General features: G+C 31.4%; 1 protein-coding gene across 1 annotated transcript; it reads right to left on the bottom strand.

The window, feature by feature from the left end:
* Nucleotides 1-17,657: 17,657 nt before the first annotated feature.
* Nucleotides 17,658-47,328, bottom strand: LOC145277848 (sodium- and chloride-dependent glycine transporter 1-like). Its single transcript, XM_080129792.1, has 14 exons — nt 46,992-47,328; nt 37,485-37,674; nt 36,681-36,812; nt 35,930-36,269; nt 35,269-35,401; nt 34,928-35,062; nt 34,409-34,512; nt 33,998-34,122; nt 33,638-33,750; nt 23,381-23,512; nt 22,794-22,893; nt 22,227-22,327; nt 20,958-21,125; nt 17,658-19,723 (listed from the first exon to the last, which is right to left on the bottom strand). Exons 1-14 carry the CDS (start codon nt 47,013-47,015, stop codon nt 19,517-19,519), a joined length of 2,004 nt encoding a protein of 667 aa, XP_079985918.1. The 5' UTR covers nt 47,016-47,328; the 3' UTR covers nt 17,658-19,516.
* Between the last annotated feature and the right edge of the window lie 24,761 nt (nt 47,329-72,089).

Raw genomic sequence — 72,089 nt, 5'->3', positions numbered from 1 at the left:
TAGGGCAGCGAAAAAGAAAGATTTTCTGAGATCGCAATTTTATGGGACGTCGAGTTCCAAGAGGGCCTCATTCCAATAAATGTATTCACAGGCATTACTACCGGTCTAGGTACTAATTTTTCCCTAGATTTCAATTCCTGTAAAATAGTCTAGGAAACAAAAAGATTTTTGACTCCCATTGTCCAAAATGGAGTGGAAAAAATTGGGGAGTCCTTTTCCTTTCAAGGACATGCTGATAAAAGGGAATATACAATTATCCCCATCAGATAAGGTAGTCCTTCCCATAAAGGACTTTGATGTCTTGGGGCACATTACAGAAAAATGAGTCCTTAACCCACAAATAACACATGAGTAAGAAAATCTCTTCTTTCCTTTACATTCTTGATCCAAGTGATTGCCAAGACACTTAATACATAATTGAAGCTCTTTGGCTCATAGTACTTTCGAGTCATAAGAAAAATATTTGGAGTAGTTTTTAACAGTATGGTCTGCCAATTTACACAATTTACAAGTTTTATACTGTTCACCAGAATTAGCATAAGGTTTTAAAGGATTCATACCATTTTTACGATTAATGGTCTTATAACCAGAGCTGGCCGCCATATTGGGCTGAACTTTTGATGAAGAAAGAGAAAAGGAACATGCCAGCTTTGGTGGGTAATTTTCCCACTTTTTTATATTCAAAGGCGCTGCCTGTAGAAATTCTATTATGTTAAAAAAGTTAGACATAATAGAAGGATAATGTTCTTTCGTTCTTGACATTAATTCCCTTCTAACATTATACGGAATTTTCAGGACAGGATATGAATAACCATTGTACCGGAAGTAGAATCTTCTGTAAAAAAGTCTATTCCAAAAGATTTGCCTAATTCTGACAAGTCCAGTTGAACTTGTTCCACAAAGGTTTTGAGTTCTTCCAGATCTGTTATCTGCACTTTCCTCTAAAATTCGATCTTTGTTAAGGGAAGGATTCAAGAATTTTTCCTTTAAACAATTTAATGCAACAATATAATTACCAGAGAAAACATCCATATTTGAAATTAAGTCATAGGCATCAACTTAAATTTAGAAGTTTATCCGCTTTCCCTAAATTGGTGGTGCAGAAATCAGATCTTCTGAAAAAGGTTCTAAATTCAACGCATTTTAAGCTTTGTTCCCCGCAGAATTTGCATGGGTGTATTTTTAAAAATCTGTGCGTCTCTGAAATTTATCTTTTTTTGTTTATGTTGGACTTGAAAACAACCAAATTGTAGTCAGCTGGAAAAGAGGATAATGGAAGACAATTCCACAGGCGTGCAGTTGTAAGAAAGAAGCTTTGTTCATGGAATCTACATTTAGGTTTAGGCACAGATAAAAAGTAGGGGAAAATATTGATAGTAGTTTCAGCTAGACGAGTGTTTTTTGTGAAAGTTTGATGAGGCGGGGGGGGGGGCATAGATTGGAGCTTAGATGAGGATTTTCCATGGAAATAATGATAAAGCAGAAACAGGCCTTACAACGTCTCTTCTGTAGGAAAGAGGTTGCAGGGAAGAAAAAAGGGCATCCTTCACTAGGCTGCAAAGTCTATTTTAAATTCTTTCAAGGCAGGATAAGGTATTCTAGCAGCTTTTTTTTTTTTTTTACATGGAGGTCACCACTTATCAAGGCCCAGAAGCAACTCGGGAATAAGGGCAAACACTACTGGATTGGTAGAATGATTCCACCATTTTTCCAGCGACGTTAGCAACGGATTTGATGTACGTGTTCCATTTCAGATCAGGAGTAAAGGTTAGACCTAGAAGCTTGTCAAAACATGGAGCCTCCCCAAGGTGAGAGACATTCATGTCAATTGATCCCAGATGGGGTCAGAGCGTTGATGATGTAAAGATAGAAGCTTGGTTTTAGACGCATTAAAATTAACCAGCCACCTCTTTCCCCATTGCACTATGTTCTCAAGATCAGAGGAGAGAGAATCAGAGAGAACTTGGTAATTTACAGCCTTTAAAGTGTTGCCATTTGAAGTGTCATCAGTATAAACGTCCATGAATGATCTTAGGATGTAATTTGAGAGGTCATTGATATAGATCAGAAAGAGAGTTGAGCCCAGGATAGGCCTCTGAGGGACTCCAGCATTAATAATATGAGCTTCTGGTTTCTACCCATCAACCACTACTCTTATGAACCTATCAAAGAGAAATGATTTAATAATTAAGACATTTCTAGCTATACCATACCTGGAGATCTTGTGGAGTATACCTTTTATCCCATACCCTATCAAAGGCCTTTCATATGTCAAGAGAAATTGACCTAGAAAGGAAGCCTCCATTGAGAGATTCGCTAATCCCATGAGATATAACTATCAGAAATCTGCTGCTGTTCTAGCAGAACGGAAACCATATTGCATATCACTGAGGAGGTTATTTTTGCTAAAGTGATTGACTACTTCTCTATTTAACACAGATTCCAGCAACTTACTCATGATGCACAGGAGACTTATTGATCTTTACTGAAAGGGAGATGACTGATCACCTGAATTTTTATATATGGGGCATACTGATGAATTTTTCCAGGGTGTTGGGAAACAATTCTCCTTAAGACAATGTTTAAACAGCTTTGTAAGTATGAGAACTAGTTCTGGTTGAAGATTTTTTAGCATTATAATTGGAATGCCATCAAGGCCAGTTGCATTACTGAAATCAAGTTTTACATCGATGGGATATATAACAGTGTTCAATGAATAAAACGTAAATATTCTATTGTGAGAAAATATTTGATCCAACCAAACCAGTTGTGCTGTAATGGATGTTGAAGTTGTTCAACTAGAAAATAGATCTAATCTTTCTTCTGACATGTTTCTTTTAGGTAGACGATGTACATGTATGTATTCACAATGACTTTTTTTTATGTGGCAGTGATTGTTTTTATGCTGAGATTTGATAGTGAATTGCCTGTCGAGTGTTCTGTTTTTATGCTATTACACTTCTCTTCCCCTGCAAACAATTATGTTTTTTGTTTGCTTTTGTATTACCGGTTACTCTATTCTAATTCTGAGGAGTAACACTTTAAACCAAGAGAAGACCAACTTTAGTCACATATGCATATACTAACACAGCTAGATGGCATTGCTTGGTAACATTTGACAATCTTTGCAATATGAATTTAAGAAATGTAATTGTTACAATGATTAAATAATTATAATAATAATAATAGTTAACTATTCTGTGTTTTCAAAAATACATTGTTAATTATTCTATACCTTCATGCAACAAATTTTGTGGTTAAAGTTGTCTCATTGTTCAAGATCACGAATCAAAATTCACCCCCCCCCGTCTCTGACAAACAAGCTTTTCATTCAAGATAACAGCATATCATTTGTATATGAGATAATAAATCTTTTTACTTCACAAAACCCACCAGCATATAATTAGGTGCAATAGCTATTGTCTTTTTCCCTTTTTTTGGCTGTGACCAGACACTACATGCTGCACAAAGTCAGAGGTTTGTGCAATTTTTTAAGTAGTATTATTTACTTATGAACAGCAACCAGGCATTTTATCACAGTTACTGAAGTTTTGGTCATTGGAATAATGGAAATAAAACTAATGAAAAAGAACACTGTTTTTATTTCATGCTTCTTTTCATTGTCAGTTATATGGATATAATTGTTTAATATTGTTTCAGGTGTTAAAAAGAAAATTAGCATGTAATCTAGTTCTGTTTAAAAAAAACAAACAAACTGTAATATCACTTTTAATGTATACCAAATGGTTAAAGTATAGTTAAAAATGTTATCACATATAGAGATTTTACTTTCTATTGGTGATATGAATTAATAAAAATTGTTTATAAGTAATTAAAAAGTAGTAGTTTTTTGGTATAATGTAATGTTTTGTTGTAAATTAATTTTGTATTTTTAATTTAAAGAAAACAATATATTTTTTTTATCAATAAATGAATAAAATATATATCAGGAACTTACTATTAGAAGCATCCAATATTCAAGATTAATAAGTCTATAATTTACACCAAAGTTAATGATTGGCGCTTGTAGCATTTCATGACACATTTTAATTAGATTTCAAAATCAAAATATTTTACTTACTATTGTGATATATGAGTAATATTAATTAAAAAAAATAGTTCAATATTGGTTCTAAACCAATAGAATTGTTTTTCTAATAAATGACAGAGAAATATAGATTTTTCATCAGTGTTTTAGGTTTTATAAAAATTGTTTCCATTTTAAAAATTTATGAATTAAATAAGTATATTTACAAAGAAACTTATAAAGAACATAGTGTGATGATAAAAATAATTGCTAGTCAGAATGAAATAGAGATTTGCGAGATTCAAAGTTACTACAAACTTCAAGACTTCGATTAACTCCACTATATAAAACCCTTCCATTGATTCTTGTATTTATTAGACGTTCCATATCATATTAGCTACTATTTATATTGTAATTTGTTGTTTTTTTTATCTTTAATGACAACAGTTTGAAAAATATTCTCATATTGTCTTTTTTCTCAGACCATGTTCCAATAAAGGTTGTTCTAAGTATATTATAACTTTTTTTTATAAATTTAAATGAAATATAATTAAATCTTTGTTGAATTAAATTATTGTTGTCATTGTCACATTGTTCATGAATGTACCAGTGAAAAGAATAAAAAACATTGTCAACTTTAGCTGACAAGAAAGCAGAACTGACAATATACTTAGTCTACATTAAAGACATATTTTCAAGTTGTTGACATTTTGACACATTGTTTATTTACTTACATGCTAAAGTATAATTAGACTTGTTAGCTTTCAGTGAATCTTTTTCCGTTACACTATCAGTATTTTCAGTTTAAATATGTATTTATGTTCTAACCTTAATCACTAGGTTAGTTATAAGAATGTTTATTTAGGACACAATTCGCATCAGCTCGTATGACTAATATAGTAAGATCTCTAAATGCTTGCAGTTTCTTATATAAATAGTTTGTATCAATTTTTTTTAAAACGTAAATACATTGTGAAATTTGTCTCATTTCAAAATATCAGAAACCTTAACTACTTTTAGAAAAGGAAAATATTGCATTAATAATAAATTCACAACAAATAAAGCCGATGTTATGAAACCAAAATCACGAGATCTGTCTGAGATTCTACCAACTGACCTATTTGGAATACAGCTTTATTTATATATTTATATATTATAGTTTGATTAAATATAACTTCAATTAGCTGAATTGGACTTAGAAAATAGACAAGAAAGCCATTCTTTTGTTGATTCAATATAAGAATTAATCATTATTTTAAAATATTGCTTTCTTCGCTCTATTAAGCTAATATTCTAACATTAAATAACAGCTTTATTGATTATCTTCATTAGTTTGTCTTGTATGAAAAGAGTTAGTATTGAGAAAAGTTCCTGTGTAGAGACATTGACCCAGGAGAAAGAGTTCATGTATGTTTGTATTTAAGTTAGTAGTTGAAACGTGCATCCATGTGTATGGATGGATACTAAAGATTAGAGACAACGCTGTGAAGATAAAAGTTCATTTATGTATCATCTTGAAGTCGGGTTGCCATGCTGGATTCATTTTTTCTCTTTTGTCAAATTGTTCAAAAACCCACCTGAAACTGGCGGTCAGTATGCAAGCCTCCTAGACTTTTTTCTTACAACTTGCCCAGGGCTATGCTCATCCTCTGTTCTGTCCCTACTGGGATCTTCCGATCACTCGATTGTCTCAATTAAAATAAAAACAAAATATAATAAGTCCTCAGATGTACCTATCCATCATATAGTACAGGGCGGAATGATAAAAGTATTACCCTAGAAAAGTCATGATTCCATTTCCATTTGATTAAAACCGATTTTCTTTTTTTGTTGCGGATCATCTACGAGTTGGCCAGTTGTGTACAAATCCCAAGAGTGATATGAGCCTTCTATCATGTCTGAAAGTGACACAATGTTCAACAAGTGAGATCAGAGATGTGCTGCTATCCAACATGCTCTCTACCGATCCAAGTTATGACAACAGGACCATTGCCAGCATCCTCAAAATGCATCAGTGGATTGCCACGAATAACATGGATGTGTCCAGGGTGGTGAAAAGAAAGTTTCCGGCCACAGTTATGGTCTTTGGTGTGTTTCAAGTGAGGGCCACATCATGCCACCTCACATCTTCAAAGTCAGCTTGAAAGTCAACACCAGAGAGTACCTGGATGTGCTGAAGAGTGTGGCGATCCCCTAGTGCAATCAGGTGGCCACTGGCAAACCCTGGGTGTGGCAGCAGGACTTGGCGCCGGCCCACAAATCCAATGAGACCCAGACTTAGCTTCAGCTGCATCCTTCTCTCACTGCCCCCTCCCTTCCTCCCCCGACCTGAGCCTGCTGGACTACTTCATTTGGTCATACATCGATCACCAACATGACCTCCCACAACACCAAAGTCAGCCTGATCGCCGCCATCTGCTGAGTACTTGCCAAGCTCCTGCCAGTACTTGTAAAAAAAGCATGCTCCCAGTTTCAAGGTGGTGATTGAGGCTGAAGACGGCTACATTGAATAGATGTCAGCTCTACTACATAAATCAATTTAGGTAACTTGACTTTTTCCAATAAAATTTTAAAAATGAAGCTGTAGTGTTGTTTTCTTTCAGGCGACACTTTTATTGTCCCACCCTGTATATCAATATCCTGGCTAATTGGGATAGCTTCTGTACATTCATGTCAGATATTCGTCTGCATTACATACATGTTTAAAAAGAATGTGTCCTCTATAGTATCAGACGTGACTGAATGGTTAATTGTCGGTATAGACTGCTTCATACCCTCCAAGAAATTCCAGCAAAAACTTCACAGCCAGCTGTGGTTCACTCCAAAATGTGCCTCTGCCATTGAGCACAGAAAACACTAGTTGCAGATGTACTTAGACTAAAGCCGCCTTTAGGACTGCCAGCAACCATTGTAAAAGAATAATAAAGAACGCGAGAGAGTTGTATGCAAAGTTACTGAGCAACGGCTTGGTTCTCATGAGTCTTGATGAATAACAGTCGTAAACCGAAGCATGTCCTCTATCCCAACCATCATCAATGAACCTGAGGTAATCTCATCAGCATCAGACAAAGCTAAACTCTTTGCCAAGAACTTTGCAGCAAATTCTACACTATGTGATCAGGGTGGCCGACCGCATATTTTCTCCTGTGTCTGAAAACACACTATGTGACATACAAATAACTGTGTGTGATTTTGCCAAGTTTATCAAAAATCTCGATCCCAATAAATTAACTGGCCCTGATGGCATTCCAATTACAGTGTTCAAAAAACTTCAACCAGAACTAGTCCCCATACTTACAAAACTGTTTAAACGTTGTCTTAAGGAGAAATGCTTCCTAACACTCTGAAAAACTCCATAAGTATGCCCCGTATGTAAAAATTCAAGTGATCGGTTATCTCCCCCACAGTACAGACCAATCAATCTCCTGCACATCATGAGTAAATAGCTGGAATCCATGTTAAATAGAGAAGTAATCAGCCACCTCAATAGAAACAACCTACTCAGTGATATTTTTAAAGTTTTTTTTTAATTACATTTTCACCCCAAACAAGGCACATTACCACTTTGATGTAGGGGGCTACTATCAGGGACCTAAGCTACAGGGGTACTCTGTAGGGAGTTGGGCAGCAAGATGTCTGTTTACATTGCACTTGAACTTCTGCATGTCAGTACAGTTGGGGAAGCAAGGACCCGAAAGGGAATTCCAAAGTCTAGCGGTTCTTGGGAAGAAACTACTGGAGTAAAAGGCTCTCTTACATCTAGGGATCTCTACAGTGAAGGGGTGGGATTTGGCTGCTTATCGGGTTTGTTGGGAGTATTTACATTGAGGGGGTACAAGTGCTTGCAGTTTGTCGGAGCATTCACCGTTAAAGTACTTGTAGAACAGACAAAGGGATGCAACATTTCGTTGATGGGACAGAGGCTGAAGCTTAGATGACAGTTCAGGACCTATCAGGTTGGCGACTCTCTTTTGAATCTTGTCTAGGAGTGAGACTAGTAGCAGATGCATCAGCCCAAATATGACAACAATACTCCATACATGGGCGAATGGTGGCCTTATAGAGGTATAGGATACTTTCGGACGTTGGTAGCTTTCTAGCACAGTAGAGAGAGCTCACCTTCTTTGCAGCGGTCCTGGTAGTGCTCTTGATGTAATTGTTCCAACTCATGTTTCCTGTGAATGTTAGGCCAAGAAGTTTAAAAGAAGTACTTATTGAAGGAAACAAGTTTAGTCTTGGCAGCATTGAATGTGACCATCCATTTTTATCCCCATTCTACTACAGATTGGAGGTCATCATTTAGTGTTTCTGCCATTTCCTTAGATATGGGTTCATTTGTTTTCCTGATGTTGTATAATAACACGAGCGTATGGAAACAAGGAGAACAAACAAAATAATTCAGTTCAAACCTTTATTCATTTATGAATTGGTATACACGGTCTACTAGGGGTCAGGAAGGCCGGAATAGGGATCCAAGTGTTATGGTAGGTTGGAGTCCTCTGGTGGTAGGCCTCAGGGAACGAACAGTGATAGGTGACTAAGCACCTTTCAATCAACTGCTGTCGCCAAGAGGGGAGCTGCCGCTGCTGTTGCTGGAAGGAGCCGAGGGGAACGGCTGTGGCTGCTACTGCTGCTGGGAAGAGCTGAGGAGAACTGGCGTGGCTGCTGCTGCTGACACCGTCAGCGAGGCGATCCGCTCTGGTTGGCAGTCTGCCAGTAACTCTTTTTTCTCTGACGGTCGGCTTATTTATACAGCGAGCGCGGACGTAGTAGGGGACATAGCGGCTCCGAGGCAAAAATGGCTGTCATATTTTTTATTTGTGTTAGTTTTCCGTAATTAACCACACATCAGGGATTCGCTTATTTGGAGGTATATTCAGTTGTATATATCCCATCAAAGCTGTAAACATTGCGAATCAGCTTATGTAGGAAATACGTCGCGACCGTACTCTGTGACCTAACTATTTATGCTTGAAGTGCATGTGAGAGGGGTTGTCAGGTGTATTATTAATATTTCTACTCCTAATTTAGTTGATGCCGTTAATGTGTTTTCCCCCGGATGATTTGCGGGTTATGCTGTTGATGTGGGTGTGGGAGTGGATGTGTTTTGACACCCCGATGTGTGTTTAATACGGCTCTGAACATTTTGCCAACAAACAATATTTGTCTCCGCGCCGCCATTGTTGTTCCATAGTTCCTCCTCGTCCCGTGCTTCGTTTATGTAACTGTGTGGAGATCTTGCGATATAACACTGACATGCCTGTTATAGAGTGTGGTGTCATCAGCATATATACCCATTGCAGAGACAATTTTGTCAGGGAGGTCATTTATGAATATTAGGAATAAAGTGATGGACTAGGGCTTGGTTAATTATGGACACAAATATTTTGGTGAAAAGTGGGAGGAGGCTAACGGGGCGATAATTTAATAGGTTAGTTCTTTCGCCAGAATTCTTGAAAACTGGTACCACAGAAGCAGTTTTCCAGCAGTCAGGAAAGCAAGATTTTTTTAAGGCATTTGTTGTAAAGTTTGGAGAGAACTGGAGCTACTTCGACGGAGTATTTTTTTTAATAGCACAGTTGGGATGAGATCAGGTCCACATGCTTTTGAAGTGTCAAGATTTTTTATCATAGCATGCATCTGAGAAGGGGTAATTTTCAGATCGTCTAGTGTGACGTCTGTCTGCAAAGGAAAGTCAGGGAAGGGCTGGTTAGGAGGGTCCAGTGTGGAGTTGGAGGCAAACCGACTGGCAAGCATGTTAGCCTTCTCAGTTGCTATGCAAACAACCTCATGATTGTTGGATAGTGGGGGAATTGTTGATTGCCCATTATTTACTACACCGTTGAAGATTTTCCAGAAATCACGGTTTCCTAATTTCCGAGCTTCGATGCGTTTTTTGGTGGTTTCAGTAAATTCTCTCTTAGCTGTCGCTATTTCTTTCTTACAGTTACTCCTAGCTTCTATATATTTCTGTCTGTTTGAACTGAACTCATGTCAGTTAAATCTGTGGTAAGCATGCCATGCTGCCTTTGCACAACGGTAGCTGCACAAGTAGAAGTAAACCATTGGGGAGAGTGGGGTTTGCTATAAAATTTTTGCATGTGAACATGTGTTTCAATTGCCGTTTTGAACCATTCAGTGGTCTCAATTGCACACTGTTCAGCAAGAAGAGAAAAGATATTTCCCTATGCCACATCTCTAATGAGATCCCTGATGGCTTTCCAGTCAGCCTTTTTATAATATCTTGTTGTTTTGAACAGTGGCCCTTCAGTTTTGGCTCTAGAGTTTAGGGAGATTTCAACCATTATCACATGCAACATAGTTTCTGTTCTGCTAGATCTACAGCTGATGTGCTAACATTAATATCTCACAGGATTAATGAATCTTTCTTGTTTCCAGGTCAGTTGCTCTTGACATATCAAAGGCTTTTCTATTGTTATTTTCATGGCGCCTCTCACTAATCTTTTACAAAAAATAACACTTGTTTAGCCAAAATCACTAATCTTTTACAAAAAATAATACTTGTTTAACCAAAATCACTATCAATAAATTCCTCAACTCTCTATCAGTGCCTAAACCTAAATGTGGGTTCCATCAAAAAAACTTATTTCTTAGAACTGCTCATCTGTGGAACCCTGTTTTGGTGGTCTGCTTTCTGGCTGACTACAATATTATCGTTTTCAAGTCCAATGTAAACAAGTTCTTATTAAACCGTCCTTGTAAATAATCTGATTATACCAAATTTCCACCACAAACAATTACTACGCTACTGTCCCACTGACTACAATACACACATTATCCTTGAGTGGCTTCCAGACCTTGATATGCGGTGACTCCTTTGTAAAAAAAAAAAATCCCGGGGCTCTAAGGCCAGGGTGGGTTGTGTGGTGTCCCAAAACATTGGAAAAGGTCTTTACATGAATGTGTTGGTCCATGCCACATAGAGATGTCTTCAGTTTCAGGTCCGGAAGAAAGAGAGAAAGACAGTTACCGCTTTAATCTTTTAGAAACTCAGACACGTGACTGAGAGCTGACTTCTGATTGGACAAGCCAGAAAGAAGTATAATCAAAATCTCAGGCATAAGTTGACTAAACATTTATCTTCTATGTGTTTCAATTATATACATTTATACATTTAACTACATTAATTTTTAAAGTTTTAATATGCATATGGACTTAATTCAGGTGATAATAAATAATACTGGAGAGCTACATGTTTTGGATTCGATTCTAGCTGATGGCATCCAAGTCATTTTTTTTTTAATTTCTGAAATCACTGGTATATATTGGGCACAATATAATAATTAATAAAGGATTGGTTCTATAATAATACAAAATCTGCATGAATTAAATATATCATATTTAAGTATATTTTCAAACTGGGCAGTGCTGGGCAACATTCTAGTACATTAACGATACAAAGGTCTATCCAACAACAATTATTCCATATTATATCTTTTAACAAAATCAGAATAAATAGATCATTTTACGATGATACAGAAGACTTCAAGCTATAAAAGACAGATAAGACCACCTTCAACTACAAATACAATCTCTTTAGCTTTATTTCTATGACGACTAATTACAGGTTTTTTGAAAAATGCATAAGAAAAAAGGGTACAGTTTTTACCAAGCACAAATTATGAATAAAATTTTTTATCAATTTTTTTTTAATATAGTTTACTGCACAATTCACACATTAAAGGTATTAGTTCACTTATTTTGTTTCTTTGCCGTGTGTCCATTTGATATGAAGAAGTCCTAATTCATCAGGAACTCCCTTATTAGGCAAACTGGTACTCTAGCCAGTCAGCTATTATAAAGTCAAATTGTGGTGATGTTAGAAAATATTTATTAAGTGAATGATTGTTTGTTGTGCAGCATTCAGCCTAGGCAGATTGGACCAACTTCCTCCAACTTAAGGAAATATTAAATTCACAGGTGATCCCCAGTTGTCTGAATGCTCCTATTAGGTTGAGAAGAAAAGTTCTTGTGGAATTTTAATTTGGATTTCAAATGATGTACTTTCAAATAAGTTTTCATTATAATACCTTTACTTTATATATCGTTTTAAAGAGAGTTTTTTGCTTTATCTAATCATTCAAATTAAAATCGTTTCAAAACAATTATGTCTTCTTTCCAGAACGTTGAATACAAGATAGAAAAAAAGCAAATTCACACAATTTTCTCATTTCAATTCAAGCCATGCCGAAAAGGTGCTGAAACAGCTTGCGATATTAATGAAGTATTTGGTCCAGAAACACACAGCACAATGGTGGTTTGAGAAATTTTGTGGCGGCGACAAGAGTTTTGAAGATGATGAGCGTAGGGTTTGGCCATCGGATGTTGACAATGATCAATTAAGAACCTTAGCCGAAGCCAATCCATGCACAACAGTTTGAGAACTTGTCTCTGAATTAGATGCAATGGATGTGATGATTTCCAACCACTCGAAAGAGATTGGAAAGACAAAAAAAAAAACTTAATAAATGGGCGCCCCACAAATTGAATGACAGCCAAAAGAAACACTGTCACCTTCCCTTCTTTTACGTAACAAGAACGATTCATTTCTCAACCGGGTTGTGACTTGTGGCGAAAAGTGGGTTTCAGCTCAGTGGTTAGATGCAGACAAAGCTCCACGACACTTCCTGAAGCCAGAGTTGCACCAAAAGAAAGTCATGCTTGCTGTTTGGTAGCCTGCGACCAGGTTTTTGAATACAGGCGAAACCGTTACAGCGAGGAAGTAGTCAACAAATGGATGAAATGCATCAGGAACTTCGACAACAATACCCATCATTAGTCAACAGAAAAGGTCTAATTCTCCCCCACAACAATGCCTGGCCGTATGTTGCTAAACCAACCCTGCAGAAGTTGAATTAATTAAGCTACAAAACTCTGCCTCATCTGCCATACTCTCTAGACCTCTCACCTACCGACTAAACCTTTTCAAGCATCTCAACAACTTTTTGCATGAGAAATGCTTCAAAAACCTAAGCGATATCAAAAACACCTTCAGTGACTTCATCGTCACCAGAATGCAAGATTTTTACATTACTGGCATAAATACACTTGTTTTGCATTGGGAAAATTGTGTTGATTCTGATGGTGCTTATTTCGATCAAGAAATGTTTGTTTGAGTTGAGATATGTTCATCTCAATTGAAAAGTTAAAAACCGCAATAACCTTCCGGTCAACATGTGTATATATCCAGGTTAAAAAATATTCAAAAGATTAGAATCATTGAATTTTAGCAAGGGTTGTTGATAGTGCGCAATCAAAGAGGGCAAATTTATAATTTTTCATTTTCTTTATGTAAATATAATCATATCTTGCTACAATGTGCAGACCGTTTTGATCATTATTGATCTCACCAAGCAAGGAAAATTTTGAAAAATAAAAGCTTAAGAACTTTGTTTTAATTTTAGGGGAGAAAAATATTTTACGATGTCTAACGTATAGCATGATTTAACGTTCTTCAAAAAAATTATAAAAAGTTCTTAAACTTTTCTTAATTTTCAAAATTTGTCTTGCCTGATGAGATCAATAATGATCAAAACGGTCTGCACATTGTAGCAAGATATGATTATATTTACATAAAGAAAATGAAAAATTAAATATTTCTAAAGTACTTTGTCTGCATTGGTATCTGATCATGTTTTGTGTATACTTTTCTTATATATTGTTAAATTCCATGATAGTGTTAAGTTGGTAAACACTTGAAGGAACTGGAAAAAAACAAAACTTTAACCTATGCCCCCCCCCCTTTTGATAAAAACTAAACGTTTGCTCTGCTTTTACTACAGGATATGATCTTTCATGTTTTGAGTTTGTTTGTGATCATCTGTCTCTCACTACTTCATTTCATTGATCTGCAAGTGTTGGTTTACTTTTCCCTATTCACTTGAACTGTTGATTGTTGCATGTCTATGCATATGATTTACTTTCTTGCTACATCAGATGTAGGTTTGGAGAAGTCAATGCACTAAGATGAATGCACACTGACCTACAAAAATGCCTGTGCAGCCTCATTAGCATTCACTGGTAGGAAGAACTCAGGTGATTAGCAATAAACTAAATCGTTCTCAGAAAGTAAAGCCTGATGGACTTTGTAGCACTGAACAGAATCATACATCAGCAACAATTCACTGTGTCTATTACACTTTACATGTAATTACAGACAAGGATATGAGTATGAGTTTGCTCTTTCCTAACAGACTGCTTATTTTAATAGAATTCTATTAACTCAAACATTTTGTTCTCATGATGTGGCTTTTTCATTGTTTTGTCCATTTGACACTCAATACCATACTACTAACAGTACTTATATGTTGATAATGGAAAAAAAATGGAAATGGCATTAACCCTATGCGGGTTTAACTGGCTTGTTTCAAAGGAGAAAATTCCATGGGAGTATGAAATTCACAAGTGGTCCCCAGTTGCATATATATCCTCATTAGGGGAAATGACGATGCTAGGTTTTTGCAACTCTTGCAGGAAGGTGTCGACGCCCTCCTACATACAGCACCTGGTATTCCCAAATTGGTCATTCATCTGGTACTGACCAGGCTCAATATTGCTTAACTTCGATGATCTAATGAGAATTGGCATGTTAACGTGATTATGTCGTATAGTTATGTTGATAATGCCAGCTTTCATCTAACATGATATGCAGCTTGAAAGCGCGTTTTTTTTTTTTTTTTTTTTTTTTTTTTTAAAACCTACCGATCTGGTGTTGTGCTAGAAATATCCACCAACCATAAAAATGCTTTGGATCAAACAGATTTCAATGGGGTTTTACTAAAAAAAACAAAGCAAAGCACTTTAAATCCTCAAAATATTATCATTGTTTGAAAATGAATATACTTTGACATGAATCAATAAATAATATATATTATATTTTAAAGGTTTTAAGCAAGTGATAAAACTTAAAACAGGTCATTTTCGTAACTTTTACGAAGAATGGGGCTTTTTAAGTTTGCTTTTACTAATCCATGAGGAATTTTGTCAGAAATTTGGAAAACAATTACAACAGATGAAGCCCTTAATTTCGGTGGGGGTGTACAAAATAAAATGGCTCATTCCTTTTTTTACTATGTCAAAAAGAATCCTTCAAATTGATGAGTATTTAACACGTACCTCAATTGATAAATCAATCCATTTATGTATTAAAATTATGTTTTTATCTTTTTGTAGTAGAAATTTTTTACTACCCATTTGAAACAAAAAAAAAATGTTTCTTTTTAAGTTGATACAGTCGACCATAAATAGAAATCACATGAGGAGGCAGCAGCTGTAAACAAAACTAATTTTCACCAAAACAGTTATTTTATTAAAAAAAAAAATTTTCTTTTTTAAAATTAATCCAATTCATAGTTTCCTTTTTGTAAACATTTGTTCATCCACAATAACACCAAAGAAATCTTGTAATGTATTTTAAGATAGCCTAGTATTAGATTTCAATTTCTTGTACATAAAATGTATTACAGTTCAAGTTTGAGTTGTCTTCTTTTTTTTTTTAATGAATATATGATACTTTCAAGATATTGCAGCATATTTATGTGTATTTATTACAGATTAGTTGGAATACGTTCTTTCAAGAGATTTTCAGTGGCATCTTCTGAATTCTTGCAAATTTAATTTCTTAATGTTGTCTTTTAATAAAGCTTATGGTCTTAACATGGGAAAAAGATCCAGTTGTACAGGCCACAAAAAAAAAACTTTTATCATGTGTATTGCTAGTCATAATGCTTAATCACGTTTATTGATAGCAGATTTCATGTTTTAAATGCATCAACTTGTGAGTTTAGTATTAATTTCTGAATTCTGTTTTTCTGTAACTATGCATATTGTCCTTTATTTTTTATCAATTGTGACGTTCTTATGTTTCTTGTAATACAAATATTTTTTATATAATTATTTAATATTGTTAATAAACTTATATATTTTTTATTAATCAGGGTTGACCCTTTTGATTTGTTGTAATGCAAATACTTGCTGAACGATTTCTCTTCCAGGTTGGTAAAAGCGGAACAAAGGCAAACATAATGTGTGTATGTTTTGGACTTTCCCAGTTTGTGTGTGAATAATTTTCAATATCAAGAATATATGTGTGTGTGTGAAAACATTTTCATTTTTAGTAAATCTAGTTTTAATTAACTTTTTTTTTCTTGTATATATTCTTATGATAAAGCTTGTTTTAAAATACAAATCAACAAATTATTGATTCACTTCTGATTGTAAACTGAGGCAGTTACAATAGAAATAGCAACTAAAATTCCAAATTTGTGATAATATTAATAAAACTTGAATAACAAAAACACAGAAGCTATAATGTTATGTTCATCAAATGCCCAATTCAATTTCTTTCAGTTATATAAACTGTATTAAACAAGCCTAGGTAGTTTTTAAAAACATTCTCATGTTCTTGCACTAATCATTGGACATGCATATATGTTCATCTTAAAAATGTCTTAGCTTATAAATTGTCCATTTTAAGTGTGTTTCTTGTTTGCATTTAAAAAAATTTCAGTTAAAATAATTCTTGTAAAAGGAATTTTGTTCTCATATAGTAATTGTAGTAGCATTAGAATGTTCTCATTAAGATGACAATTTTTAATGTTTCATAATTCAACACTTTTGTATCTTTTCGTTTTAATACTATGAGCCTTACTGTCTAAGATGATTTATTGAAAATTTAGATGATTATTTTCAAAAAATAAATTTGAAAAAAAAAAAAAAAGAAATCATTTCAGCTTAGTCTCACTTTAAAATTCATAATGAACTCCTCCTAAATCATATGATTTTAAGTTACATATTAAAAGGTACTTAACTTCCAATACAAATCCAATATAAAAACCTGCAGTAATATAAGAATTATTTATACCACTTTGAGGCTATTTACTTAGAAGATCTAACTTTTATTTTTTTTTAATTATTGTTTTTTTTTTGCTATTGCATGTTTACTTTGTTTTTTGTTTTTTTAGAAAGTTTAAAAAAATATGTGTTGCATACCCTGTCAAAAAAGTTGCAAAAAGGCAAACATAAATTATCAAAATATTTTTTGTAAAAGAAAAACAGTTGAAATGAAAACAGGAGGCAATATTTTTTAAAAAAGATTTTATTAAAAAAATTTGCTTTCCATGTATTTGGACCCAATGACATACATAAGATGTAAAAAAAAAAAACTAGTGATGCAAACCTTGTTATTTAAAAAAGATAAAAAAAAGATAATAATCTAATAAACGAATAAGTTGAAACACTATTTAATTTTGTAGACATTGAGTTCATTTTAAGTACTGAAATGAAATAAAATGAAATATTCTTGAAGTACTAGAAAATATAAACAAGGCATAACGAGGTTAACGAAGAATTAAAACATTTCAAAGGTTTTTGCTAAGCAATGAACTAAATATGTAAAAATAAAGAATAACAACTTCTAATTAACTGCTAAATAGAAGAGCAATTAAAGCCATTAGGTATGCAAGATATATTTAAAAACTGGTTCTATTTTAAAGGTAAAACACCAGATTTTAATCTTTCACTCAAATCTATGGAAATTCTATGATGGATAATGGAGAAATATTTCTTTGAAAGCATTTTCTATGTAATAGCAATTTAAATTTTATGGAGGGATGAGAGTTAAAAATATTGGTATATTAAATCAAAAGTGCCACTCAATAGTATGCAATGTCAGTAGATGCACACATGCACACACACATACATGCACACACACACACACATATATGGTTATATAACCAAACTGCTTAGAGATGCAGTTACTGTTCCAGTATAACTGAAACTTCAGTCTGTCACTTGAATGACAGTTTATATACAATAAATATTAAAATCATGAAATGAATTATGATGGATGTCTTTTTGCTGATGGATTCAGTATTTTAGCAAAGGCTTAATAAGATGTCTTTATCTAGAAATGATAAAATAGATAAATTAATGAATTATGAAGGATACATTTTAATTTGTCTAAAAATGAATAAATGGATTATTAGATTGTTATCAGCAATGATAATGTAAATTCAAGTGATAGTTTTAAATGAATGTAATGAGATGACGATGAATCAACTAATTTCATTTAGTTAGATCTGTACAATGTTCTCGAATGATATTCAAATGACTTCAAATCTGCTAAAAAAGATGTTCATACACTTTTGTATTAAAAAGATCTTGATTTTGAAGATTTTTAATTAAATAAGATTTGTGCATTTAAAAAGATGAATCTCTTTGAAAGGCAAACATGTGTGTTGTTCTATATTGTCAAAAACTGCAGCAGTTTTGTAATGTCCTATTAAAGCTTGAATTCAATAAAACAGCAGGTAATAGAATACTAAGGATAAGTAGACAAAAGTTTTGTTTAATTATAAACAATTAGCAGTAAGATTTTATAATTAATTATAAGAAATTGCTTTGGGTTCTTTAAAAATGATAATAAAGTTAAGAAATCTATTTCTTGTAAGACACTGTTTTGGATTTATGACTAAATGTGAAATTTAGTCATTTTGAAGAGACAACAATTGTATATGTTGTTAATTATCAAGATTAACAAAACATTTCAAGTTTGTGTGAAAAGTGAATTATTCACAAGTTTCTTGGTTTGAATAAAGAATGACTCTACAACTATACAGAGCCAGAAATTTAAACAAATGAAACATCACTTTTCAGTATTAGTATCGTTTGAAACCTGTGGATCATTTTTTTATAATTATTATTTAAAAGCAGAAATATTCTTGGCTGATGGTATTAGCCACTGGATCAAGTATTAAGCTTGAAGTTTTACAATGTTAAACTTGTTGCTTTCAGAATTTATATGCACAGTTAAAACTATTTCGATTGATTGAAGCAATGTAATCAATTCAAAATTTTTAAAGTTTATTGTAGACCCTAAAAAAACAAAAATGTGCCTACACATTACGTCAGTTAACTAAATTAAAAAGTAAAAATAGTTTCAATGTTTAAAGCTTAAAAGGAAATTTTTGTTTTCTCAAAATTGTATTAAATTTATTCTATCTTATGATAATGTATAGTTTGTAGGTTTTAAATATATGACAGTATATTTGTGTATTGATATGTCTAAAAAGCTTGATCATTTACAGTTAAGTAAAGAATCTATAAATTTCAATACAAATACTAGAACCGTTTTATGTTTTTTTTTTTAAATTCATTTGACCATTACATTTTTTTCAGACCTTCCCCCTCCCGTGTCCCATTGATCCTGGTTATTAAGACCCTCTCCACACGGGTAGATAGGCAAGCATCGAATGCTCCTTACGTGGCTTTTTCATTGGTAAACATTGCATAAAGGTGATCCTTTTGCAATATATCAAATGATCTCTTCAGCTGGGATCATATATCTATGTAAATGCCTGGTAAGTACTGGGTTTATTTTGTATGTATGTGGGTATGCAAATTTATTTTATATCTATGTATAGTATATAGTTGTCTTAAATAAATAGTCTTTATTTTTAAAGGCTATCATCAACAGACAGAATCTAACTGTAGTTGAAGCATCTTTGCATGTTCACCAATAATTGACATATCGTGAGGTCCATCTTTCTCGTTTTCCATGATGTGTCGCAGCATGCGTTGGCGATCGCTGAAACTTAGAGAAGCAATGTATTGGTCTCTGAACTGTGGAAGGGCGGGCCCCCATTTCGGATCAGGATGAATCAATTTTTTTATTCTCTGTAAACAATAGAAGAAACAATAGCAAAAGGTGAAAAGAGGAAAAAATAAATTTCTTAAATCTGTTTCATGTTAAAGTTCTAAAAAATAAATAAATAAAAAAATACTAATCTCATCTTTGCCACTTTTAATACTATTCTTTTTTTTTTTTTTTTTTTTTTTTTACAGTGGTCACCACTTATCAAGGCCCGGAAGCCACTCAGGGATAAGGGTTATTGCAAGTACATTACGTTAGTGTGGAGATTTGGGGGGGCGGTTGATTAGGAATTTGTTAACGTTGGACTTGAACACATCCAAGTTGTAGTCAGGTGGGAAGCAGGCAGACGGAATAGAGTTCCACAAGCGTGCAGTTCTAAGAAAGAAGCTTTGTTCATAGAATCTACGTTTTGATTTAGGCACATAAAGAGTGGGGGAAATTTTTCACAGTTGATTCGGCTAGACGGGTGTTTTTCATGAAAGATTGGCGAGGGGGGACCAGAGACTGGAGTTCAGATGAGCACCTGCCATGGAAATAACGATAAATCAAGGATAGGCTCGCAACGTCTCTTCTGTGGGAGAGAGGTTGCAGGGTAGAGAAAAGGGCATCCCCCACTAAGCCACAAAGTCTATTTTGTACTCTGTCAAGGCAGGATAGGCTGTTTTTCGTAGCTCCTGCCCAGATATGGCAGCAGTATTCCATCTTTGGACGTACTTGACTTTTATATAGATAGAGAATTGCATTAGTAGTGAGATATCTTCTGGAGCGGTAGAAGGATCCCACCATCTTTCCAGCAACCTTGGCAACAGACTTGATGTACGTGTTCCAGTTCAGATCAGGAGTAAAGGTCACTTGTTTTTGTAATCACAATATTTAATGTATTCAAAATATGTTGAAAACAATTCACTTTTGCAAGCAATTTAAAAATTCTATGTTTACTGAAATAATAAAAAACGATTTTATCTTTTTGTTTTGCTGGGGATAGAACATGCTATTGGATGCCAGATATCCACCCACCCACTCTCCAACTGAGAGATCTTTTAGAATTATAACTGTACTTTTTGAAATCTTGTTCTTTGTTAATTGGGGATATTCGTCAAGTAGTTTTTGAAATTATTTTTCAGGAGCCCCCTAGCTTATATGATTACTGAAATTATGGAGATCTTCCTAAGATTTTATGCATGTTAAAATAATCAAATATTTCAAATCAATTGGACAATAATTAATCTCTATATGTAATACGTTGAATATGGTTACCTCAATAAAAGTTCCTTTCGCCTTGAAAATCTGTGAGATCATTACAGCTGGTAAAGGTACCAGTGATAACATTCCAAGCACCCAACCAAACACAATCGCCCAAGTTGGGTACTGATAATCACCATAAGTAACAGGACTCAGCTTACTGATACTAAACAACCACACAAACTGTTTGAAAAATAAAAAAAATAAAATAATAGATAAGATTTTAAAAAATGCTTCACTGATCAGATTCAAAACAACAAAAATGAGACAAAAATAAATTTGTATTTGATGTTACTTTTTTCCAATTCTTAAATTTGACATATAAACAGTGTTTAAAAAATAGTTAGCAAAAAATCTGGACACCTCCCAAAACACACAAATCAAAATTTGCTTGAACTGCAAGAAATATTTCAATATTTGTGCAAAATTTTAACAAAATGAGTGTTTCACTCTGAAAACAAATATCTGTAAACACAAAATATTAATGTCTCATTGCAAATATATTTGATGTTTGTTACATAATGTTCTTATATTCTTAAAGATATTAACAGGTGTGTGCGCTCTCCAAGTGCATATTTTATTCTAGTATTAATTGGCTATTAAAAAAATCTTTGAACATATAACATGCTCAAAGTTCGTTTTTAAAATAGCCATTACACAACCAAATCATGAATAATAAATTTTAGGGAAAATTTCAGTTAAAGAAAATTTAAGAAAAAGATGAATTTTGAAGATTTGTTTGCAAAATTCTATTTATATGGTCAACTAACCTATTTGAACTTTTTTATAATAACAGTTAAAAACATTAGAATAACGACCTAATTATAATAATCATAGATTTATACTTTACATCATGTTTCAAAAGATGAATTTGAACACAAATGATAATTAATGGATAAATATTAATAGTGTTGTAAATTATTTTAATAGTTGAAAACAGTTTATTTTGCCTTAACTACATAGTATATGCAATTCTTTCACAATTATATAATCTTCCCAACCTAACAAAAATGTGCATATATTTGCAAGTTATTTAAAAAATAAAACATCAGAAGTATTTATGTAATAATGCATTGTTATTCAGCAGCATATCCTTTCTAAATAATATTCTGAGTTTTGGTGACAAACATACAGACACAACATCCCTATTATAGCAAGGATTATGAAAATGTTTACATGAGTAATCGTTATCAACCTTCACAGATCTATTTGATTAGTGGCTGAATATTAATAATGAATAAACATTAAACAATCTACACAGATTGATTCAAAAGCAAATCTTACCAGTGTAATAACTGGGGTAATAAACCTCCATGAGATTTTCCACCAACTACTTGGAGTGTAACCAATCATTAATGTGATGTCACTGTAGAAACGATCAGCACCTGCAAGTGAGAATTGAATAGATTTTTTAATCTACAATTTCATATAAGAAGATATTGAAAATACATAGATGCAGTATAAAACCAGTTAATGTTGATTGATATAATGTTGGTTTATATCAGTTTAAAAAAACAGTTTTACATATAAAATAAATAGTTTAGTCACTAATGTGAATTATGGTTGGAATTGTATGTTATTTACAATTTTATTAACTTAAATCTGAAAATAATGAAATCTGTTCAAAAACTAGTAAATTGAAAGAGACAATGATTGGCTCAAACCATTTTGATGAGATTTTGTCTCATTCGGTGTAATGATGAATCAAATTTTTTAAATATTTTTGAAAATTGTTCACTTAGTTTATTATTATGCTAATATAAATTTGATTGTAATGGCTTTCAAATCAAGCAATTTTAAGAGATTAACTAACTTAGGATAATGAAGAATGATATACTTGAAGATACTTACCATAAATCCAAGAAATCACCACACATTCAGTCAAAGACAAGATCATCAAAGAGAAGGTAGAACAATACCAATCGACAACCTGCAGCAAATAGATTCCGCCCTGAAGAAAAAAAGTTGATTTAAATGAATAAAAATGAGAAACAATAAAAACTTTTTTGTATTGAAGCTTAAATATTGTAAAGTGGATAAACCCAACACTTTGCATATTTAACAAACCTATGAAATATTTTACTGGATTTTATTAAGCAGCTGAATATTTTAATAGAAATTTCAGTCTAAAGTTAGTAATTAACTATTTTATTATTAAATTGTAAAAAATGTCCAAGAAATGACTTTTTGTTATTAATAAGCTGCGATAGTGGTAAACTATTTCATATGAATTAGATTGTATGATAATAATACTGAATTCTGATATTGACAGTGTTGGCTAGTATCTAGTTGATTCAAGAATTATCAAATAGAATATTTCTGAAACATGTCTGTATTCATTTTGATTACAATTAATGCAAATTATGATTACAATAATATATCATATCTTTAATGGTTTTGAATTATTTACATATTACATAAAACATTAAAAGTCTTACTTCTGTGACAAAAGGAATGCCAAGTAGGAATTCTATAAAACAGACAACGGCTGTGAAGAGCACTTTCTTTTTACGAAGCAATTCAGGAAATTCATCCATGAAAGCACTTGTCATCGTTTCAAACATTCCAAACTGAACAAGAGTAAAAACATATTTCAATTAGAATGATTTAAAAAGAAAAAACGAGTTTAAGCTGTGAACAAAAAATAAATTAAAGCATAAAATCAAACTAACACTTGAAAATATGACTAGGAAAATGTATTTTTGTACACATTTCTTTAATTTTCCTTTTTTACATTCTTTTTTTAAAGACAATTTAGATAATTTCACAGAATTATTTATTTATTCTTTTTTAAATGGTTTGGAATTGAAACATTTCATTTTGATGTGAATTTATATTATATGTGCCCCCTCTTTTCATATAATATATATATATATATATATATATATAATTATTTTAAATGAATGCTATTAAAATTAAATGTTTAAAGATTGTTTCCATCTTCCTAGTCTTTGATAATAATAAAACCAAGCAAACCATCTTGTAAAACCTTCTAGAGAATCTTTTATTTTTAGTTAAAGGTTTAAAAAGATGAAGATTATAATATCTTAAAGTAATTTTGAAACTTAAATATTGTTTTCATTTTAAAAGTACAAAAGAGCTATCACTTCATTAAACTATTGTATATTAAAAGATTACTTAAACAATGGGATGAAGCTTACAAAATGTCATTAACTATTTTTTCATAAAATTCTTAAACTAAAGTCTACATCCTATATGGTTGGCTTGATTTTGAAGCATTTTATAACAGAATTGATGGTTAAGAAATTCAGTTTTTTTCCCTCAAATTAGGAAATAACCAAAATTGAAAATTCTCTTTATGAATATAAATATTTTTTATTGAGAAATATGTATATACTTTTTGTTTTAGATTGAATTAAGTTTTACAGAAATTTAATAAGGTTAATAATTTTAACCATCAACTTTGTTTTGATTTATACATAAAAACATACACCAATACAATGTTTACAAATACTTTGAGTGGATTTTTGTTTCTTTTTGTTGAAATTTTCAAATTATTGAATTTGTATAAACCTGAGTTCGCAGGTAGTAAACCAAAATGAAAATAATTTAAGAATATGTGCCAAATGTAGATATTGGATTTAATGTGTTTACATACATATACACGCACATATATATTTAAAAGTATTTGTGAACATTTCCTGTCAAGTTGAAAAAGTAAAAGGAGTTTAAAATTCGGTTCAACATATATAGATATATGTTTACCTTCTTTTGGTATAAACAACTGAAGTATGCCGTTTGCTTTTCACCCTTTTCCTCAGTTTTTATGAAGAAGAAAAAAAAGGTCTTTCTCATGGACTTGGGCATGAAGAACAAGTGGCCATCTTATGCTCAATATCCAGGAAAGGAGACAACAATCAAGTTTTGATTGGCTAAATTAATTTTTGAAACAATTTATTCCAAAGTAAAAATTTCAATTAGTATCATTTGGATTGTTTAGAACCCTATTCTCATCTGGAATTATTCTTACAATGTTTCACCTTTGACCTTCTTCAGTTATATCTTGCTGATAAGATACACCTGAAGGAGGTTGGAGGTTATATCAATCAAAACATTGTGAGAATACTATGCAAGATGAAAATAGTAATCTAAATAATTCAAATTATTAATCCTCATATCAAAAATTTACCAAAAATTATAGTTGTTTGTGCTCATCAAAATTTGTAAGATTCTGCCAACGTTAAACAAAATCATTACTTGATAATTACTAACTTTATATTTAGAGACATATTTATCAAACTATATTATTGTTATGCAATAATATAGTTATTAAGAATTTTGCCAATCAAAACCTTATTGTAGTTATAAGATTTATGAAAATGTTAATTTTAGAAAAATTGTATTAAAAAATGTTTTTTAAAATTTAAAAAAAAAAAAAACAAACTGTCTCACACTTTATTATTATATTTAATGTACTGGGTGTTTGTTCAGATTATTTAAACGTTTTGAAGATAAAAGTTATATTTCAGTTTTATTGCTTTTCATTCAAATAAATACACATCCAACTTTTATAAATTTAACGCAAAAACCAAATAGTCATTATGTGCTAAAATATAACTAATTGTAAATGTCAAACAAATATTACTTAAATATTTGATAAAACATAATATATAAATTATTGACGAAAGTACACAAAAAAAGGGAATTCTTTCCAATATTTATAAAAGAAAACTTCCAATCTGACTTTCATATTTTAATTATGGATAGAAAAACTTTTAAATCTATGAAATCGGTTAAAATTCCATCCAGGATATTTTTATTTCTCCCACTGTGTTGCTCATTTAACCTCTGAATATTTTTGCTTTTTTATTGATACACTTTTATAAGTTGCCAAATGTGATATTTTGTTAATAGAAAATGCTTCCCAATTCTCTGAGAGACAATAACAAGAAAAAGATGTGCATTATATAAAGAAAAACTGTTATAATTTGTGTGCATCACATGTGATAGTATAAAACGTTAACTATCATAAAAAGACTAGAGATCTCTTGTTAACACCAACAGAGGGTTAACAATCATAAAAAGATGAGAGTTCTCTTGTTAACACCAACAGAGGGTTAACAATCATAAAAAGATGAGAGATCTCTTGTTAACATCAACAGAGGGTTAACAATCATAAAAAGACTAGAGATCTCTTGTTAACAATCATAAAAAGATGAGAGATCTCTTGTTAACACCAATACAAAAGGAAAACCTGTCAAATCAAAAAGATTTGAAAATTCTTTCTTTGCCTTTGATTTGAATTTTTTTTTACTTTCTACAATTTTCAAACTATTCAAATTCTTGAAAGCAAATTTCTATTATAAGCATTTCTATCAGAAATAGATATGAAATGGAATATATCTTACATTTATCATATGATAATAAAAAATGTAAACTTTACTAACCAAATAAATGTTAAGTATATTTTAGTATTATGATACTAATCAATCTAGCTAATCTAACTAATCAGTCTATAGAGCAATTTTTCTAATTTTGACAGATGGCATGGTTATTATCTTAAAACCAGTTAAATGTTATTTGTGTACTATTTGATTAAAACAGGAAGAGAAGATAGATATTCTGAGGAAAGGATGGAAAAGCAAACCGAACATACTATTATGGAAAAAAATGTCAACCTAGCCAGCCTTCAGCTTCAATCCGTGAGCATTTTGTTGCCGTTCAGCTGGAGGATGTTTGAAAGTGGCCTTGAAAATGTGAAATCAGAAAAAGTTAATTTGGAAAAGCACAATCACAGACCAGATGGGGTGAATAATAATAATAATAATAATAAAAAAAAAAACAGCGAGAAGATGTGGAAGGGCTTTATATTACATCAATGTATTGAAACTTTATATCTCCAGCTGACTTAAATTTATGAAGTCATACAACATTCTTGATGACAGCCAGTTAGACATTGCTATTTTTTATCCACTTTAATTTGGGACGGTTTTGGATGTTTTTCAACTATATTGATGCGAACGAATTGTAAGCTAAAGATTGAATAATAATCACGTAAAATTCAATTCATTTTTGAAAACCTTTTAATATTTTGTATAATGTGGTAAAGAAATACTGATTGAAATGAAATCAGAACTAGCTTTAAAAAAAAAAAAAAATTGAAATTAAGTTTTTAGGTTTTCATTATTCAATTGGATCACTTTCTATAGTTTGCTTCCTTAATCATCAGAATCTGTTGTTCGATTTAGTAACTTTTACAGGTAATTACAGATAAATACAAATTTAGTATGCATAAAAAAATATAGTTTTCTGATAAGCAAGATTGATTTTTACACATAATGGATTCCATTGCTTAAACCTTAAACAAAAGATGTATTGTTTATCCAAAGCTAATTTTTGTTATTTGATATAACTATAACACCTGATAAATCTTCAGTAGCTGAATTTACCTTGGCATTACCTGTGTGTTCGATTGTGGACAGTAGGGTGTATCATTATACAAATTCCATAGTAAATTGATAAATTATGTTGTCATCAAAAATGAGCATAACAAACAAATTATGAATAAAATTTAAGTCGCTTGAAGATAAAAGTTTGATTTTAAATTGCGAAATACAAATCATACACAATTCAAAATAGTATAAAAAGAAATTACTGTTCAGCACAGTAGTAAAAAAAAAAAAAAACAAACCCTTAAACCTACGTTTATTTTTTTTCAAATAGAAATTCATTCATTGCTGAAGTAAATACCAAATGTAGCCTTCTTATATTTTGTTTGGTTTTGCAACTATCGACTCAAATTACAATATGTATAGATCTATAACTATTATCATTTTTAATCTAATAATTACATGTAATAAAGTACTTTTGAAACCATTTATTACATCACATAATATGAAACGCAATGTTTTGATTTTTCTAGTTTAAGATCATAAAATTTGCTTACAAAATTAAAAAAATAATTTTTTCTAATTTAATGTTAAATCAATTTTTAAAAGTTCTGTGTTTATTTAATATTCTTTCTTACAAATGAATGAATATAGAATAAAAATATTCAATGAACTTATATTTTCATTTTTTTTTTATTGAATATGCATTAATACAATTATCTCCTAACATTTAAAAATATTGTAAAAATTCATAAAGCATTTTATATATCAATATTTTTCTAGTGTAGCTTGTCTTATTTTCATTAAATCAAAATTGTATTTTTGCAATTTATATTTTATCAAAAGTTTTATTAACTTTTTATAAAATGAGTTTCCATAAAAACAAACTATGTAGACATTTATAACTTTTCTGATTAATCAAAATTGGCATTAAATGAAGATATAGGAATATTCAATATTTATTTTCATCATCCTTATATCTTATCAATATTTGATATTAACTTTGAAAACTGTAACTAATGTAATATTTTAAATAAAACTTTACATATATGTTTTAAAAGGGTAAAAACAAAAACAAATGCTGAAGAATGCTTCTTAAATTATTGATATCAACTTAATGCATTGCGATTTTTAATATCTTTGCAATTACCAAATCAAATATTGCTATTCTTTTTTTTAATTCATATTAAATATTCCTTATAAATAAAAACATCCACATTAGAATCATACATACAAAATATTTTCTAAGAGTAATCTTTTTTATTTGATGGTTTAATAAACTGAACTTAATTAGGCATTTATTTGAAATCTAACATTTCTTATTTCCTTAGTATCATAAAAATACTATATCATTTCTACATTTCACTCTCTTTTCTCTTTTTAGACAACTAAAGAATTAAAATTGACAAATTAAAGCATACACACACACACACACACATTATAGAAATAGTTTCTCTTCTTTCGCCCAAAGTAGCCATGAAACTGATTTAGCTCTCAACATCAAAATGCATTCTTCAGCTTACCTTGCTGTCGATGTGCCTTTATCCAACTAAATAAATATAAAAATTGGTGATGAATGTACGAGCAAAAACAGTACTGACTTTGGATTTAAAAATCGGATTTAATTATGAATATATATATATATAAGTAAATATGTATATGTATATAAAGTTACACCATCTGTGAATGTGTGTCACACACATTATATATGCATATCTATCTCATATATATGTATGTGTGTGTGTATATATATATATATATATATATATATATATATATATATATACACATACACACACACACACATACATAGATGTGTATACACACACAAACAATGTGTTATATACTTATATATAATATTCATATGTATTTAATTATACCAAATGTTGCTCTCATAAACATTATATATAGCGAAGAAAAAATATCAGGATGATATTTTTTAGTGGTATTTTCATGTTCTGCATGATCTATTTCATTATTTTATCATTATGATATGACATTAATATTAATCTCCTTTCAGACTAGTTATGTATTCATTAGACTTCAAAAGGGACAGTAAGAAAAGACATAAAAGACATGTATTAAACAAACATGCAACCACTGACGCCTGTAATATTTCTGTTTTCAATAGCTATGTTGAAAGGAAGTGCTTTTTGTTGGGAAAAAAAATGCTGTGTGAGAGACTTAAAATTATCCTCTTTGTTTGAAGTGCTCCATTCATTATGTTAGATTGAAGTGTGAAATTAGTTTGTATTCACTACTGAACAGATGTCTATTTGAAAACTGAAAAATCTTAAAGAAAATTATATCTTCTCCTTTGAAAGGTAAAGAATTGGACAGACACATTTTAATTCATATTCATATCACATGAAATGATTTCATTATTTAAAAATAGTTGCACAGTTTTCATATTTTTTTTTTTTTTTTTTTTTAATATTACAAACAAAATCTTGTCTTTTAGCGCATAAATTTTCCCGGCAAAATTGAATTTTTTAGATTACAACTTTTAGCTTCAGAATAAGATTTAAAAAAAGTATTTTCTATTATTAAAAGGTTTTAAGTTTATTTGGTAACAATAATAGCAATTATTTCTTGAATTATTTTCTAAGTTCAGAAAATATATTCCTCTAAAATTTCTCATGTATACATAATAAGCAGAAATATTTCCTAAGATGAAAGTGTGATCTGAAGTGAGGAATAGTCACTTAACTACAAATAATTGATTTAGCTACAATTCAGTTCTAATGAAAATATTTAGAAAGTAATTTATTTTTCAAGATAAATAATTTCTCTCCTCTCTCTCCCTCACTTTCACAGCATTTGATTTTTGAATAATTAGAAAATTTTGAAGGCATTAAAATCGATTTTCAAATTATAGATGAAGTTATAAATATAACTCATAGTGTTAAATAAAATTTCATTCGAATGATCTTGTTAAATCCAAGGAGTCAAAATCATTTGGGGGATACTCCTGCCAAAAGATGTTTTATTATGGAATTTGGGGAAATTTGTACTCCTGCCAAAAGATGTTTCTATTATTAAACAACAAATGATCCAATTCCTGTGTAAATCGTTGACATGGTTTACAGTGTAAAGTTGCATCAAATAAAACTATGATGCATATTTTATGATCAGATAAAAATGCTTTCAAAAATGTTAGAAAATGGGCACCTAGAAAAGAACAAATTTGATACTTTGAAATAATTACAAAACAAATGATATTCATATCAGAATAGACTTATTCCTCCTTCTCTTTATTCCTGCTGGTGCATCGATTCATCCTTGATGGCTTGAATCGGTTCTTCTAAAGGAGGAAGTTTGTAGGGAATTGAAAAGCAGTCGCCAATCACATCTTATTCAAGATCAAAATATTAATTGAAATCAGGTGTGGACAGCAACCTCTACATTGAATTTAATAGATTTTCTCTAAAAGCGGGTTTGTAATGTAGTAGATTGAACTATAAAAAAACATCAATATGGACATCTCCAATCAGCTGATACAGCATTCATCATTGTTAGAGAATTGCTTTACAATTCAACATAATCTTCCCTCAAGATAAATTGTGTTTTGAAACTAAAAATATTTCATCAAAACATTTGTGCTGCCATTGATCATCATGGATGAAGTATTTTAGGATGAAATTTAAAAAGAAAAAAATATCCCCAATTTCTTAAAACCAATGACAAATAAATTTTCTTTTATTAGATTAACACAATTTTGAAATTTTAATTTCTAAATTGGTGTTAAAATTCCTGATAATAATTTTTTTTTTTTTTTAATAATTAATCATTGTTATCTTAACATTTCACTTATAACCATAACCATCTCTTGACAGGAGAGTGGATTAAAAAAAAACAAACATAGCTATTCATAAAAGAAATATTTTTATATTTTGTTTTATTCTCATTTAAAGATCTATTGGAAGAAATAAAAATGTGTCTAGAGAATGCCAAATCCTCACTTTGTTCCTTTTTATTTTAATATTAAATGTAAGAAAAGAATGATATATATATATACATACTACATATATGAAAATATTTTTCTGGATTGGATATTGAAGAATTAACTGCACAAAATAATCAACATCATCGAAAACGACATTGTTTTGTATTTTTATTTAGATAACAAGTAAACATACTTTTAGATTAACTTTATAAATACACTTTAATAATAATATATATATTATATATATAGATCCTAAATTGACATCTTCAAATTATGAATAAAAACACAAACTCTTCTCTTCTGTCCAAGCAATGCTCGTTTTCCCCCCTGAAACAAGTTGTCAATCATTTTAGGAGACAATGACCTTTGTAAGAAATCTATCAAAACAATGTGCACATCATTGCAGCCTTGATCTCTGATCAAAATATTGTATTCATTTGAGAATAAAGGTTGTTTTAGCAGCTGTAATTTTGGAGGTTGGGGTCAGGGAAAGGTATTAAAGTAAAAAACTAATGAAGGCAATACCATGGATTTTCTTGTTTATCATAAAAATATTTATATAGAAAAAAATGAATAAGTTGATACATTTTAAAATATATATAAAAAAATGAAGTGATGTATATTACTGACAAATATACACACAACATTTTAAGATTTAGTTTTTAAATATTATAAAAAGTAGAACTGATAATTTAGTATCCTATATGAAATCTTGAAATTTATGCTTTTAATTTTGAACTTTACTCAAGTGAAATATATTTTTCATTCAAGTAAAATGCATGGTTTTACCTTGTGGATGAGAAGGATATCTACATTGCACTGGCGGCCATCCAGGTGCTTAGTAGAGAAAAGAAGCAATAAAAAGAAAGAGGAAAGGGAACAGAAAACAAAACTAAGGTGATTGCACAAACAAAAACTAAAGTTAGATTTTTCCTTCCCAAAGAACACATTGAACCAGTTCTCAAAATGTTCTTTGATATTTAGATTAAAACAAATGCATTTAATTCAGAACACAAACCAAAGTAATTTCATTCTGTTCTTTCATTCAGAAAAAATACTGAAAAAAACAACAGATAGTCTTCTTTTGAAAGCCGAATGTGCTTCCAAAAATGATTTTCAGTATGTAATTTGCTGACCACAGATCAAGGTTTAAAATAGCGGAATAAAAGATTAACTAATAAAAAACATTAAAATAATTAATATTATATATATATGAAAAGGTTGATTGCATAAAATATTTAGAAAATATTTTATTTTTAGAAGATATTTGTAAGTTTGAAAAACACAAAAAAAATTATATTCTAAAATTTTTGAAAAAATAATTATAATTAAAAATGACTGTTGAAAACAAAGAAAACATGTGCATGATGTTTTGATGTTAGTATTGACAATTTGGTTGGGTAACCTATTTGACCATTTGCCCTCAAAAGATTATAACAATCCTGAGGAGGGGGGAATAACACAATAGATTTAAGTAAATAAATTGTAGAAGAAACCCTTATTTTGAATTTAGTCTTTGCAAGAAATAGTTTTTAATATATTGTATGTTATATATTATATATATTATTAGCTTATATATGTACATAAAATTTCATGTAAATATTTTCAGTATTTACTTTGACAATGTTTGCTACGTAAGTAGAGCTAGGTAGTAAATTTTGAAATTAATTGAGATTATATATATATATATATATATATTTTTTTTTTTTTTTCAAAACATATATATATATATATATATACACATACACACTCACAATATCTTGGAATATTGGAATATGTAAAAAAAAAAAAAAAAAAAAAAAAACTTTATCTCATGGGTAATTTTTTAAACTTGTAATCTGACTGAAAATGAAAATATTTCAAACTGAAGTTTTTAGATGAAAAATATTGATGTTGCAGCTCAAATCAATTAAAAACTATTTTTTAGTATATAAAATAAAAATAAAATTCTATAAAGTATATATATATATTGTATATTTAAATATTCTATAACATGATTGAATGTAAAATATATTCCTTCTATTTTGGATTTAAAAAGTGATTGCATTCTCCTTACAGTTTAATCAGTAATTTCTTTAAAAACTAAAATAATCTAAATAGCTAACTTAACACATTGGAAAATACTGAAGAAATAAATCCTTAAAATTATATCTAAGTTAATATGTAATTTATTTTTATTTCTAATGATATAAAATCCAAATTGTATTAATAAACTTGAGGTCAAATGGTCAGTTGTTCTTTGCCTGGAGAGGTCACAGAGAAGATTAATGAGTTTGTGGCTCTATCAAGTTTTATTCAATGTCAGTTTAGGCAGAACATGATAACTTAACATTTCTCTCTAGACACATTCTGTAGTGATTAATAAGGTTTTAAAAGGAGAGAAAAAGATCTGGACTTACTTGGCTATCCAAACCAACAGTGAATAACATTAAAAAGAACAAAATCGCCCATAAGGGAGAGATCGGCAACTTTGTAACAGCCTCAGGGTAAGCAACAAATGTCAAACCAGGACCTGAAAAGAAATAGTTTTATTTTATGATCTCGTTGAAAGAAAATGAAACATTACTTTTTTAATTGAAATAAATGCAGATTTAAAACATGATTCATTTTAATCTAACAAAACTTTTATGGCAGTAATTTTGTTTTTTCTAATGTTTTAAATTATTGTCAAGAAAATGATGTCGAAATTTAACTCTTTAATCAATAACAAACAATCAAACAATTTTGTAATTTGTTGGGTTGCCTGGAGTTTAACTCACCTTGTGTGACAACAGATTCAATAGAAATGCCTGTTTCATAGGACATGAAACCGAGAACAGAGAAAATGACAAATCCAGCAAAAATACTCGTGAAACAACCAATTAAAGGAACCAACATTGCATCCCTATACAAAAATAGAAAACAAATTTACAGTTTTTATTTTAAGTTAATATTATTTAAACTTGTATTTCACAAATGTAGAAATAATTACAAAAATGAAGATTTTAAAAATTATTTTATAGAATCAATCCATGGCATACTTAAATTATAAAGAACTTTTATAAATTTGATATATCTTCAGAAAAAAACAATTTACTTAAGACATAACTAGCATTGAAATAGTAAAAGAAGGAAGCAATCTAAGTTTATTACTTTGAATGTGATTTTTTTTGAAGCACAAGTGATCTCACCTGTACACATTGTTGTGAAACTTGTTATAACTTGCCATCGTAATGAGTCCACCCCATGACATACCGACCGAGTAGAAAATTTGTGTGGCTGCATCACCCCAAACCTAAAAGATGAAAAAAGAAAGTAAAATTGTATGAAATATAGCATTTAATAAGAAACAAAAATATCACAATGTGAGAAAATGTTGCTTTCAATGTTAATTAGCATTTTCATCTTTTATTAAATTTTCACAGACATCAATTTTTGCTGTCTAAAATGTTATAAAAATTGTCTACAGAATTGATACAATGACCTTTTAAATATTCCTTCATTTTAAGAACAACAATTTTTGCTTACAATTCAAGTCCATTTGTAACCAGAGAAATGATAAATTTACATGCTCATAACCATAATTCGATAAACACTTCAATATCAAATATTATCAGTTAATAATAATTCACATTAATGTTAACTTTTAAATGTTAATATTATATATTCTTTTGGTTTTATGATGATAAAAATAATGTAGAGTCACCTACCTGGAACTCCAGCAGTTTTGACCATTCCGGAATAAGATAAAATTTGATTCCAGTCCAAGCACCTGGCAATGTAACTCCACGAATAAGCAAAATTGTTAACACTAAGTATGGAAATGTTGCAGTAAAATACACAACCTGAAATTTAAAAAAATCGAAAAATTTATCAGAAAAATAGGATTCCTTTTATATTTGTCAGTTAATTTTATTAAAAAATGAAATTGAATTGAAGATATCTAAAATATTTCATGGTTTCAAACCGTTTCATTATATTCAGTAATATTTTTGTTTTAATGATAAAATCTTTAAAATACATTGTCGGTAACTAAACATGTTATACTCACTTTACCAGAAGATTTGATTCCTTTGCAAAGACAAAGGAACACAAGGAACCAGGCGAGCATCAAACAAAGAAGAAGATCCCAACGTACAATGCCCAAATTATCAATGCCATCGCTAATGTGAAGAACTCTGCGTCTGAAAACATATGATAATCATGAGGAGGTAAATAGAATTCTTTTAGTTTTATTGACTAAATGGGATTTTTTTTATCAAGTTTATTCAGTTTAATGATAAAGCTAAGAAAATAGGATGAGTAAAATTATTAACAAAAATCTAAAGCATAACGAGAGGAAAGAAGTGATTAAAAAGTAAATTGATTTAAACTAAAGTTGCATCTAATTTTGAAATAAAAATTACAGTAAAATTTATAAGTATAAAACTATGGTTTTAAATGATTTTGTTTTGCATCTTATTTCAATAATTTATTTAAAATCTAAAGTAATATGTTAAACTAGTATGAGCAGAATTTATGTGATATATATATATATATATATATATATATATATATAATATATACTATGACCTGAAGAAATCTCGTTTGCATCTGCGTAGTCATTCAAACCTGTTTTTATTGTGTGTGTGTGTGTGTGTGTGTGTGTGTGTGTGTGTGTGTGTGTGTGTGTGTGTGTGTGTGTGTATATATATATATATAAATATACTTACTGCCAGAATTCTTCACTGGGAGACATTTTGAATGATTTGTTTCCAGATTCAGTATCGACTGAGCTCAAAACCGTAGCCACTGCCTGAGTCACATTAGTGAAATTTAGACCCCCTAATGTACTATTGGCAGTCATATTGCTCATATAAGTATTGTTTAAGGAATCAATTTCGTCTTGCTTTTCTGTCACAACACAGTGCTTTGTATTCCAAAAATTTTCACAATGACTCCAGGGCAGGATTTCACGGAATGAATAGAATAAGTAATAAAGAGTCCATGTGATGATGATATTATAATAGATACACACAATACCAGATATGATAACCATTCCATAACCAACCCCTGTAAGAAAAAAATGGGATTAAGGTATCAACATGCAGAAAGTTGTTCACAAGGTTAACTCATAGTTTATATGTAGCTTTTGATTTATGATCTTAATAGCTGCAGATGTTTAGGTAATATGATGATTTTCTAGGTCAGAGTTGGACCTTTTTACAATTTCAGGAGTTAAAGTTGAGCATTTGTGTTACTGACTCTACAGCTCTGAAAGTATCATATCTCTCTTTTAAAAAGGATAAAAGAATGAAGTGCTATAAAAAAAACAAAGATTATAATTTTAAGTATTAGTAGTATGATAGTCAAGGTGCATCTATATATATATATAAACTTATATTTTGTTGTCGCCATAAAAAAGACGTTAAGGATAGAAATTTTGAGAAAAGTAGAGTAGTTAATTCTATGAAAGAAACTCACCTTTGAACAAAGGACTGATCCTCCAAACAGTCACTGGACTAAGGCTGGCAAATTGGCCATATGCTGTTTCTAGGAAGACTAATGGTAATCCACAAAGAATAAGGAACAAGAAGTAAGGGATCAGAAAGGCACCTGCAATTTATAAATGAGAAAATCCCTTATTGATTTATCAAAACATAAGAACAATCTTATTATATTAATGCTTTTCAGTGTCATGTGATGAAATGACAGCCATAGTTATAATAATGAAGAAGGCTTCTCCAGATTGTTACTTTCACATGATTTTTATGAAGGCTAAATATTTAATGTTCACATTCTAATAAAAAAAAAACAAAACTGAACTTTTAAAGAAAAGAAAACACTTTATCCTTAATTCTGTTGTTAACATTGGAGGTAAAATCTGAATCTATTTAGGAAATAAGATAACAGTGCCGTTATTAGTTGCAATACTCATTTCAGCACAGCTTCACAATCAAGAGATATACTTAGAAGAATGTTTACAAACGAGAGCGTCAACCACTCCAAAGCAGGCAAAAATAAAAATTACAATGTACATATGCAATAATAAGATTAAAAAACAAAATTTCTTGCTGTTAAAATTGACTCAAATATATTTTTCAATTAGCATTTCAATAAAGACAAAAATGAAAACTGAAATATTTCAGAATGTTGCGAATTGAGATTCATGCCAGTTTGGCTGTTGTGATTGATCATCTGCATAGTTGGAAACTTTTTTGACTTTCAAATTTACTAAATTTAAAAATTGTTCTAAATTTAATGCGAAGAAAAAGCATGAGTCCTTACCTCCACCACTCTTGTAGCATAAATAGGGAAAACGCCAAATGTTACCCAGACCAACAGCAAATCCAACACATGATAAAAGAAAATCCATTTTGCCTGTCCAGTTTCCACGTTCCTTGTTCTCATCACTTGAGATGCTGGAGCTATCATCACTTGTTGAGGATGCTTCTTCATCAATGGTCTTGATGGCAGACTACAAAAATAGGGAACAATGAAACACAAATTAAAAACAAAGAATAAAATCTGTAAACTGCTTACACATTAACTTGTGAATTTATGCATTTTTCATTTGACAAAGCTTTTTTTCATTCTCAAATCTTACATCTTTTATTCTATTTTTATTTTTACTTGGCATAAAATTGCCCCCTGCCATAAAAGCTGCTTCACTTTCTATTAATTTATAAAAAACAATGTATTACAATAAAGTTATAAAATTGTTCATAATTTTTACTGATTTAATTTTAAGGTTATTCAGTGAAACATTGACGATCTTTAATCTGGTTTATGGCATATCAACCATCTGTAACTCAAATTAAAACTACTAGTAACAATAAGGGGATTTTTTTTTATGAAATCTGATATGAGGTGAAATTGAATGTATGCATTATTGACCCATAAAAACTAATAATCTATCACTTCCTGCAATATTAACACTACTCTAAAATTTCATGCAATAATTGCTATGCAGCTGCCAGTTTTTCTAAAACTGAAAACTGTACAATTTGTGAGGCTTTTGAATGGGACAAATTTACATGAGTAGATTCTATCATATCAAACTTGCATAAATTACACAATTTTCTTTTTCTTGATTATTTATCAGAATAAAAATAATGTATATAAAAACTAAATTTTGAAAGAATTCTATTTTTAGCTTCATTAATATTCATTCCCTTTTCTTCATTGCATACTAGGTAAACCCCCCCTCACATTTGTAATATAATCAGCACCCTCTACTGCCCTCACTAATCCTCTTACTGATTTAGTATCTCTGGCTCTTAGCTTATTATTATTCAGAAATTAAATTTATGAAGTAAAAAGAAAAAACTGCTGGAAGATATTTGATTAAAAAAAAAAAAAAAAAAAAAAAAAAAAAAATTGAAACAAAAAATGAAATTAATTTTTGCAAAAATGTGACATTTAACATATTTTAATTACTTTTAGTGCGGACATTCATGGTCTTAAGTTCAAGCAAGATTATTTTTGGTATAGATTTGATTGTTTCAAAGCCTGGTGGCATTATGAAGCAGCTGTCACCGCCTGGTTAGTACTAACAATGTAGACTCATGGCTAAGCACAAGATCTATTCTGATGAATTCATTTATTGTTTATCTTTTTTTTTTTTTTTTTTAGACTATTTTGTTCCTTGGAAAAAAAAAGCAGTACATTTAAAAAATTAAATCAATAATTATGTGCATAATTATTGATTTAATTAACATAAATAACTAGAGATTTTATCTAATCTTTAAAAAATTTAATTAAAAAAAATTGATGTTTCAACAGAGAAAAGGTTCCAAAAAGACACTCGAGCTCTTCAAACAACTCAATTTACCCCCCCTTCCCAATTGTTTCTTCTGCGCTATTGTTTTTCTTTTTCTATCGAATGTGTTATGGATGCCTATCTTAGCATCACTTATTTTGATTTATTTTTTATATTCTATGCCCCTTGTCACTGTTGATTTTGTATAAGTAGAAATGGATAATGATCATTTTATAGGTGACTAGTGGAAAGGGTGGTGGAGGAGGAGGTTCTTGCCCAGCTGTATTTATTATTACAGAGCCAATTCTCTATTAAATTATATATACATATATATATATATATATATATATATATATATATATATATATTAGTGCTGATTTCAAAAGTAAAAAAAATGACATGGGTGCCATCAGCTAGAATCAAAACCAAAACATTTAGCACTTACGTATGCGGCAAAGTAATAGAAATATATCGACAAATTAAAATAAAATATTTTGCATTTCAACTTGCCGACATATTTCTGTATGTATTATTCATCCAAACAAAGATTTTACTCGCCAAAAAACCATCCTTGGTGTCTAATTTCTATTTCCTGTTAATTTCAGTGTTATGTGACGAGTAGTTTAAGAGTTTATCGGTTAAATATTTACAGACACACATACATACATACATCTACTGTAATATTTACATAGATTTGGGCCACTCATAACTATAAAAGTTTGATTTTCATTTGTAGGGTAAGTTTTCTGGAAGGAATGCTTACAGTTGCATAACTTCACCCCCTTCATCTTAGTATGATTTTGATTCTTCGATATTTCTTTTTCTACTTTTTTTTTTCTCTTGTACAAAGCATCCGCTTTGCTATGATTGGAGAAAAAACAATACTGCCAACTAATTAACATTCATAGTTTAACTTTCTCTCCTTTATACATTAAAGGCCATCTATTTTTACTTCCAAGAATTCTGAGAATGTTTTAGTAATAAACCTGTCTTTCCAATCTGTTCAGATTTTGTTCCTCCTCACCTCCGCATAAAACGCGAGTAACAACATTTCTCACTTTCATATATATGCTTACTATTATATAAAAGGAAGTGTGTGTGAGAGAATTTAATCCTTATAGACTCAAAAACGACTGGGCTGATTTTTTTTTAAAAATTCCAAATTGATTTGATTAAAAATGGGCAATTTCACCGATTTTGATGATTATAAAAGTATGGGAGTGTGGAACATTTATTGATCCTCATTTAATCCTAGACAATGCCAGGTCTCCCTGCTAGTATATATATATATATATATATATATATATATATATATATATATATATATATATATATAAAATCATTGTCATTTCTCAGTGGCATAAGAGAAAGCATAGTTTAAAGAATTAGTTTAACCATTTTAAAATTTGCATTAACTTAAGAATAAAAATATGAACCCAAATATCAGAGCCATACTGATGAATATCTGTTTACATTTTTAATAATGTACACTTCTGAAGAGAGCGACGTGGGTCTGAAGCTCTGATTGTTTGCTAAATAGTGAGTCATCAAGACTTCTTTACTCATTGATAATAATAAAGCACAGCTGCATTCTGCAATCTCTCTCTTTCTCACTCACTCTCTCTTTCTCACTCACTCTCTCTTTCTCTCTCACGTTACGAGAAATTATTTGATCGAGAGGTTATTAATTATGTACACCTGTGCTTTGGCTAAAATTAAATAAACTACGTTTACTAGCCATCATATGTTAAAGGTAATTTGAATATACAAAGAAACAATGCAGACTGCAGGGGGAGCTTTATGCTGACAGCTGGAATGAATCGGATTTTTCCATTTCACATCTCTTTTAACAGGCTGGGAAGGGAGAGGAATAAGTAGATTGGAGCAATGGATTTATGGAAAAGTACATGGATTGCATCCCGACTGCTAAAACAGGCATGAGACTTACTTTAATTAGCACACATAACTGAAATACAATATTCACCTTGAAACGACTATACTTTATGTAATTACATTTATGGCCAAGAAAAGATGGTGTGTACTCCCTTCCCCATACACACATAGTTTCAAAAAGGTTGGGATAGCAATTTTAGAAATACAAATGACATCAAAATCTATTTGCTTTTCAATTAATAGTCAATCAAGAGATAATTTTCTAAAACAAAATAAACAAATTCAACAACTTCACAATGAAAAACAATTAAAAGCATTTGCTAATATTTGTCGTTTGAATGGTGAGCATATGACAATATTCAATGCAAAAAAAAATTGCTAATGGTTGTGTGTGTGTGTGTGTGTGTGTGTGTGTGTGTGTGTGAATATGTTTTTATTTTATATAAAATAAACTTGAAACCAATTAAAATCTTTCCAATCTGAATGAGATCCTAGAAATTCCAGAGACAAGAATATCATTGAGCACATTGGGTAACCATATATTTGTTTGTAGAAAATTTTATATTGGAATGTTTATTTTAATGAGGCTGTTTATTATGCTTTTATGGTTTATGGGCTCAGCATTTCGAAGTAGCATCTTTTTAGAATCTGACCTATCCTTATATTTGTTACAGAAGATTCTAGTTATTTCTGATAGAGTGATACATATCAAACAAAGAAGAAACCACTAATATATACATCTGATCAGGATGCTAGTCTAAATGATCCCCTCAAAGTTATTTAGCCCTGAAGAAGAAAAAACTATTGGTTGAAAACTTGGCATTGTCTATGGAAGCCATATATAATATTATAACTGCTCTTTTTTATGATATTGAGCACTTTTTGATTCAAGATAACACTATTCAAATCAAGAGTGAATCAACTAATAAATCTTAAACTTTGATGTAGAGGAGTTCAACTGTGTGAACTTTTACGAGAATTAATTTAAATTAAAAAGCTCATATTAGTTTAAAGTTTGTACGTATTTGTCATGGAACACTAATCTGACTCCATTATTATTTTTGAAAAGGCACTATTACTCTTCAAAATTTCCAGTTTTCTTTATTTTCAAATTGTCAAATTTTAATCACTTCAAAGTGAAACAACAGATGCATTTTAGGTAGAAAAACCATAGAGAAAAAAATATCCGATTGATATGTGTATTATATAGTTGATTTTTTTATAACATTCTTTTATTTTAATAAGAAATATTCATAGTTGTATGAAGAATCGAAATTTTTATATAAAATTACACGAACGTGTGTGGCATGTATGCTGATATATTTTTGATAATGCCGTTTGATGTACATCATGCAATCTATGAAGAACCAACGTATTAATACATAATCCTTACATTATTAGTTTGTGTGAGAGTGTAGAGAGACTGAAACGAAGCAGACTTGTGAAAAGGTTTTTCACTTGTGACCGTCATTGATCGACATTGATGTGTCATCTAAAATTATTGCTAATCCATTAAATAGGAAAAATACTCGACCATCATGGAAATTACCCGAAAGGATAAAGAACAATGGCAGAAAGCCAAGACAGGAGTTTTGTTTTAATTAAAAGAAATATGACAATTGCTTTTGCTAAATATGGCAAAAAAAAAGAAAGAAAAAAAAGCACACTGAAGTGTATTAAAAGAACACTTGTTATTTTCACTTTTTTTTCACAGAATTGATTAAACTCAAATTAAAACGTCAACATTTACTTAAAACAGTAAAATTTCAATAATTTTTAAGGAATTCTATATTGGAATATTTTATAAACTAAAAAAAAAAATAGTCATTTGAAATGAACACTATTTCTCTTATTCACCCCATCGTTAAAATTTTAATATGAATAATTTAATATTTTTAATTTAAAATGTTACAAGTGTGTAAATGTTTCGATCCGGTTTTGTCTGTAAAATATTGACTGTCGGCTATGTTAGCTAGTTTTAAATGAAAGTTATTTTTCGTTTAGTTCTATTTACAATTCTTAAACGTGGAAATTGGACAAAGAATGACGTCATCAGAGAAGCAAGAACTAAACATTTTAATGGACTTGGCTAAGAATAAATATAGGATCTTAGATGAGAACAAATTTAAATATTTTTTGATTGAAAACTAAAGTGTTATCAAAAAAATTAATTTGATAACACATTTTACATTGCTTATTACAGAGTATGACAATCTTCAATTGATGATTCTTTTATAAAGAAATCGGTTTTGCTAATAGGTATGACCACAACTGCAGATTTTTTTTTTATAATTCATGATATTGGAAAAAAAACATTACTCTACATGAATCACAAAAGTTTTTTTTCTAAATGTGGCCATTCGTTTGTAACCGATTTGATATGCCGTTTGAGCACCATAGTGAATTTAACAAGAGTTATTTTTTAATTTATATTTGTTCAGTTTTTTTTAGAATTATATTTACTTTTCAGTTTAGTGCAAAAACAGTTTAGTAAAGATCTAATTTAATTCTAATTGTTTTATTTCAGTCATTTTCATGGAATCATTGTTGCTATGTAATAACAAAACCCCCAAAAGAATAATTTGAATAATAATCTGAATTGCATATTTTAAGTTCACAGTAAATTTGCAAGCAAAATTTCGATCCTGCAGCTAGCTGTTGTGAAAGAAAACAGATTTCTATGAATGTCCACCATTTAAAATTGGTAGTTTTATTTAACAAATTTGTTCGGAAAGTGTTTTTTTATTTTTTATTTCTTTATAACCAAAATGCATCACTCAGCATAGAACAGATGCTTTAAAAACATTTCCAACCAGCATATAAACTAGTGTAAATAAAGTCATTTTGAAATTAACATAACGTTATGTAGTGAAACAGCCATGGAAATTAAAAAAAAAAGTTAATTGAATCGTATTAAAAAAAAAAAAATCAAACCCAACCTTATTCGGTTTTATGGTTTTATGCAAAAAAGTTGTTTGGAAGTAGTGACAAAACACTGTTAACCACCTAAATTACAACGTTCACATTTCACAAGGAGAGAAGCAAGATGGGTTTTTATTTATTTAACACACAATGAACCAGTGGTTCATTGAACCACGCACATGACCTTGATTTGAATTGATCATGAATTGAGGCGCCTACTGACAACTAATCTCAAAGATGTTAGAAATTGTCTTTCCAAAGGAGTTTAATTGTCACATGTATCTCTTTTTTGATAAAAAGGAATTTGGTGAATAAAAAAAGAAAAGAAAAAAAAAAAAAGTGATTAAAAATATTTAAAAAAAAAATATTTTGTCAGCTTTCGCATAAATGATTAAATGCATTTCATTATTTTTTTTTCTAGGCAATTCGGTTTTGCAATATTTTTTTTTATTTTTTAAATTTTATATTTAACTGCTATTCATTTAAAGCAAAATGTTTTTATTAGCTGAAAAAATACAGATCAGTTGTTTGCAACTGTGGATCAAATATAATAATTCTTTTACAGTAATTCTTTTTGTCATTTTTTCCGAGTTCAATAAATGAGAATGCACCAATGCACCATATGTTGGTGCATTATGATGCATCAGTGCCAAAATCAATATGATAGAAAATAGTTAAAAGATTGAAAAGCGATTAATTATAGTTTTTCGTCGACGAAAACTATTTAAAATTAAAATATCACCATAGAAGCATGGTTAAGTTGAACATGAACCCCAATTAAAAAGAAATATAAATGAACTAGAGTTTGCGATGTTGTTAATGTTGAGATGTTATTTTTGTTTCTATAGGTTTTCAAAAAAAAAAAAAAAAAAAAAGTCACATTAAAAATTGAATGAAATTAAGAAATCGATTTTTATGTCTATAAAAATATTTCCATTTACCGGCATGGAAAACTTTCATGATCGATTATTAGTAATGGCGACATTTGTTGCGTTAACATACAAGTGTTTATGTGCTGTGAATTATTTCAAACGAATGGACAAGTGAAGCAGTGAGAAAAAATATTTAAAGTTTGAGATGTTAGTTTTTAAAAGATTCACGCGGTACCTTTCATCATTGTAAAAGTTTTTTGCTAAAATGGTTGAAACCAAGTGTTGGATTTCATGGTGGCAGCTGATTGTTGCAGGCCATTCCTCTAAGAAACATCGACAAGTTGGAGAGCAGAATTATCAAACAAATGAAATCGCATGAGAATCTAATAGAAACAAAGTGTATTTATTATAAGTAAAATGAACTACATACGTGAAAACGGTAAATTTATATTTAAAGTTTATGTTTTGTGTCATTTTAAAAAATGTTACAAAAAGGCTATTTTTGAGCCTGCTTATAGGGGGGGGGGATTTCCACTCGCCCCTTTGAATTGATTTCGATTTTTGGCACTAGTGTAGTTTAGCATCTTCAAGTGAATTGTTTTCATTTTAGGAGAGTTTGTCCGGGAAGGGAAAGTTTCTTCCTCCTCATGTTAAGAATGGCTTTCTAAATTTACTTCAAAAGTACTAGGTTTTTAATGATAATCATTCTTAATTCTCAGAAGAAGAAAATTATTCCGGAAACTAATTTTTATGCAAATAAATGAACGGCTTTAGAAATGCAATATTTATTAAAACATTCAATTATGAATTGAATCGACAATAAATAATGATATCGATTTCTTACCCCCCCCTCCCATTTTCGACGCATCATCATTGTTTAAGATAAAAATGATTCATTCAATTTATCACAGCTTTAAAAATACAAACAATATTAACAAAAATGATAATTCTGTTCTAATAGATGCTCCGACAGTGTCCAATCAATAATAAATACACTGAAAAAAGTGCAACAAATTGAAAGCCTTTCTTAACATGGAAAGGTTGGGAGTGTTTATTCCGAAAGCCGTTCTTAACATGGAAAGATTGGGGGTGTTTGTTCTGAAAGCCATCTGGGGGTGGGGGTTGATTCTCGTTCAGGTCCGCCAATAATTTTTATAATCTTATGCAGGTTTTAAAAGAAATTTCAATACATTTGACAAAATACAAACTGAGATGGGGGGTCATGTCAAAATTACGGGAAATAATGAATTTCTGTCAGAATACTACTAAAATAAATCTGAAAAGTATTTTAAATAAAAACATCTTTTTCAGTTAACCGAGTATAGTTACTGTTTCGATAAACTAAGAGTTAAGTGTAGTGTAGTATCTGTTCAGAAACGATACTGCATGTCCTTGGTCAGTAAAGGAGAAATCTTTCAAGATTTTTGTCCAAATCCAAATTGCCCCTTTTGGGAGAGATTGAAAACCGATCTTTTATCTTCGTGGGTAGAGCAACACGAAGAAACTTCTAGGTTCACTTACAATTATTGGTATTGTTTAAAAAACAAACCTGAAATGATAATTAAATTAATTGAATTGCATTTTCCAATTTCCCAATGCAATAGATTGTTTTAAAAAATCAGTTTTAATGTTTATGGGTTTTTAAACAAAAGATAAAAAATTAAAGATTGTCGGTGGACAAAAATAGACAGTAACTTTCAGTTCAACAAAATTATGATTGTGTAAGCGTGTGGTGGGTCGAAAATAAAGAGAATTGCTAGAGTTGCGACTTTCGTTTTGATTTTCTAATATAAAACTTTAGAATTTTCATTATCAATGCATCTTGTCAATGGGGTCACTCTCTACTTATTCCGAGGTCAACACAGACAGGGCGTTCCGAATCAGACATCATTCTGATTTTGATGTCTCCTGACAAGACATATAAGTGTCTGTTTTCATTTTTAGCGAGATGAAAGTGCATATATATATATATATATATATATATATATATATATATAGTATTAATAACTTTCATATATTTTTAACTTTCCGCTAAACTATCGAAACAGTCATTGTACACTTACATGTCTTGTTAGTGGACACACACACATCTCTCTCTCTCTCTCTCTCTTTCTCTCTCTCTCTCTCTCTCTCTCTATATATATATAATTTAAAATAAAACACGTTTAAGATGTCTTTGCGGAAATTACAGTTAAAAGTAAATCGATCGTTAAATCCTAGTACAGGAAAAAGTGTCGCGTAGTCAATAATAACTGAGTTGAAAATCTGTTTTTTTTTTTCTTTTATGAAACAAACAAAAAAAAACATCCATTTAAATATTTCGGGAATTCTGAATAAATCGCTTACCTGCTTTTCATAAATTTTCGTCATGGTACTTGGTTAATATGACAACAGAATGTTTTTAAATAATAATAAATAGTTTTAAATGATGAAAAATGATGAAATTATTTAGTTTCTTTTTTAACAAAATTTACAGATTTAGTTTTGATAAAAAAGTTATTCTTTGAAATAACCAACAATCATGAAAAGAATAGATCAAGTGTAATACAAATTGCAGAGATTTCAATAGTTGAACTTGAAAATTACGCATTCAATTTGCAAATCTCTCACACACAGCGTCACTGAAGAAGAAGGTGGGAGTTTATATAGCAGCTCTACTCAACTGGGTCAGTCTATTATCACTGCCAGTACTTTTCCATTTTTTCACACAAAACCCACTCCTTCTTCTTTCCTATCTACGCCCCTCCCCTTCTCAGACAATGTTGAACCGCTGCTGTTACTAACACTAACCAAAAAAAGAAAGGAATGTTAAAAATAAATTTCAATTAACCAACCTTTTTTTAAACTTGAATTTATTTGCGTCTTTCGTTTGAGATTGTTAGCCTTTATTTTGTTTCTTTTTTGATAAATTTATTCTTTTTTAGTTTATTTTTAAGCAAATAGGAACTATATTTATTATTTTTATTTATTTTAATTCCAACTTTAATGTTGGTTTTATTGAACGAGTTAAATTAAATGAATAAAATATTGTTATTGGTCTAACTACGTTTTTTAGTCTTTAAAAGTAAAAAAATAAACATTTTTTTAAATAATTAGTTAAAAATAAAATTCTTTTCCTGAAGAGAGATTTGCATAAAAAAAATAAGCTACATCTTCATTAACAGGTCCAAATCACGCACAGAAAATTACCGATTAAAAAAGCAAATTCTCAGAAAAAGTGTGCACTTGTTTGACAAATTTTGCAATGTCACCGAAAAAGTAATTAATCGTCGAATATTCATATTATTTTCGGTAAGGAGAGGGAGAAAAAAAAAAAAAAAAAAAAGAAATAGTTATTTCTTTTTATCGAATTATTTTCCTACAGAAATGTGATTGTTGGAATACTTGTATTTACATTTAAACATTTAAGAACAAAAGAGATAAATAAATAAATAAATAAATAAATTATTATTATTATTATTATTATTATTATTATTATTATTATTATTATTATTATTAATAATAATAATAATAATAAATAATAATAATAAATAATAATAATAATAATAATAATAATAATAATAATAATAATAATAATAATAAAAAATAAAAAAATAAAAATAAAATGATGGTTGGTATCGTTCTTATTCTTCATTTTACTCTTTGGACAGACGGAATAAGGAATCTTTGAAATGAGCGTGAAAAAGTTTTTTTGATAATTTCAAAATTAAGGTTATAAATGCTCGGACTCTGGGACAGTTCTAAATTTCTTTAGCGTTTTAATTATTGTAATCTAAAACAATCGATCCTAACCTTGCTCCCCACCCAAAACATCCTCCTCAAACCAACTAAAACCTCTACAAACACATTTAATAATCAAAAGTTTAAAAACGCTTGTTTAACACATTTCGATTTTAGTCACAAAGAAGCTGGACACTGTCCTCGTTTGCCAGAACAACATGGCATGAGGATACTTTTCCCTGGAAGTAAACCCTGACCAAATATTCAAAATCACATCGTATTCGCTGCCCAAATAAGATCTCCTCACTATGGCTAACTTACAGTAGCTTTTATGAGGAATGGTGCACTTTCTCCACGTGATGTTACCTCAAGTAACAGCACGAAACTGAATACTCCACCAGACTAGATAAATTCTTGTCCTGGAATTCAGTAAGACCAAGTGACCAAAATGAAAGATATACTACAATGTATGAAAATGGTTAATTGAGGAGAGGAAAAATATGTTCTCAATTTCTTTACTAACAGTGTTTGAGAGATAAAGAACTTAAAGGGAACATTCGAATATCTATGTATCTCATATAGAGTTCAAGTGTTAGCCCAGGTTGTGGGTCCCTTGATTTCTGAGAACTTCGATTGAAGTAAAATAAAACAAAAAATGTGGAATGATGAGCTGGCCTTTTGCCATAATAAACGAAAGAGTTAAGTCACCCCTTTTTAGCTATAGGAAGCCGAAAGCCCTTAATGACCTTTAATATTGTATGCTTCTCCAGCTCTCTTGAACACTATCCTTGACTAAACCAATAGTGACAATCGCATATATATATATATATATATATATATATATATATATATATATATATATATATATATATATATATATATATATATATATTACCGTTTTATCTGCTTAGTTACACGTTTCGCTTACCAATTCGTAGATTCTGATGAAATTATCGAATCGTTAATACGATTTGGTAAGCGAAAGATGTGTAATTAAGCAGATAAAACGATAATAAAAAAATATATATATTTGCTCTGCAATAGTATTGAGCACTCTCTTCAGGTTTTTACTAATTATCATTTTTGCTATATACTAGCAAAAGCACCCGTTGTTGACTGGGTTCAAAAACAGCCTACAGAAAATGGACTCTGATTTATGAAAGTATGATAGGTTATGAAAAGGAGGGGTTGTAAAGAGATAGCTTCGAATTTGGGGGTATCAAAACCAACACAAAATATGATGAAAGTAAAAATAAAATAGATAAACCCCATACTTTATTATACCATACCTGTTCACACTGAAACACTTGTCACAATATTCTGTGCATCTATATTAAAAAACCTTGTTAAACTTTGTGACATATTTCCATTCTATGGAGGTCAGGTGCGAACGAACACCCCATAATTTTATTATACCAAATTCAAACTGAAACATAATTATACAAAGTATACTTACGCAGATAGATATGAAAAGTCTTTATTAAAGTTTGTGCCTATTTCCATTCTATGGAGGTCAAGCACGAACACAGACCCCACAATTTTATTATACCATCCCTATTTAAGTTAAAACATACTTACCAAAGTATTATTATGTACATCTATATCAAAAACACTTGTAAACGTTTTTTTGAATTTTTAAATTTTTTATTTCCATACTTTGTGGACCAGGCGCGTACGCAGACCCCACAATTTTAATGAATCATCATTATACCAGATCAAACATACCCATTCCTGTGTCTTGATACATCTTCTATCATTATATGTGATTAGTTTTATATAATAGTCAACCATATAGGAGCCTATTCGTGACCAGACACACACACAGACGTTCAGCTTTATATATATATATATATATATATATATATATATATATATATATATATATATATATATACTCAATGTCTTAGAAACTTTACTCGTTTCTGTTCATATTTTTTCTCTTCGTTCTTTCTGATGGCTTCTTCTCGATGCTCATTTTTTTCTCTCCTCGTTTTCTATCTAATTCATTTACCGACGTCACTTATTTAAATCGACATTTTACATTCTAAACCTCTACTCTCATCGTCACTACAGTTTTCGCATTATTGAACTGGGATATCACCCAGAAGACATAGTAAACAACAATAGGTTATTTGATTTTCATAAATATGTATTTGTATGTATTTGTAAACTGCGACACACACACACACACACACACACACGTTTTTCCTCTTCTATTACAAGCTGTTACAAGTTACAAATCAGCAGTAAAAAAACATGAAAGACAAATATGAGAACGATCCAGAGAGAAAATAATCTGATTCTCGCTTCAACTATTAATTTTCTAATTAGAAATGAAAACATTTCAAATATATTCTCTCTCTGTCTGTCTGTCTGTCTGTCTGTCTGTCTCTCTCTCTCTGCCCCCCCCCCCTCTCTCTCTACATGATTAAATCAATCTGAACTTCGAGCGGATCAAGCAAATTCTTCAACGTTTCCAAAAATAGTCATTCTTCTTCTACGACTTATTTCCATGACTCTTACACCGGGCTTACTAAGGTAGAAAGGGACGTGGCTCATTTGGCAAAGACTTGAATGCTTTTTTTACGGATTGGCATAGATAAGTTTTATTAATTCATATGAACATGCAGTTAGATGATTAGTGAACACTTTGGGGTTACTTTATTGACTCAATGAATATTTGTAAAATCTACAATACTGAACAGAGTTAAGGCCATCTTTTATGACTACTACTATTTTACACAACTGATCTCTTTAGAATGATATAATATTTATAAACCGATATTTAATATGTCAGTTTAATGTATTCTTACATAAAGTAAATATTATGATATTTAAATAATAACAACTGCAGATAGATGAATGTATAAGCATAAACTCTTTAAATATAGACTAACAGTTATTTGATGTAGCAGCAATAGGTAAAATTAATAATCTTATATAATGTACAGATCTATGCATACAAACTCATTCGAACATTATTGCAAGTAAAAGTATCGAGTACATCTATATTTTTATAAAGTAATAGGGTTCGTGTGTTTCTGTCTGTGTGTACAGCTCTCCATCATCAACGAAATATAAAGGAGGTAAGAGGGTAGATCTCTCCTGGTAGAGAAACATTAGAACCCATTTTAGGATGTTTCTGTTATAGGAGACATAAGAATCTATGCCTAATTTCTTTATATACTAGTCTACAAACCACCCCCATATCGAATGACTTATGCTCATTTGCATATCACATTATATTAAATCTCTTTAACTAATTACCTCGACCTTATTACATATTGGAAATATTCTAATCATTTCAACTGTACTATTTACAAAATCTATTTAACATTTAATTATTTAATATATTTTCATTTAATTTTATATTCGATTTATTTCACTTTACGTATATTATCAAAACAATTCATTGGCGAGCAAAGCTTTATGTTTTGGGATTGTATTGAAAATGTAATGGAAATTTCAATTTCGTTCCGTTTTAATCTTTTATATTTTACTTGCCAATATTATTGAAAGAATACAATTCAACTATCGTAATTTTATATAAATAAACAAAAACAAATATTTTAAAATAAAACTTTATTAAAAAAGAAATTTCGTAAAATAATTGTATTAAACACCCCCAGCCTTGTCAGCAAACCTGTAAACCTATAAAAGTTAACATTTCGAATGTAAACAGTGATTTTTCGATTTTGTTAGCGCTTGCCGCAATTAAAGACAATTAAAACGGAACTAACTTTATTTCCATTCTATTTTTTAAACAACCCCCAAAACATAACGCTCTCTTCCAGTTATAGCCAATTTTTTTTTAATTAAATAAAACAGGTCAAAATAAACAGATAAGCGCATTTTCTTTTACATTTTTCTTACAACCAACGTTGTCATTTTAACCAACTGCAGGATACCGTTACTTTTGTGGGGTTGTTTTGAAAATGGCACGGAGATTATAATTTCGTTCCAATTTAATCTTTCTGGTCGAGCCTATTTCGAAAGCCTGTCTTATCATAGATTTGAACTACAAATAATTTATTACATTTTGATTATTACTATCTTAAGACTTAAAGCTTATATTTATTTCATTTTTCTATTTATATATTGAATTAGTTATTTCCAGTCTTATTTAAACTTAGTGCTTTCTTTAAACCGGATGAACCTTTTATAAAAATATGAGTTTAACGTAAAGAACACGAACAAGGTTTTATTCAACTGAATTTCTTCCAGTTTACTAACAAAATATATAAATTTAAAAGAGATATAAATAATAAAATAAAAAGGTTATGTAATTTAAAAGAAATACACGTACTCACAAAAGCAGAACTTTTTTTACACATTTTTTTTCTTTAAAACCATAACAATGAGACTAACAATTACCTAGATCTTAGTAATTATTTGTTTTAATAGAACTGTTTTAATTGTACTGTTTACTTAGTTAACCTAAGTTGGTATTACATTTATTTTACATTTACTTTTTTTTTTTAATTATTACTTTTAGACTGTGACGTTTACACCCGGAAGTAATGAGTCACACGTAGGTCGCTTTTATTCATTCCTTTTGGTCAAGATCAAAGTGTAGTATCTGTTCTTCAGATGCTGCACTTCATTTTCTTGTTCTCTTTCGGTGGAGGAGAAATCCTTCACGACTGAGACAATTTTTATTTTTGTACCTTTTCTCCACGTTAAAAAACGACCCTGGTGTCTAACTCTGTCCCGTGGGGAGGCATAGTAAATAGGTACAATATAATTGTTTATAATTGTACTATTCAGAAATATTATTTATAGTTCGTCCATTTCAGTTAGTATACATTTCCTTTACGCTTAATTAATTTACAATCATTAATATCGTTAAACAATTCCGTTTAAAACCGAAATTATGCCACCCAAACGAAGTAGAAACGAAAGTGAGGAAGAAAGAATGGAAAGATTGGAAGCTAATAGACTAAGAGTTGCTGCAGTTCGCTCCAATGAAAACAATTCAGATAGAGAAAGACGTCTAGAACTTAACAGGATACGTCAAAGAGAAAGGAGAGCAAGACTGTCAGATTTGGAAAGAGAAACCCAACGTGAAGCTGACAGAACTAGACATGCTGTAAGGCGGTTAAATTCATCACAAGATGAAATTCAAGAAAGGCAAAGATATGCACTGGAAAGAGAAGCAATATTACGATCGAATGAATTATATGAGGTAAGTAGACGTACACAAGGTCAGTTGAGAGTGGCTCAACGACATCAGAATGAATCGGAAACCCAACGAAGCTTTCGCCTATACCAAGGGCAACAACGAGAGGCTGCATGGAGAGAGAGTATGACTTTGCCCCAGCAATTGACAGAAAACGAGGCAGCTAGACAACGAATGACTGCTTTGAGACACCATGAAATAGAACACTGCAATAGAAAAGGATTGCTCTACAACAAAAATGACTCTCTCACTACAGCTGATATAGGAAAAATGGACAAAGTATGTCAACATTGCTCAGCTGTAAAATTTAAAGGAGAAACCCCTGGTTGTTGTTGTTCTTCTGGCAAAGTTGTGCTTGATAGCTTTCCACCACTGCCTCAGTTGCTTCAAGATTTGCTCTCCGGCAATGGTCCCATCTCTAAAGATTTTCTGCAAAATCTACGCAGTTATAACAATTGTTTTGCAATGACATCATTTGGTCACAAAATTGTGGCAGTACATGGGTGGAATCCTTCTTTTAGAATTCGAGGCCAGGTTTGCCACCAGATTGGGAGTCTTTTACCACCTGAAGATGAAACAGCAAAGTTTATTCAAGTCTACTTCTTGGATAGTCTGGAAGAGGAACTACATAATCGGGGACGTGACAGTAGACTCAATAGAGACATTCTCCAAAGTCTGACTGAATTTTTACATGAGAACAACAGCTTCATTTGTCAGCTGAAAACAACAAAGGAGAGGATTGAAGAAGAACACTTGGTAGAACATAAAGTTGTCATAAGGGAAGACCGAAGGCCGCAAGAAGAGCATCCACGGCGATTCAATGCTCCAACAACAACGTATGAGATTGGAATATTAATGGAGAATGAACCAACAGCTAACCGGGATATTGTCTTGCGTTTTAGAAATGATACATTAAAATGGATCTCCGAACTACATCCCCTCTACGATACTTTAATGTACCCGTTAATGTACCCCTATGGTTCTCCATCTTACAACATCTACATGAAGGCATCCAATGGGCGAAAAGTTACCCAACAGCAATTTTATTCGTACCATTTAATGACTCGGCCTGGAAACTATTTTCTCTGGTACCGAAGGCTATTTCAACAATGGCTGGTGGATGTGTACTGCAAGATTGAAACAGAACGTTTACAGTTCCTGAGGCGTGAGCAACAGACCCTGAGAGCTGACAATTATAGCAACTTGAGAGATTCAATTCTTAGGGAGGATGGGAATCCAGAACAGTTTGGTCAACGAGTTGTTCTTCCGGCAACTTATACAGGAGGCCCTCGATACATGTTTGAGCGTCAAAGTGATGCCATGGCATATGTTCGGCGAATGGGCCGAGCCGACCTCTTCATCACGTTCACAACAAATCCAAAGTGGACAGAAATTACAGAAAATTGTCTTCAAGGGCAAGACCCTCAGGATCGTCCAGATATTGTTGCCAGGGTTTTCAGGCAGAAGCTAAAAAAGTTACTTGAATTTATTAAAAAGGGAGGATTTGGCAGGTTGAGGGCTTTCCTGTACAGTATTGAATATCAAAAAAGAGGACTGCCGCATGCACACATCCTCACCTGGCAGGCCCCAGAGGACAAACTTCTACCAGAAAAAATGGATCTCTGCAGATATGCAGAGATCCCTGACAAAGAGGAAGATCCTGATCTTCATGCTAAAGTGATGGCACATATGGTGCATGGACCTTGTGGACCATTTAATCCAAATTGTCCATGTACGATTGACAACAAATGTTCCAAAAAATACCCAAAAGAATTTCTTCAGTGTACCGAGCAAGGCCAAGACTCTTACCCCAAGTACAGGCGAAGAAAACCAGAAGATGGAAGCCAGACTGGTACAATAAGGATGAAGAGAAATGGTCGGTATGTTAATCAAGAAATAACAAACCAGTGGATTGTTCCGTACAACAAGGTCCTCCTTCAGCAGTTCAACGCTCACATTAACGTAGAAATTTGCAGCTCGATCCAAAGCATCAAATATGTCCTCAAATACGTGAATAAAGGATGTGATCAAGCAGTGTTTGAACTACAAAGAACTGATGGAGCAGCTAACCAACAAGGCCAAGTACAAAGTCACATTGTGGATGAGATCCAGCAGTTCCAGAATGCAAGGTATGTCGGCAGTTCAGAGGCGGCCTGGAGGATATTGGAACATCCCATCCATGAACATTTCCCCCCAATTGTACAACTTTCTGTTCATCTTGAAAATGGGCAGAATGTCATGTTCTCAGCTGATACTGCTCTGGAACGAGCCCAAGGTCCACCGCCTGCCACAACTTTGACACCATTTTTTCAACTCTGCCATGAGGATGACTTTGCAAGGGGTCTCAAATACGTAGAAGTCCCTGAGTTTTACACTTGGAACAAATCGACAAAGAAATGGATGAGAAGAATGCGTGGGGTACAAGTTGAAGGTGCTGAAAATGATGATGTATGGAAGGCACCATGCATTGGGAGAATCTACACGATTAGTCCAAAAGCAGGGGAGTGTTATTTCTTACGCCTGTTGCTCAATGAGGTTGCTGGTCCAACTTCATTTCAAAATTTGCGAGCATACAATGGTCAGGTGTTTGAAACATACAGAGCAGCGTGCCTTGCCCGAGGCCTTCTAGAAAATGACCATCACTTGCATCAAGCAGTAGGAGAAGCAAGTGCCACTCAATCACCTTCAAATTTGCGAAGCCTATTTGTGATAATTTTAACAGCCTGTGAGCCAAGAAATCCTCTTGAGATCTGGATGGCTTTTCGTGATGTAATATCTGAAGACATTCTTCACAGATACAGGCAAGAAGTTAACAATCCAGAAGCAGATTTTAATGAGGACATCTACAATAAAACTCTTTGTCTAATTGAAGAAAAAGTTCTCCTTATGTGCGGTCAACCATTGGCAAGCTATGGATTACCTGCACCAACGCAAGGGAGAGATGAAAGACTCGCGAGAGAGTATCAACGTGAAGTTACTTATAATCTTGAAGAACTTTCCCTACAAGCAAAAACTATGCAAGAAAAACTGACCGATTCTCAAAGAGAAGTTTACAATTCATTCATGGCAATGTTGGAAGCACAAGGTGAAATGAACAAAAACATGATGTTTCTTGATGCTCCAGGTGGTACGGGCAAGACTTTTGTAATCAATTTGATCCTTGCAAAGATTAGATCCATGAGAAAGATTGTGCTTGCAACAGCATCCAGTGGCATTGCTGCTACTCTACTACAAGGTGGCCGCACTCTTCACAGCACTTTTAAAGTACCCTTGGATACTCATCGAATGGATCAGCCAGTTTGCAAAATTACTGGTAACTCAGCCTTGGCAAATGTAATTAGAGACACCTCTGCAATCATTGTAGACGAAGCTCCAATGACGCACAAGAGTGCTTATGAAGCAATTGACCGAACACTGCAAGACATCACAGGAAACAAGAATCCCATGGGTGGCATTCCAACCTTATTTTGCGGTGATTTCCGTCAAATCCTCCCAGTGGTTAAAAATCGCACAAGGGCTAACATTGTCAATGCAAGTTTGAAACAATCCTATCTCTGGAGGCACGTTATAGTGAAGAGACTGACTACTAATATGAGAGCCTATATCTCTGATAACACAGCTACAGCAGACTTCTCAAAATTGCTTCTCCAAATCGGTAATGGTCAGTTTCCTATCACTTCTTCACCTGACACAATTAAGATTCCAACTGCGCTTGGTAAATGTGTCGGTAATCAGAAGCAACTGAAAGACAAAGTGTACCCAGACCTGAAAAACAATGGAAAATCACCGGATTGGCTTGCTGAGAGGGCTATTATTTCGCCATTAAACAGCAATGTGAATCATTTGAACAATTCAATAATGAATGAATTTCCAGGAGACACAAAGCAATACAAGTCAGTTGATTCGGCTACTAATGAATATGAAGCTGTTCACTACCCTGTGGAGTTTTTAAACTCTTTGGAGATATCTGGAATGCCTCCACACATTTTAAATCTCAAAATTGGATCGCCAATCATGATGCTTCGATCCTTGGAACCGCCAAAAACAACAAACGGAACCAGATGTGTTATCACCAGATTGCACACCAATGTACTTGAGGCCACCATTTCCTGTGGTCCCTACAAAGGCGAAACCGTTCTACTGCCAAGGATCCCCTTAGTTCCATCGGACTCAGAACTTCCATTTAAATTCCGGAGACTCCAATTTCCTGTGAAGGTGTGTTTTGCAATGAGCATAAACAAAAGTCAAGGTCAGACATTTAACACCATTGGCGTAGACTTGACATCAGACTGCTTCAGTCACGGTATGTTCTACGTCTCCATCAGCCGGACAGGAAGTTCAGAAAAACTCTACATTCTGGCTCCAAATCAAAGCAGCAGAAATGTAGTTTACCCTGAGGCTCTTCAGTGAAAAGTTCGAGAAATGGATATGAGGAAAAACTGACATAATCTGATTGTGGTAAGTTTTTAGTATTGAATGTGCAAGATAAAATTTAAGCAAGAGTTGAAAATTACTTCAATGAAAAATTTACTACGTAACATCAAGTAACCTTCCTTTTTGATGAAAATGTTTTGTGAAGTTCCTGATTGAATTTCAGTCACTACAAGAGGTAGTTAAAATGTTAATCACCTTATGCAATCGTTGCTCTTACAACATCAACTTACTGGAAAGGTGCCCACAGATTTTGGTACCCGAGTGCGCAACAAAGCTCCGTGCAAAGCACGGGTATCTTTGCTAGTATTAAATATTTAAAGAAACTCTCTTTCCTGCCCTTCTATCCTGAGGGATTCTTGATATTTTACTCAGTTGCGCAGTCTCAAACTGCACCTATCCAAGATAATTGGAAACAATACTATTTTGTTGGCTTCTTTGATTTGTTGCCCAACTGAGCTGGAAGGAAGAGAGATGTATTCATACCTTTTTCAAGAGCATTAAATATTTTTCAAGAGCATTAAATATTTTTCAAGAGCATTAAATATTTTTCAAGGGCATTAAATATTTTTCAAGGGTATTAAATAATTTTCAAAGGCATTAAATAAAGTGACTTTGTAGCCTTATCAACAACTTGGACGCTTCATGCAAAGTTCACTATTGCACTAGTTCCATGAATTTACTATTATCTCTGCATTACATGGAAATTAAAGCAAACACTAAAAAGGGGGTCGAGAATAAATTGTCAAAACTATTACAGAAAACTTAAATGCAAAACTCATCAATCTTAGCTTGAAATACTTGCTCTAGCCAATGGATAGAATTGTCATACATTTTGACTCATTCATTAATGGTTCCTCTGCATAGTCCTGCATTTAAATGTGAGTGGATGCATTAAAAAGACAAACTCATGTGAAATAATTCTAAACGGTTTATATATCATCCTATGACACTTGAAAGATTTAACTTATACATCACACAATCTCAGAAGACAACTCTCTTCTCAAACATTACTTCTCTCTTTTGGAGAGTGGGAAGGAGAGGGGTGGGCTCTCATTCATCAGTCCAGAATGCTCCTAGATTTTCTACATTAAAAATTGACCTTATGCCTAACTTTGTCCTAATGGGGAAAAAGCAGAAATAACATTTACTAATTAAACATCACAGTATTATCACCACCTGCCTCTACTACTCATGTTACTTAGGTGTGTTGGCAATCTGGTAATAAGCACAGACTATGCTTTTCTTACTACTATTACTACTACTAGCAGTATTACTACCCTCACCACTGCATTATTACTACTATAATGATGATTATGAACATCATCATCCACTACAGCTACTACTATAGCTACCATAAATATCATTACTACTACTACTGCTACTACTACTACTACTAATCTTCGTCCTACTAATGGATAAAACAATCAGTGTTGCTACTACTCATATTACTAAGGAATGTTAGTAGCCTAATTCTTATTGCATGGAATTGTGTAAGCTGAGTTTAAATTCAGCCACATTCATTATTTTGAGTTACATACAAATGGCTTAATTGGGAAAGACATGAACTCCTGATTTTCCTTGAACTGTGGGTAAAATAGCAAATTATGTCTAATGCACATTGTGTTTCGGCATAAAATTGTTGATATTTCTATTTCGACATTTCTCTTCTTTTTCAGGTATATTATTCATTTATGTACGTTGAGGCTGCCTATTTTGGGGGCCCTTAACTAAAAAAGACTCATAATTTTACATAACATTATATGACCATAATTTTTTTCCACGGGGCTTAAATGTCCACATGAGAGTAAAAATACTAATTTTTTGCAGATATCCAAAACTTTTTTTCATTCATTTTTAATCATAGTCCATCAAAAGTTAGGATTTACGGTCATTTATATGAATTGTATAGTGTTTTAATCCTAGATAAATGGATTTATCTGTCTAGAACTGAAATATTCTCTCTTTCCTCCTAAAATGAGCAAATATTTCATATCTAAAATATCTAAAATTACATTCATGAATTTGTTTTCTGCAATCATCTAAAATTTGTGATAAATTTTTATTTGCATTAATCGTAAATGGAAAAAAATATTTTACTCAAGCACTATAACTAGGTTAATCAGAAACAAAAATATCAAAAATACTGACCATTTTTGTGTGACAACAGATTTCATAATCTGTCTGGCTTCAGTGAGGTTGATGACATTTTTCAATTATGTCATTGACTGGCTCATTTCGAATGCCTTAAGAGAGTTTCTACAACTTTGTCATCAAGGACTTAGATTACGTAGTTGACACTGTGCTGTTCAATGAATATTTGCTAATGTTCAGTTTGCTATTTATAAGCTTCAGCAATGAAGCGCCATAGATTGAGTTGAAAATAAATATCTCAAAGACTCTCACATACCATGGAATCCCTGAAGTTTGTAAAATTGTTGATGGCTGCCTGAAGACTGTTCATGTACAGATATATAGTGCCACGCAAAAGTATTGGATACATTTCATTTTTCTTCATAACTTTAATTAGGGTTCAAGATTTTACCTAAAATTTGGTCAGTATATTCCTATTACTATTCTAAATTATATTTGGAGTAGTAATTACAAAATCAAAGTTTAGAAAGTTTATATTTAAGGGAAATATGAAGTAACAAACGCAAAAGTATTGGATACACTTTAAAAAAAATTATTTTTCTGAAATAAATTTAAATGACTTTTGCTTAGAGTGTTGCAATAATGCAAACGAGTTATCACTGACCAATCAGAGAGCTTTATATTAAAATAATTTTATAAAATTCTTCCAGTTTGGGCGCACTCCTTCAAAGTCAACCAGTTCATTTATAAAAATGCCTAAAACTAAAGAGTTGTCAATAGACATTCATCAAAAAATCATTGATAAGCACAAACAAGGAAAAGGGTATCGAATAATATCAAGGGAACTTAATCTACCACTTAGTACAGTTGGAAATGTTATTAGAAAGTTTAAAAACCCTGTTGCAAATCTTCCAAGATGTGGTCGGCCATGAAAATGAAAAAAAAAATCATGGTGGGTAAGCAGAAAGGTACAAAAAAATCCTTTTCTTACTGATAGTGAAATTCAAACCGACCTCAGAGACAGTGGGATTAATGTGAGCAAGGATACAATTAGTAGAGTTCTAAATCGTGCAGGTTTTGTATGAAGGTCTCCAAGAAAAGTTCCATTATTGAAGCTTAAACATGTCAGATCACGTTTGAATTATGTTAAAACATATTTTGGAACAAGGTAATCTGGTCAGACGAAACGAAAATAAAAATCTTTGGAAGAAACACAGCAACACATGTATGGCGTAAAAATGGCACCACCTATAACAAAAAGAATACCATTCCGATGGTAAGGTTTGGCAGTGGTTTGATTATAGTATGGGGGTGTTTTTCATCCAAAGGTACTGGTGAACTAGAAATCATCAATGGTAGAATGAATGGACGTATGTACAGGGAGATTTTAGAGAAAAACCTCCAGAAATCTGCTGATTTGTTGGGACATAATAGCAATTTCGTGTTTCAACAGGACAATGATCCCAAGTATACTGCCAAACTAACCAAAGTATGGCTTAGAAATAATAGAATTAACATTCTTATTTGGCCCAGTCAGTCTCCAGACCTCAACCCAATTGAAAAATTGTGGAAAATATTGAAGATTAATGTTCACAAGAGGAATCCACAAAATATTCAACAACTAGAACAGTTCTGCAAAGACGAATGGCGCAAAATACCTGCATATCTTTGCAAAAACATGTGTGCAACTATAGAAAGCGATTGGGAGCTGTTGAATGCAATAAAGGCTATGCAACCGAATATTAAATCAATGTATCCAATACTTTTGCGCTAGTTGATTCATATTTTTCCTTAAATATAAACTTTCTAAACTTTAATTTTGTAATTACTACCCCAAATATTAGTTAGAATAGTAATAGGAATATACTGACCAAGTTTTAGGTTAAATCTTGAACCCTAATTAAAGTTATGAAGAAAAATGTAATGTATCCAATACTTTTACGTGGCACTGTATGTCATCTTATAGTTGTGTACATTCGCCTACTGGAATCAATTGTGTTACCTAGGTAGACACATTTGACTCTTTCGGCACCTACAACTTCTCTTTCCATGTGAGTCAGATTTCAACAAGTGGTGCAAATGATATTAGCTATATCTGCGACATGTAGCACTGGCAGGTTGGTGCACATTCTGTGTCACTACTTATCATATATTCTTTTCATTGAGTTGAATTTAGTTCCAAGTTTACAGATGCTACATGAGTATTTATCTTGGGAAATAGGTATAATCTCTTTAGCAGAAGATATCATGTTTTGTCTTTATTAACGCTAAAGCCGTGTTTTTCAAGTGCTGAGTTCCATCAGTTAAATGCTGAAATCACTTCTGTCACACTGGATGCACTGATAACAATATCATCCGCATACAGAATTATTTTTGTAGGTTTTTGTCAGTTCATCAAAAACAAGAGTATGCTAACTATTGATCTTTAGTGTGCTCTTACAATTATTTCAAGGGGTTCAGAGAGAACAAAGGTTACAGTCGTGGTCCAATTGTGGTCTGCATTCAGTAATTGCTTGAGGACAAGTTTTGTTGAAAAACGTGAAAAAGCTGCTTTTTTATGTTGGAGAAATTTAACTGCTCAAAAACTATAGTTGTCCATCTATTTCGATCAGGTGGAGGGTCTGATTCAAAGTACTCTTTTATAGATCTTCATGCTTAAGGAGTCCCAGTTCTCTATAATTTTTACACTGCAATATATCTCCTTTTCCTGTGTAAAATGGGAGAGTGATGCCATTAGTCCATTGCTGTAGTGAAGTATTGTCATTGTCTACTTTTTGGAAAATTGACACAAGTGATCCAATAACAATCTCTCTTCAATGTTTCAACAAATTGGTTGTTATGCCTGACTGGCCTGGGGCCTCATTTTGAATTCTTTGTTTATGTTCAATAAAATTTTTCTCTCTATCATCCCCATATATTGTATATTTCCTCCTTTGAAGTTCTGCTAATTCCTAATCTTTTTCCATTAACAATGTCACTCACAACAGATTATGTGCCCAAAAGACGTAATGAAAACTGCTGGAGCAGATTATTATATGAAGATGAAACAAAATATGAAATTTGGGAAATTAAATTCTTAAGCCATTTATGCATGCTCCATCTAAAAAATGCCATATTAGGTGTAAATCCCATTGGATGGAAACAATGATGAGAAAAATGAAGAAGCCTATGCGAAACTTGTACGACAAAAGCTTATCTCTGATAATGAGAGAAGTTGCCAATAATGGAAGAAAGGACCTTGAACATTACACAGGAAAAGGAAAACCAAAAGAGTTATTTCTTTATATATCCAACTAGCATCTCTTAAAAAGAAAGATGGTGAAAGCATTACAGACTATATTATAAGGATAGAAACCATTATAACAGCTCTCAGAAATGCTGGACAAACAATGAATGATGTCTTTGTCATTGCAATGATATTAAAAGGACTTTGTGACTTTGATCCTTTTTCTATCTATGTAATCCACAGCAACAAGGAATTAATGTTCTCGGAATTTAAAACAGAATTTCACATCTGTGAAGAAATGTTCAAACACAAAGACCAGTCAAGCAGCAACAACACCATGAATTGACTTTCTCTTTCTCAATTCTACTTAATCCTAAAGAAAAAATGTTTCTTCTCATTAAAGATTAAAACACATTTTCTCATCCACCAATGTTCAATCGCAGGATTAAAATCACAAAAACGATTCTGATCAAATTTTTCACAACTGAAATGAATGATTATTTGTTTTGTTTTGAAACATCATAGCATTGTTATATTGTCCACCATGAGATAGAGCAGGTGTGAAGATGTGCTTCTTTTTACAGTGGGACTGGAAGAAGACATGATTTTACTGGAAGAAGTTGTTGCTGGACTATCTTCATACGAATGACCGGTTTCAGTGACCCTATTTCTATGAATCTTATATATGACATGTTGCAAATTATATACTAGTTTATCAAGCTATAGCAGAGAGAATCATACGATTCATATTGTTTATAGCAGAATTTACCTACAACTTTGTATTTTGGATTCTTAAAGCAAACCTGAATGCATTGAGTTAAGCATTTTGTAATTCAACAGAAAGTTCTTACAAGATCCATTTTTTTTTGTTTTATGAGGGTCGTTACAAACGTAAAGCCTCCTATTTTTTAACTAAAAAAGTTAAAGAGCTATGAAGACGGGAATAATCCCATTAAAATGAGCGACCTTTGCTGCTCCAGAATTTATTTTTCTACATAGTCACCACCGTTCTCCATGCACTTTTGCCAGGAAGTCAATGATACACTTCTTGCTTCTGACGTAGTCTCATACCATCAATATCTACAACATAGAGATGAAACTTTCAGTTACCATAACTGCAATTTGTAATCCCCTCTGATCCATTCGGGCTGAATAAAAAATCGGTTGCATTACTCTTGGAACGCCCCTTGTACTAGTCACCTAACCTGTCAATGTAGATTGTCATGCTGCTCATTTAATAATCCTAGTATGAAAAGTATGAATGTCCATACAGTTATGGCTAAAATACAACTATGTCATGTCGAAACATTAATTTTCATTGGTTCACCAAAGTTTAATAAAGTTAAGCTTTATCAGTAAAATGGGTGAATTCTTTGGAATACTAAGTACCGTAATTTTGAAGCAAAGATGTCTGCAAAGACTTTTCTAAACCTTTGAGAAAAATATGAATCTATTTCTTCTCTCTCCAGCTATGGGTGAAATAATATTGTAGCAAATAGTATTGATAAGGCAACAAGAAGGACATTAAAAAATAATGCTTGTCCTTCTCTTATTCCGGAATTTCTTCTGATCGTCTTGGATTAATGGATCATTTACAACATATTTCAACATAAACCAACACAAAAAGTTTGCTTTCTTATAAAACAAATCATTTAAAGTTTTTTTTTTTTTTTTTGCTAATGCTTTCACTAACGGATTTTATTTGTTTTCTGTTCTTGTTTACTTTTTTCTTTTGATTCTAGGATTAATGTTGATGAGATACTGTCCAGTTTTAAATAAATTCGACTATGACCATTATACCCTAATATTGTTAGGAACCATACGGACTTGACCCCCTCTCCTAGCAGTAAAATAACACCTTGTATTCAATTAACTGTATATTATATGAATTATTTAAAATATGTATGTTTCAACATTAAATACTAATCCCAAGGGTTGATATGCCGTAATTCAAATAAAAAAAAAAATGTAATCGTTTGCCATAAGTATTATATTTTGGTAATACATAGTTCGACAAATTGGACAATCTCTGTCATCCAGCAAGTTAACAAACGCACTCAATTGTTAAGACGATGTATGATATAAACAAGTAAATGTTGAATGCACTTGCAACGACTGAGTCATTATTGTTATCTGTAAGCACTTCGTCTTGATCTTATCTTCTCCTTCATTTCTATGAGTGAATTGTTTCTTGCTGTCCTCACTATTACCATTTTACCAACGGTTGTTTACGAACTTTTCACACATATTTCACTGTAATTTTCCAATAAGACACACCTCTTTTTTTCTTTCTTTTTATATATACAAAAACAAAACAAAACTTTAATACTTAAAAATGTCTTGACTACCCCCCCCCTCATTAGGAGTGTCTTAAGATAATTTATTAATGTTTTTTTTCAGCACTAGATGACTCAACTTGTAAACACTTGTTCACCAATAATTTCAAATATTGCTATCTAGCATATAGAAAAATGACTCGAGTGTTGGTAAAAAATGGCATCAGAATGAATCCGGAATCTGAAAATTCAACATTATGAATAAAAAAGAACCGTTTATGGTCCAAATTGAGGTGCAATATTTAATTGAGTACTTGATGCTGTTTGGCATTATAAAATGAGGATCAAGGGTAAGTGGAGCAATCCAGGAAAAGAAGTAGTGACCTTCTCTACATTACAGTGTAGTAGCCGATGAAAAGGGAGACTTTAGATCATGTTTGACTACAGTCAATCCATTTTTTTATTTCATGGTAATTATCAAATTCAACAACAAAACATAAGTCGATTTCCTCATCTCGTAAACTTTCAATTAACAACACTTTAATGTTTTACTAATGTTAACACCATTGTCCCTACTTACATGCTGTTACATAATCAAGTAATTATCTTCCTTGTTCTGCGCTCTTCCTTAGTTAATAAAATCTTAAGTTTCTAATCAATTCTATTGTTCATGAATCATAGTAAGTTGCTATCATCAAATTTTATAAATAATATCGACCTACAAAGATCAATATAAAATGATGGCAGAAAACTTATCACAGTCAAATTATTTCATAAAAGCTGAAAGTTTTACCACATTCTTTCAACGCGCGCTCGCACGCACACACACACACACACACACACACACAGAGATAAAAATCACCACTGATATGTTTTTACCACTAACGAGAATAGTGTTAGCATCATTCAAAAGAAATGGTCAGTCTAAACAATTGAAACAACAAACCATTTATGACTTTGAAGCACACTGAAGGCAACAGGTACTGCAAAGATATGTTTGTGGAGATTCTGGCTGAAATCTCTAAAAAAAAAACTCTGTTAATCTTGTTTCATTCGTCAACATAGTTTTCTTCGAAAGTGAAACACTGATTCCAACATTTCTCTATTAACTTGATGCTTTTTTGTAGAACGATTTGTCTTTGATTTAAAAAGACACCTCAGCTTTTCCAACGTCATTTCTTTATTGGAGAATTCTTTTGAAGTCTGCAAACAATCAGTAGTAACTGGAGACTTGGAGAATTTCTGTATTCTCTTATTCTTGTGTTGATCTATCTATCTATCCATCTTGGTAATTAAAATTTAAACAACTGAAAGAAACTAAGCTAAACAATGATAGAAAGAAAAATGAACAGACTTCATTCAAGTTGTTTGATATTTGTTCTTGATTAATACTCAGGATTATATTGAGCTTCATATGTGTGTTATATTGCATTGTTTGACTTCATGCATTTCAACCTTATTTTAAAGAGAATTTGTGGGAAAAATTACCATAAATGTGGTCAATTATTCTTTTATACTGTTTTATATTTCTTCTTTTTTATGCACTTTGGAGGATTAGGTAAATGAAACATTAAGTCTTGTCAAAGTTCGTTAGTTCACTAATTCTGATTATGTAATTTATAGTGGGATCGCTAAAGCTCACTCTTTGATCACTTTAATGTTTTTGCATTCACAATAAAATTTTGAGGAAAATTTATGTATTCTATACTTACTTTGATTAATTCTAAAATGACACACAAAAAAAAAAAACTTAACCAAGAGTTCAGACCACGTCACATGAAAATCTTTATAATACAGATTGTGAAATGTTGACTTGAAGACAACGATATTGTAGTCAGCTGGAAAGCAGAAAAACAGAAGACTATTCCATAGGCGTGCAGTTCTAAGAAAAAAGCTTTGTTTGTGGAATCTACATTTAGATTTAGGCACAGATAAAGAGTGGGGGGAATTATTGAAGTGTTTTCTGCTAGACGAGTGTTTCTTGGGAAAGTTTGGCGAGAGGGGACCATAGATTGGAGCCCAGTCGAGCACTTGCCATTAAAATAACGCTAGAGCAGAGACAAACTTGCAACATCTCTTCTGTGAGAAAGAGGTTGCAGGGAAGAGAAAAGGACATCCCCTATGAGGCTATGAAGTCTATTTTGAACTCTATCAAGGCAGGATAAGTCCTTTCTAGCAGCTCCTGCCCAGATGTGGCAAGAGTACTCCATCCTCGGACGTACCTGACTCTTATATAGATAGAGAATTGCATCGGCAGTGAGATATCTACTGAATTGATAGAAGTATCCCACCATTTTTACAGCGGCCTTGGCAACAGATTTAATGCATGTGTTCCATTTCAGATCAGGAGTAAAAGTCAAGCTCAGAAGCTTGTCAAAACATGAGGCCTCCCCAAGACGAGAGCCATTCATTTCAATTGATGCCAGATGGGGATCAGAGCGTTGATGATGTAAAGATAAAAGTTTGGTTTTAGATGCATTAAAAGTAACAAGCCACCTCTTCCCCCACTGTACCGCATACTCAAGATCAGAGGAGAGAGAATCAGAGAGAACTTGGTCGTTTACGGTCTTAGATGTGCTACCATAGATAGTAGTCTCATCAGCATAAATGTCTATAAATGATGTAAGGATGTGATTTGGAAGATCATTAATGTAGATCAGGAATAGAGTTGGGCCCATCAACCACTACTCTTATGAACCTATCAGAGAGAAATGATTTAATAATTGAGAAGACATTTTCAGCTACACCGTAGCTGGAGATCTTGTGAAGTAAACCTTTATGCCATACCCTATCAAAGGCTTTTGATATGCTAAGAGCAATTGCCCTAGAAAGGTAGCTTCCATCGAGAGATTCACTAATTAAATAAACTTGAAGATACAGGCATGTTATTAAAAGTTTACTACAGCAAATAGGCTTCATCTACAGTCTAGATTAAAAAATAAAATAAAGATATCGTGTTTATCCAGATTTCTTCACAGGCTTGAACAATGCATTAGAAAATTACCACTGCCCTCTGCCGAGTCCAGAATTATTCCTAACACACTAATCCGAATCTCATATAAGATCAGATATAGTGGATAAACAGATGGGGAACATGATAAACATGATCACGTGACCTAAGTTCATTCCTAAAAATTACTTGAACTAAATGACGAACTAGTATGCCATCAAAAAGAATCCTCTATAAGAAAACCTAATGGTTGTTAAATTACCAGAAGTGGCTTCAAAAAATAGAAAATCCAAAAGAAAACAAAATATCATGAACTTAACTCTGATAAACCCCTAAAAGTAAAAAATATTGATTCCATGCAGAATAAGGTATAAAAGGAAAGGGGGTTTATCGTGGTCTGCCCATATTATGTCATTACATGGACTCTTCTTGGTACTATGAATAGTGATGTTATAACAGAAAGAGAGAGTCGCTATGTCAAACCAGAAATAGCAACCATTACTTCTGTACTTTTTGTAAATATGGATTCTTATTAACTACTACCTCCTTATTGCCTTATTTATTTCCGGACCTTTAAAGTCATAACACCAAGTGAGAAATAAATACAGATAATCAACTTCTGTGCCTGGGTTATACAAGAGATTTTTTTTGTCGAGAGAGAGAGAGAGAGAGAGAGAGAGAGAGAGAGAGAGAGAGAGAGAGAGAGAGAGAGATCTAGTTTCCTTCATTTCTCAGCCTATGAAAAATGATATTTAATAAAACCACATATCAGTTACAAGATAGTCGGCTGAATTAGTAAGTAGTTGAGTTAGTGAGTTGAAACTGAACTGCTACTACTGCTTGTTAGTAGAATTTTTCTCTGCAAAGAGAAGTCAAAATTATAAGTCTTGCATTGTTTGAATGCATCAATGCCCATAAATGTGTATATATCTACTAATATTTTTATTAAATACTTTTAAACCCATGAACACCACACCAATTATAACTACTGCTAAATAGGCTATAATTACTTTACATGAACCAGTTTCTAAAAGAATGAAAGCATATATCCATTTGTTAGAAACATTCCCAATAAGTGAAAGTTAGAGGAATATAAAGCAGGTGATGCAACATTAGAAATGGATGGCCAAAGAACGAAAGTCTAGAATAATAGTTCCAACAAAATTGAGAGATCAAGTTCCAAAACTCATACATGATGGGCGTAAATATAGAAAAATCTTTAGTGAAAGGGAAAGTATATTGTTCTCTAATAAACTCACATCATCGAGCCATGATTAAAAACTGTCCAATATACATCAATCATGACACACCAATTCCACATGAATTGTGTACCAAAATCGCAACAATAAATAAATGTATTTCATTTATTAAATCAGTTGTTTGTTATAATAAGATAATGCCAAGTTCCAAATTTGAAAGAATCTTATATAGTAAAACAATTCGTCAAAGAATAATTTATGGAATTTAGAATTCTTCAGATTGTTGTGTATGATGAATGACCTGAACTTAAATTTTATCATTTCCAAATATTTTCAAAACAATGGGATTTTGAATGCACCGGTTTATTCTACAATTAAAGAAAATATTCAAAATGATACATAATCAAAGAAAGATAACAAGCGATAGAAGATGATTGGGATATTGAAATGTTAGTAGTAATACTGTGTAGAACCTCAATAGAAATGAACTTCCGCTAGAGACATAAGTACGAACTTATTATTAAACATGATAAACAAACAATCATCATTCAATAAACAATAATCACATCAACTACTTTCATTTAAACCTAGTGATTCATTTAAATACATACGATTCAGTAATGATTGGAAAAGAAAAAGAAAAAAACTATAATCATACTTAGTAATTACACAAGATGAAATCGATGGCATTGAATCATTTCAACACTTACATGAAAATAGATATCATCACACGAAATCAAATGAAGTTGAACTAAATACAGATCAATCATAATAAATTCAGGCATTCAACCAAAGACAAGCAGAACTCGAAGTGGAAGAGTTATAAACATATCTAGATATAAAGCAATAAACATGGCCAGAGGACACTTAAAGGACAACAAAAAAAGAACAAAGGGCATATTTAAAACTACTTAAACACCAATAAACGATTCAGGTAGGTTGCAAAGAAACTTTTTTAGCCAATGGGAACATTTATTTGTTGTATATTTGATTGGTTTAACACTTTTTCGAATCTCTGTATTTTAAAGCAAATCCACAAAATAATTAAAATCCTATTACCAGAATTAATTCATCATAATCAATTTTGGTTTAATCATAAATGTTTCTACAGTTCCAAAATTACGTAATTTCCTGTTGTTAATTTTCCGTTGTATCATTTATTTATTAGTGATGTTTGAAAGCATTTTTCTTGATAAAATGTTTTGGTTAATTTTTTTACTAGCAGGGCGCCCTGTGCTGCTCGGTCGTAAAATATGCATAAATGTTATATTTTAATTCATGCAAATTTCATATTTATTATTAATATAAAGCCAATTTTCTATTTATTATGATCCAATAAATTCAAATGTTATAAAAAAAGTATAACGGGTATCATCCGTTTAGCACTCCAGCCTTTGCCATTATTTATCTCTCCAGCGTTGTTACTGGCTGAGCTACCGACTAATAGATATGAAAAGTTAAGCGACTTTGAGCTCTGAATGTTTCATTTTGTGCAGAAGTAACAGCAGGAGTTTTTCGACTTACTCTGCCAAAATCAACTATTTTGTTTTTAATTTTGACTCCTTTGCAGCAATTTTTGCCGGCTAAAAACCAAATCGAAAATTTGATAAGGTCTACATACCCTATATATCGAATTCCAACACTGTATTCATAGAAGAGTTTTGTAGAGACGTTTCGCACACACACATACACACACACACACCAACATGGTGACTTATATATAATATTTTAAATTCATAAAACTCACTATACCTGTCTGTCTGCAGATCGATACTGACATGATAACCTAAATAATCAATTTAACTAGCACAATAATAATAATAATAATAATAATAATAATAATAATAATAATAATGGGAGACATGTGTATAAACTTAAAAGTATAGGTCTACATAAATGTATATAAAAATGTTGGTATTGATTTTTCTCATAGAATTATCTAATTTATAAAACTCATTACGTCTGTCTCCATATTTTCAAACTCTATCTCTTCCCAAACTAAAAGTCGTAGAGCACCTCAAATGATTGGATTTTTATGGACCATTCTTTTATAGGTCTTCAGCCGGTTAAAATAGTTTTTAAGGGACCAAAAATGGGTCAAAATTGAAAGAATCGTTATAGATTTTGTATATTCATCTTAGTTTATCTTTAATTTTTAATCAGTTCATATGCCTGTCACGTTGGTACAGTGGTAACGTCACCAGCTTTGAATGCTACAATTTTGCTTTCGGTTTCGATTCTAGTTGATGGCACACAAATACTTTTTTTTTACTTTTGAAATCACGACTCTATAATAATATATACGAAATCTGGACAAATTAAAATATCATATTTAAGTATATTTTACGATCAGGCGAAGCTGGGCGCCT

Source organism: Euprymna scolopes, chromosome 6 (genome assembly GCF_053919585.1).
Source record: "Euprymna scolopes isolate OS-2025 chromosome 6, ASM5391958v1, whole genome shotgun sequence".
Lineage (NCBI taxonomy): Eukaryota > Metazoa > Mollusca > Cephalopoda > Sepiida > Sepiolidae > Euprymna > Euprymna scolopes.
The sequence above is the reverse complement of the archived record's forward strand: the minus strand, read 5'-3'. Positions and strand labels throughout refer to the sequence as shown.

Coding starts and splice junctions, on each gene's coding strand:
- LOC145277848 (XM_080129792.1), bottom strand. CDS start 47,015: ATGACGAAAATTTATGAAAAGCAG. Junction 33,751..33,997: donor TGAATCTGTTGTCACACAAG/GTGAGTTAAACT, acceptor ATTTCTTTTCAG/GTCCTGGTTTGACATTTGTT. Junction 22,894..23,380: donor GCATTCCTTTTGTCACAGAA/GTAAGACTTTTA, acceptor TTTTTTCTTCAG/GGCGGAATCTATTTGCTGCA.